This window comes from Pseudophryne corroboree, chromosome 2 (assembly GCF_028390025.1).
Source record: "Pseudophryne corroboree isolate aPseCor3 chromosome 2, aPseCor3.hap2, whole genome shotgun sequence".
NCBI classification, from domain to species: domain Eukaryota; kingdom Metazoa; phylum Chordata; class Amphibia; order Anura; family Myobatrachidae; genus Pseudophryne; species Pseudophryne corroboree.
Genome location: NC_086445.1, coordinates 879,991,054 through 880,063,142, shown reverse-complemented (window position 1 = coordinate 880,063,142; position 72,089 = coordinate 879,991,054). Strand labels below are relative to the sequence as shown.

Sequence of the window (72,089 nt, the reverse complement as noted above, 5' to 3'; positions counted from 1 at the left end):
CACCGAAAAAAACATTAAAAATAAATTGAAGAAAACTCTCTGGAGCTCAGAGATATGCATCCTCTCCTGACGGCACTTTTTCTAAACTGTCTGTGGGAGAGGGCATAGAGGGGAGGAGCCAGCACACCCAGTGAAGAAATTTAAAGTGCACCGGTTCCTTTGGACCCCGTCTATACCCCATCGTACTAAGTCTCCCCAATATTCCTTATGAATGCTAGAGAAATAAATATATATATATATATATATATATATATAAATACATAGATAGATAGATCTAGATAGATATTCTATGTATATTTAATTTTAATTGATAAAAAAAAAAAAAAACACTTCTTCCTTACTGTAGCATGCTCCTCCACTGACATACAGTATCAGTCAATGTGATTGTGCTTGGACGGCCGCTACTGTATCTCATCTTTTCTCTCCAGACCCCCGCGCGCTCGGACAACCAGCTCCTCCTTGCAATCCACGCGGCCATTAATTTCCACTGAGAGCTGGGCTAGCGCAGGCTTTCAATGTGGGAGGTCACCGGCAGCACAGCATAGCAGTGCGACGCTGTCAGTATGATGTCTCAGCTGCTAGTGCCTGCTGTTGGTGCGCTGCAGAATGGTGTTTAAAATCCGATCTGTGGTGGACGGCGGGGGGCCCTCTTAGATCAAGGGGGCTTGGGGTACTTACCCCCTGTGACACCCCCTTAATCCAGCTCTGGAGGTATAGTTTACTAATCTAATCTTACTGCAAATTTCCTGGATACAAGATTCAAAAGAAAGATACAATTAGTACCTCAGTCAACATGATTTAACCATCTGTGCGGAGTCATGATATCTTTAAAATGTGAACTATTAGTGCTCCTTGAGCAAAGAGTATGGGAACCACTGGTCTAAGTAGATCTTGAATCCTCCATGGGCTGCTGGTACCACCAATCCCCATCCCAAGCAGTGTAGTTTCTAGCGGCGGGCAAGCCGTGCAACTGCACAGGGCACCCGCCGTGGCACTTCTCCCCTGACCGGACTCTGTTCCCCCTCGTCCCTGACATAGTACGCCACCCCGGGGACGGAGTGTCACAGAATGACGCATTTGCGTCATTTCGCAAAACTCCACCAGCACAGCAGAGTACTACAGTATGACTGGGAGGGGGAGCGGAGGATGCGAGTGGGCAGGGGAGCTGGCTGGTGGGACTGGAGCTAGCTAGCAGGCGGGCACTGGCATTACTCTGGGCAAATAGCATTACACGCCTCTGGGAACTAGCATGACACCTGTCCTAGAGCATGAAACCCCTGGCAACAAGCATGGATTCCAGACCATGAAATCCCTGGCAATGAGCAAGACACCCAGCCCATGAAACCCCTGGCGAGTCTGACACCCTGCCCATGAAACCCCTGGCAACAAGCATGACATCCAGCCCATGAAACGGCTGGTAACGAGCATGACACCCAGCATATTAAACCCTTGGCAACCAGCGGGGTAATTTCAAAGTAATTAGAAGCTTTACTGTATGGCATAATATGGTGCAAGGGGCATAATTGTGGGGCTTAATAGGGTGGAGTTTGTTCTTTTCCCTGTGGTGGCAGAGGTCTGTTGGTGCAGGGTCAAAATCTGGGGTGTAAGGTAGTCTTTTCCTGTGAGGACCCGCCCATTTTAGTGAGGTCACACCCCCTCCCCAGGAGATAACACCCACCTCTCCAGATTTCCAGGCACCTGAGGACTAGCCATCTGAACAGGTGTCCTCATGCAATTGGGAAAGACCACTCCCCCTGTCCATTAGGCACAATGTTAAATGTCAAAGCTAACTGCTCATGCACAGAGCTTGATCGTTATAAAGAGACTAGAGCAGGATTAACCCATGCTGTAGTGTGCTTTTACTGTATAATATAAAAAAAAAAAACTCTAAAGTATTGTAATTTTACCATTTTAAGAGTGTATTTCTGTATCGTCTTGTGGGGATGGGGGGGGGGGGGGGGGGAAGGGGTGTAGTGCAGTGTATAGTGGGATGCAATGATGTAGTGGAGTAATGTAATACAGCATATAGGTTGCGATGTAGTACAGTGATGTGTCAGGGAGACACTGGTGGCATTTGGGGGTCACACAAGGAAGCATGTGGGGGGAAAAGCTGCTGTATTCCTCTGGGGTGGGAGTATGCGCGTGGGCCAAAGCATAATTTTGCACCTGGGCTCACCATTCGCTAGTTCAGCCACTGTAACCCACCCACGCCACAGGCACTAACAGACGATGAGAGGGAATCCCGATACCCTCCGAGCGCTGCAGTATGCCCATCCAGGATGCTCAAGGAGGAGTAACCTCCTAAATCTGTTAATTGTGTAACTATATTAGTTTAGACATCCACTGTCAGGACAAGTGACCCCAGCCCCCGGATTCACACTACGAACCAGCAACGGGAGTACCTACTTTGTGAGAAAGGGGACAAGTGCAGACCAGAAATAGGTAAGTGTACACTATAGGTGGGACGCCAAAGTACTGTATAACTGTACTGTGCTTACAAGACTTTCATTAATTGTAATACATACAGTATAGGAGAGACATTCATTTTACTGTAAACTAACCTTTTAAGAACATGACTTTACTTCTCCATACGGTTATACTGCAAAAAGCAGAGGGGAAGGATAAACTCTTGGATTAAGCCAAAGGAGTTTCTAAAGAATAGCCCAACAACCCACCTCTAGGGAACACGGACTTCCACAGACTCAATGGGCGGTATTCAATTCTTTTCACCACCTTCCACACCCGTTCTGTTTCTGCTGACAGGCGTGGTATAATCATTTCTGCAGTGGTGTAAACTAGTATTCCACAGGGAATAACATCGGGGTGTAGAGTTGGATCTTGAGCCGAGGCACCAACAGGCTAAAATTTTGACTGTTCCCAAGATGAACTGCACCGCCTCCTCTATATCCCAACCTCCAGGCACTGGAGCTCAGTTTGTAAGTTGGTGCCTGCAGTGCAGGCAGCTAACAGGGAGGGCTGCGCTAGACAGCCCTGAAAAGAGCTTTTCTGACAAGAAAGAAAACTTCAAAGGGCCGCAGCATAGGCACTTGGTGCTATATGTCAAACTGATATATCGTGCTGCGGCTCCCTCACCTCCCCCAGCTGTGTTGTATACTCCCGTGCCCCGGTTGCTGGGTACTTACAGCAGAGGCACTCCGGTCTCATCAGGCACACATACCGCCGCTGTTCTCCAGGATCGCGTGGCCGCACGAAAGGGAGGTGGTAATAGAGTCCCACAGGCGGGACCCGCCGAAACAGCGATCCGGTGGCGGTCTCCGGAGATACACCGCGCCACTGTCGTGGACACTGTGGCCATGCAGGGACCCCACTATATCCTCCAGGGCAAGGATAGATGGTATGTATGTATATATGTATGTATATGTGTGTGTGTGTATATATATATATATATATATATATATATATATATATTTCTCTGACGTCCTAAGTGGATGCTGGGGACTCCGTCAGGACCATGGGAATAGCGGCTCCGCAGGAGACAGGGCACAAAATTAAAAGTTTGACCACTAGGTGGTGTGCACTGGCTCCTCCCCCTATGACCCTCCTCCAAGCCTCAGTTAGGTTTTTGTGCCCGGCCGAGAAGGGTGCAATCTAGGTGGCTCTCCTAAAGAGCTGCTTAGAATAAAAGTTTGTTAGGTTTTTTATTTTCAGTGAGTCCTGCTGGCAACAGGCTCACTGCAACGCGGGACTAAGGGGAGAAGAAGCGAACTCACCTGCGTGCAGGATGGATTGGCTTCTTAGGCTACTGGACACTAGCTCCAGAGGGACGATCACAGGTACAGCCTGGATGGGTCACCGGAGCCGCGCCGCCGGCCCCCTTACAGATGCTGAAGAGAGAAGAGGTCCAGAAATCGGCGGCTGAAGACGTCCCAGTCTTCTTAAGGTAGCGCACAGCACTGCAGCTGTGCGCCATTGCTCTCAGCACACTTCACACCGCGGTCACTGAGGGTGCAGGGCACTGGGGGGGGGCGCCCTGGGCAGCAATGTAATTACCTTTACTGGCTAAAAATACATCACATATAGCCCCTGGGCTATATGGATGTATTTAACCCCCGCCAGGATTACAGAAAAAACCGGGAGAAGAGCCTGCCGTGAAGGGGGCGGGGCCTATCTCCTCAGCACACAGCGCCATTTTTCCCACACAGATCCGCTGGTGGGAAGGCTCCCAGGCTCTCCCCTGCACTGCACTACAGAAACAGGGTTAAAACAGAGAGGGGGGGCATATTTTGGCGATATTAATATATATTAAGCTGCTATAAGGGAAAACACTTACTATAAGGTTGTCCCTGTATAATTATAGCGCCTTGGTGTGTGCTGGCAAACTCTCCCTCTGTCTCCCCAAAGGGCTAGTGGGGTCCTGTCCTCTATCAGAGCATTCCCTGTGTGTGTGCTGTGTGTCGGTACGTGTGTGTCGACAGGTATGAGGACGATGTTAGTGGAGGCGGAGCAATTGCCTGTAATGGGATGTCACCCCCTAGGGAGTCGACACCGGAATGGATGGCTTTATTTATGGAATTACGTGATAGTGTCAACACGCTACAAGGTCGGTTGACGATATGAGACGGCCGGCAAACCAATTAGTACCTGTCCAGGCGTCTCAAACACCGTCAGGGGCTTTAAAACGCCCATTACCTCAGTCGGTCGACATAGACACAGACACGGACACTGACTCCAGTGTCGACGGTGAAGAAACAAACGTATTTTCCAGTAGGGCCACACGTTACATAATCACGGCAATGAAGGAGGCGTTACATATTTCTGATACTACAAGTACCACAAAAATGGGTATTATGTGGGGTGTGAAAAAAACTACCTGTAGTTTTTCCTGAATCAGATAAATTGATTGAAGTGTGTGATGAAGCGTGGGTTACCCCCGATAGGAAGTTGCTAATTTCAAAGAAGTTATTGGCATTATACCCTTTCCCGCCAGAGGTTAGGGCGCGCTGGGAAACACCCCCTAGAGTAGATAAGGCGCTCACACGCTTATCAAAACAAGTGGCGTTACCGTCTCCTGATACGGCCGCCCTCAAAGATCCAGCTGATAGGAGGCTGGAAAATACTCTAAAAAGTATATACACACATACGGATGTTATACTGCGACCAGCAATCGCCCCAGCATGGATGTGCAGTGCTGGGGGGGTTTGGTCGGAATCTCTGACTGGAAATATTGATACCCTGAATAGCGACAATATTTTATTGACTATAGAGCATTTAAAGGATGCATTTTCTTTATATGCGAGATGCACAGAGGGATATTGTCACTCTGGCATCAAGGGTAAGTGCGCTGTCCATTTCTGCCAGAAGAAGTTTATGGACGCGACAGTGGTCAGGTGATGCGGATTCCAAGCGGCATATGGAAGTTTGCCGTATAAAGGGGAGGAATTATTTGGGGTCGGTCTATCGGACTTGGTGGCCACGGCAACAGACGGAAAATCCACCTTTTTTTTTTACCTCAGGTCACCTCCCAACAGAAATAGACACCGTCTTTTCAGCCTCAGTCCTTTCGTTCTCATAAGAACAAGCGGGCAAAAGGCCATTCATATCTGCCCGAGGCAAAGGAAAGGGTAAGAGACTGCAGCAAGCAGCTCCTTCCCAGGAGCAGAAGCCTTCCCCCGCTTCTGGAAAGTCCTCAGCATGTCGCTGGGGCCCTACAAGCGGACTCAGGTCCGGTGGGGGGGTCGTCTCAAGAATTTCAGCGCGCAGTGGGCTCACTCGCAAGTCGACCCCTGGATCCTGCAGGTAGTATCACAGGGGTACAGATTGGAATTCGAGACGTCTCTTCCTCGCAGATTCCTGAAGTCTGCTTTACCAACATCTCCCTCCGACAGGGAGACGGTGTTGGAAGCTATTCACAAGCTGTATTCCCAGCAAGTAATAGTCAAGGTACCCCTACTACAACAAGGAAAGGGGTATTATTCCACGCCGTTTGTGGTACCGAAGCCAGACGGCTCGGTGAGACCTATTCTAAGTCTGAAATCTTTTGAACACTTACATACAAAGGTTCAAGTTCAAGATGAAATCACTCAGAGCAGTGATAGCGAATCTGGAAGAAGGGGACTTTATGGTGTCCTGGGACATCAAGGATGCTTACCTCCATGTCCCAATTTGCCCTTCACACCAAGGGTACCTCAGGTTCGTGGTACAAAACTGTCACTATCAGTTTCAGACGTTGCCGTTTGGATTGTCCACGGCACCCCGGGTCTTTACCAAGGTAAAGGCTGAAATGATGATTCTACTTCAAAGAAAAGGCGTATTAATTATCCCTTACTTGAACGTTCTCCTGATAAGGGCAAGATCCAGAGAACAGTTAGAGGTCGCAGTAGCACTATACCAAGTAGTGCTACAACAGCACGGGTGGATTCTAAATATTCCAAAATCCCAGCTGATCCCGACAACACGTCTGCTGTTCCTAGGGATGATTCTGGACACAGTTCAGAAAAAGGTTTTTCTCCCGGAGGAGAAAGCCAGGGAGTTATCCGAGCTAGTCAGGAACCTCCTAAAACCAAGAAAAGTGTCAGTGCATCAATGCACAAGAGTCCTGGGTAAATGATGGCTTCTTACGAAGCGATTCCATTCGGCAGATTCCACGCAAGAACCTTTCAGTGGGATCTGCTGGACAAATCGTCCGGATCGCATCTTCAGATGCATCAGCGGATAGCCCCGTCTCCAAGGACAAGGGGGTCTCTTCTGTGGTGGTTGCAGGGTGCTCACCTTTTTGGAGGGCCGCAGATTCGGCATTCAGGACTGGGTCCTGGTGACCACGAATGCCAGCCTGAGAGGCTGGGGAGCAGTCACACAGGGAAGAAATTTCCAGGGAGTGTGGTCAAGCCTGGAGACTTCACTTCACATAAATATACTGGAGCTAAGGGCAATTTACAATGCTCTAAGCCTGGCAAGACCTCTGCTTCAGGGTCAGCCGGTGTTGATCCAGTAGGACAACACCACGGCAGTCGCCCACGTAAACAGACAGGGCGACACAAGAAGCAGGAGGGCAATGGCAGAAGCTGCAAGGATTTTTCGCTGGGCAGAAAATCATGTGATAGCACTGTCAGCAGTGTTCATTCCGGGAGTGGACAACTGGGAAGCAGACTTCCTCAGCAGACACGATCACCACCCGGGAGAGTGGGGACTTCACCCAGAAGTCTTCCACATGATTGTGAACCGTTGGGAAAAACCAAAAGGTGGACATGATGGCGTCCCGCCTCAACAAAAAACTGGACAGGTATTGCGCCGGGTCAAGAGACCCTCAGGCAATAGCTGGGGACGCATTGGTAACACCATGGGTGTACCAGTCAATGTATGTGTTCCCCCCTCTGCCTCTCATACCCAAGGTACTGAGAATTATAAGGCGAAGGGGAGTAAGAACGATACTCGTGGCTCCGGATTGGCCAAGAAGGACTTGGTACCCGGAACTTCAAGAGATGCGCACGGAGGATCCGTGCACTCTACCTCTAGACTTACCGCGGCTGCGTTTGACGGCATGGCGGTTGAACGCCGGATCCTGAAGGAGAGGGCTCCGACGGAGGAATTTCAACTGGGTCGATTCCTACATTTCCTGCAAACAGGATTGTCTATGGGCCTCAAATTGGGGTCCATTAAGGTTCAAATTTCGGCCCTGTCGATTTTCTTCCAGAAAGAATTGGCTTCAGTTCCTGAAGTCCAAGCTTTTGTCAAAGGAGTACTACATATACAGCCCGGTTGTGCCTCCAGTGGCACCGTGGGATCTCAATGTAGTTTTGGGATTTCTCAAATCCCATTGGTTTGAGCCACTCAAATCGGTGGATTTGAAATATCTTACATGGAAAGTGACCATGCTACTGGCCCTGGCTTCGGCCAGGAGAGTGTAAGAATTGGCGGCTTTATCGTACAAAAGCCCATATCTGATTTTCCATTGGGACAGGGCAGAACTGCGGACGCGTCTTCAGTTTCTCCCTAAGGTGGTATCAGCGTTTCACCTGAACCAACCTATTGTGGTGCCTGCGGCTTCTAGCGACTTGGAGGACTCCAAGTTGTTCGACGTTGTCAGAGACTTAAAAATATATATATATATATATTTAAAGGACGGCTGGAGTCAGAAAGGCTGACTCGCTGTTTATACTGTATGCACCCAACAAGCTGGGTGTTCCTGCGTCTAAGCAGACGATTGCTCGTTGGATTTGTAGCACAACTCAACTTGCGCATTCTGTGGCAGGCCTGCCACAGCCAAAATCTGTTAATGCCCACTCCACAAGGAAGGTGGGCTCACCTTGGGCGGCTGCCCGAGGGGTCTCGGCATTACAACGCTGCCGAGCAGCTAAGTGGTCAGGGGAGAACACGTTTGTAAAATTCTACAAATTTGATACCCTGGCTAAGGAGGACTTGGAGTTCTCTCATTCGGTGCTGCAGAGTCATCCGCACTCTCCCGCCCGTTTGGGAGCTTTGGTATAATCCCCATGGTCCTGACGGAGTCCCCAGCATCCACTTAGGACGTCAGAGAAAATAAGAATTTACTTACCGATAATTCTATTTCTCGTAGTCCGTAGTGGATGCTGGGCGCCCATCCCAAGTGCGGATTGTCTGCAATACTTGTACATAGTTATTGTTACAAAAATCGGGTTATTATTGTTGGAAGCCATCTTTTCAGTGGCTCCTCTGTTATCATGCTGTTAACTGGGTTCAGATCTCAAGTTGTACAGTGTGATTGGTGTGGCTGGTATGAGTCTTACCCGGGATTCAAAATCCTTCCTTATTGTGTACGTTCGTCCGGGCACAGTATCCTAACTGAGGCTTGGAGGAGGGTCATAGGGGGAGGAGCCAGTGCACACCACCTAGTGGTCAAACTTTTAATTTTGTGCCCTGTCTCCTGCGGAGCCGCTATTCCCATGGTCCTGACGGAGTCCCCAGCATCCACTACGGACTACGAGAAATAGAATTATCGGTAAGTAAATTCTTATTATATATATACCAACAACTCTGATACATACAGCGGCACTCGGAGACTTGATAAAGTTGCAAAAGGTGCCTTTACTGGATCATGGTTACAATTTGCAGGAATGCAAATTGTAACCATGATCCAGTAAAAGCACCTTTTGCAACTTTATCAAGTCTCCGAGTGCCGCTGTATGTATCAGAGTTGTTGGTTAAAATGATTTTCCAGATGGCACCGGAGCATGACATCACCAGCTAGGTGAGTGCCGATCCGTTTGCAGCAGATATATATATATATATATATATACACATACACACACATATACACACACACACACACACACACATACATACATACATACATACATACATACACACACTGCTCAAAAAAATATAGGGAACACTAAAATAACACATCCTAGATCGGAATTAATGAAATATTCTTTACATAGTTGAATGTGCTGACAACAAAATCACACAAAAAATATCAATGGAAATTAAATGCATTAACCCATGGAGGTCTGGATTTGGAGTCACACTTAAAATGAAAGTGGAAAAACACATTACAGGCTGATCCAACTTTGATGCAATGTCCTTAAAACAAGTCAAAATGAGGCTCAGTAGTGTGTGTGGCCTCCACGTACCTGTATGACCTCCCTACAACGCCTGGGTATGCTCCTGATGAGGTGGTGGATAGTCTCCTGAGGGATCTCCTCCCAGACCTGGACTAAAGCATCCGCCAACTCCTGGACAGTCTGTGGTGCAACGTGGCGTTGGTGGATGGAGCGAGACATGATGTCCCAGATGTGCTCAATTGGATTCAGGTCTGGGGAACAGGCGGGCCAGTCCATAGCATCAATGCCTTTGTCTTGCAGGAACTGCTGACACACTCCAGCCACATGAGGTCTAGCATTGTCTTCCATTAGGAGGAACCCAGGGCCAACCGCACCAGCATATGGTCTCACAAGGGGTCTGAGGATCTCATCTCGGTACCTAATGGCAGTCAGGCTACCTCTGGTGAGCACATGGAGGGCTGTGAGGCCCACCAAAGAAATGCCACCCCACACCATTACTGACCCACTGCCAAACCGGTCATGCTGGAGGATGTTGCAGGCAGCAGAACGCTCTCCTTGGCATCTCCAGACTGTCACGTCGGTCACATGTGCTCAGTGAGAACCTGCTTTCATCTGTGAAGAGCACAGGGCGCCAGTGGCGAATTTGCCAATCTTGGTGTTCGCTGGCAAATGGCAAACGTCCTGCACGGTGTTGGGCTGTAAGCACAACCCCCACCTGTGGACATCGGGCCCTCATACCACCCTCATGGAGTCTGTTTCTGATCGTTTGAGTAGACACATGCACATTTGTGGCTTGCTGGAGGTCATTTTGCAGGGCTCTGGCAGTGCTCCTCCTATTCCTCCTTGCACAAAGGCAGAGGTAGCGGTCCTGCTGCTGGGTTGTTGCCCTCCTACGGCCTCCTCCACGTCTCCTGATGTACTGGCCTGTCTCCTGGTAGTGCCTCCATGCTCTGGACACTAAGCTGACAGACACAGCAAACCTTCTTGCCACAGCTCGCATTGATGTGCCATCCTGGATGAGCTGCACTACCTGAACCACTTGTGTGGGTTGTAGACTCCGTCTCATGCTACCAGTAGAGTGAAAGCACCGCCAGCTTTCAAGTGACCAAAACATCAGCCAGAACGCATAGGAGCTGAGAAGTGGTCTGTGGTCACCACCTGCAGAACAACTCCTTTATTGGGGGTGTCTTGCTAATTGCCTATAATTCCCACCTATTGCCTATTCCATTTGCACAACAGCATGTGAAATTGATTGTCAATCAGCGTTGCTTCCTAAGTGGACAGTTTGATTTCACAGAAGTGTGATTGACTTGGAGTTACATTGTGTTGTTTAAGTGTATAGAGAGAGAGAGAGAGAGAGAGAGAGAGAGAGAGAGAGAGAGAGAGAGAGAGAGAGAGATAGAGAGAGAGATATAGTTAGTGTGTTTCACAAGATATACTGTCTGGTATTTTTCTCTGTATTTCAGTCACCATATACCTCTTAAATCATCCGTTTGTGATCTGCATTTGCAATCACACTCCACAGGGGTTTTTCGTCAGGTACTGTGTCTGGCTATATTGTACTGTTACGTCCTAGAGCTACATTCTCCAATAATGTCTGCGTCACAGGGCGGGAGATCCGTGGCTGATCCTGCGTCATGCAGTGCTGATGCCGCAGATTTATCTGAGGAAAATATTCCAGTCGAGGGTCCAGGTACTGGGGGTTCTGTACCCCTCGGTCAGCCTGCAGCACCGATGGCATACCAAAACCCAACTTGGGCTGCTTTTTCTAATTTGCAGATTACGCTAGTAACAAGACTTGCGCCCCCTGTAACTGTACAATCACATATTGTCCCTGTTGTAAATCCACCATGGGTGGATTCTGTTGACTCAGTTACAGCAGTTAAATCAGTCCTTGGTTAAACAAAAGCCTGACCCTCGCCTCACTAGGACCAAAGGGTCATCTAAGCGGGCTATTTCTTCCTCACAATCAACGCATGTTTCGGATACTTCATCCGAAGGAGATGGCGTATATACTGACCCATCAGACACTGATGCAGATGCTTCTGATGGGGAATCTACAACACAGGTGATGTTCCTGACCTCTTGGAGGCTATCAAACTGATTCTTTAGATCGATGATGAAACTGTACCTCCAGATAAGTCTAAGAAACCTGAGAAGTTCAAACATCAGAAGGTTAATAAATTAGCTTTGCCACATTCTGACCATTTAGTTGACATACGTCAGGAATCCTGGGAGTCTTCAGGAAAGAAATTCTGTCTAAAAAGATGCTATCTAGTTACCCCCTCGCTGCAGAGTTAAGTAAAAATTGGGAAACACCACCTCTGGTGGACTCACATGTTGAACGTTTGGTGGTGTCTTCTACTCTGCCGGTTACTACAGTCACTTCTCTGAAGGAACCGACGGATAAGAGTGTGGAGGGTTGCTTGAAGTCTATTTACATTCTTGCGGGTGCTGTGCATAGACCTACCATAGCGGCTTCTTGGGCTGCAAAAGCTATTGAAGCCTGGGTTCAAGAAGTTGAAGAGGATCGACCTTCACATTTTTCTGATAATGCCAGACAGTGTCTTTCATATATTACCACAGCCTCTCATTACATACAGGAGGCGGCCTCTGGTGCCGGTGTGTTGGCAGCCAAAGCGTCTACTAAGTCCATTCTGGCTCGCCGGATTCTGTGGATGAGGTCCTAGTCTGTGGATCTGGACTCTAAAAAGACCTTGGAGGTGATCCCTTTTAAAGGGAAACATCCTTTTTGGGGGGGAAGATCGGAGCACGATTGTTGCTGACGTAGCGTCTGCTAAAACTGTATGTCTGCCAAGTACTAATCCTTCAGCTCCGGAGGCTAAAAGTACCACCTTTTTTTCTTTTCGACCTCCAAGTAAAGCAAAGGGTCAGGCGTACCCGAAACAGGCTCGCACTTCTAAAACCTTTAAGCCCAAACCTAAACGTTCCTGGGCTGCTTCCAGCCTGCTTCCAAACCAGACAAGCCTGCTGCATGACGGGACGGGCCTCCCCTTGGGGGACCCCAGGGTGGGAGGCAGACTTCTGAGATTCGCCCAAGTATGGTTACAGACCACTTCAGACGCCTGGGTGAGGGAAGTAGTCGCTCACAGATACGCCATCTCTTTCAAGAAACGTCCCCCTCACCAGTTTTGCTCGACAAATATCCCTTCGGATCCATTAAAAGCAAAAACTACATTTGGTGGTACAATCCCTCCTGGAAACAGGAGTGATAGTGCCGGTGCATCTGGCTCAGAGGCAGGGGGTACTATTCAGCGCTGTTCCTAGTTCCGAAACCTAATAAAACCTCACGACCCACTCTCAACCTCAAGTCTGAGCAAATTTGTGAAGGTTTCCAAATTCCGTATGGAAAACTCTTTGCTCTATTGTTTTTGCCTTGGAACCCAAGGACTATATGGTATCCCTGGACATTCAGGATGCTTACCTACATATACCTATTGCCATGTCGCATCAGCAATATCTGCGGTTCGCTATTGGCAACCTACATTATCAATTCCAGGCCTTGCCTTTTGGACTGACCACAACACTGCAAATCTTCACCAAGGTCATGGCGGTCATGACGGCCCCTCTACGTCACCACGTTATCAGGATCCTGCCGTATCTGGATGACTTGTTGAGCATGGCGAACTCCTCAGAGTTTCTCCTCGGTCATCTGGAATGGACGGTCCACTTCCTGCAAGCCCACGGGTGGCTTATCAACTGGAAGAAATCCTCGCTGGTTCCTGCTCAGAGCATGATACACCTGGGGGCGTTACTGGACACACACAACCAGCGGTTGTTCTGGTCTCTGGAGAAGGTCCTGAAACTTCAGGACAGGATACGATGCTTCCTCTCTCGCCCTTGTGTATCAATACACTCGGCGATGCAAGTACTAGGCCTCATGGTGTCAGCTTTCGACATGGTAGAGTACGCTCAATTTCATTCTCACCCTATGCAGAGGTTAATCCTTTGCCAGAGGGACGGCCTGCCTCACCGGATCAGGTCTCACATGATTTCCTTGACTCCGGAAGTTCATCTGTCCCTGAGCTGATGGCTCCAGAACCAACGATTGAGCAGGGGTTGTCCCTTCTGGATCTCCAACTGGGTCCTCCTAACGATGAATGCCAGTCTGCGGGGTTGGGGCGCGGTGTTGAAGCAACACTCTCTTCAGGGTCGGTGGACCAGGGAGGAATCTCTCCTTCCAATAAACATTCTGGAGTTGCGGGTAGTGTTCAATGCTCTGAAACTGGCCCTGCCTCTGGTACAGAACAAGCCTGTTCAAGTACAGTCAGTCAACGCCACCACGGTGGCATACATAAATCAAGGTGGCACGCGAAGCCGCATGGCAATGATGGAAGTGTCAAAGATTCTTCTATGGGCGGAACGCCATCTACCAGCCATATTGGTAGTGTTCATTCCGGGGGTCCTAAACTGGGAAGCGGACTTCCTCAGGTCATCAGGACGTACACGGAGAGTGGAGCCTTCATCCGGAAGTCTTTCAACTCCTAGTGGACAAGTGGGGCCTACCAGATGTAGACCTGATGGCGTCTCAACTCAATCACAAGGTTCCGGTCTTCGGATCACGGACAAGGGATCCTCAAACAGCATTCGTAGATGCACTGGCAATTCCATGGGACTTTCAGCTGCCATACGTGTTCCCTCCCATGTCACTCCTGCCCAAGGTAATAAGGAAGATCAAGCAAGGAGGAGGATTACTACTTCTAATCGCTCCAGCGTGGCCCAAACGGCATTGGTTCTCAGACCTGCATTGTCTAAATAGAGAGTGTCCTCTTCTACTTCCGCAACACACAGACCTCCTCGTTCAGGGCCCTTGTGTCTACCAGGATCTGGCCCAACTGGCTTTGACGGCGTGGCTCTTGAAGCTTCAGTTCTGAGGGCAAAAGGTTTTTCTGAGGTGGTCATTCAACCTATGTTGAAAGCCCGTAAACCAGCTTCGGCTCAGATTTATTATAGGGTCTGGAATTCTTACTTCACCTGGTGTGCGGCTAAGAATTAGGATGCATCCAAGTTCAGTACTGCCAAACTTTTGGCTTTTCTGCAACAGGGCCTGGACTTAGGTTTTCGTCTGGCCTCCCTCAAGGTTCATATTTCAGCCTTGTCGGTATGGTTTCAGAGAAAAATTGCAAATTTGCCTGACGTTGATACTTTCACTCAGGGTGTTTTACAGATTCAACCTCCCTATGTTCCTCCTTGGGATTTGTCGGTTGTTCTGGATGCCCTACAAGAGTCTCCGTTTGAACCTCTTGAGTCTGTGAACCTTAAAATGGCTTACGCTTAAGGCTTTCTTTTTGCTGGCTATTGCTTCTGCTAGAAGGGTTTCAGACGTGGGTGCCTTATCCTGTCGGTCACCCTTTCTGATTTTTAACAGTGACTGTGCGGTTCTTAGAACTCGCCCTGGTTATCTGCCTAAGGTGGTGTCTTTCCACCTTAACCAAGAGATTGTGGTTCCGGCCTTTATCTCTCCTGGTTTGTCCTCCAAAGAACGGTCTTTAGATGTGGTACAGACTCTCCGTATATGTTTTGAGAACCACCTCTCTTAGGAGATCTGATTCTCTCTTTGTCCTTTTTGGTTTTCACAAACGTGGCTGGCCTGCAAATAAGCAGACCATGTCCAGATGGATTAGAATGGCGATTGCACAAGCTTATGTACAGGCTGGACTTCCAGCTCCTGCTACTATCAAGGCCCATTCTACTCGGTCTGTTGGACCTTCTTGGGTGGCCTGCCGTGGCGCGTCCGCATAATAATTGTGCAAGGCAGCTATGTGGTCTTCAGTGAAAAAGTTCATCAGGTACTAGGCCTTTGATACTTCCGCCTCCCAAGATGCTTCCTTTGGAAGCCGGGTTCTTGCTCCCGCTACAGTGCGTCCCCTCCCATGAGGAACTGCTTTAGTACGTCCCCGATGTTATTCCCTGTGGAATACCAGTGTACCTCGCTGCAGAAAAAAGTGGATTTATTTTAAGACTTACCATTGTTAAGTCTTTTTCTGTGAGGTACACTGGATTCCACAGGGCGCCCACCCTGACGCATTTAGCTTCTTTGGGTTTGTGTGGCATTAGCCGCTGGTACCTTCTCCCGGTCGTGAGAATGTGGCTACTAACTACTGTCGTCTTTTACCTGCAACTGCATTGGACTGGTTAACAAAACTGAGCTCTAGTGCCTGGAGGCGGGGATATAGAGGAGGCGGTGCAGTGCATCTTGGGAACAGTCAAAGCTTTTGCCTGTTGGTGCCTCAGAGCAAAATCCAACTTTACACCCCGATGTTATTCCCTGTGGAATCCAGTGTACCTCACAGAAAACAGATTTAACAATGGTAAGTCTTACCATAAATCTCCTTTTCAGCTTGCTACCTCCGTAATAGCGAGGGCACCCAACCAGTTATGCAGTTCAACCGGTTTACTATGGGCGCAATATGCACAATAATGGGGATCACATTAGATCGGAGAATGGGCGCGATATATCATTTGAATACCGCACAATATTTGTAAAATCCTCTCGCCCACCAATTCATTATATTAACACTACACTTCATTTCTTCTCCACCTACTCCTTCCCTAAGCCTCTCATCAGTTGCTCTTCTCTTATGTCTAAATCTATACTTCATGCACCTACTCTTTTCCTTTGAGCTGCGCTGTATACTGATAGTTTCATAACTGAAGGGGACAAGGACACCCTTTGATACAGCTGCACCAACAACTATCACCCTCCCTTTCTCTTCCCCACCCCTTTCCATACACCCTTAGGTGGAGCGCAACATAAACTCCTAAATCTGATAATGCCCGGTGTAGTGAGGACATCCTGTCACAGAGACATTAGTTTATGGAACCCTCAAGTGGACAGGGGAAGATTACAATTAGCATACGTTATTTCAATTGAAATATATCCATCCCTAGAAGAAGGGGGGGGGGAACAAAAAACACACCACAATGCAGGAGGGGGAGGGGTGAGAACTGGACTGGCATTTTCTGCTAACAAAACTGAGGACATTTACAAGCCATACACACACAGCCTAGATCTGGGACAGAATTTTGGCGGCCCTTCTGAAACATTTTCTTTTGGAAAGCATTCCCATTAGAACACTTGTGACAACCAAGTTATTAGTTTACTACTTAAAACAAGACAGCTCAAAGCAGTGCATGTACTAAAAAGGGAAGTTGCAGAGTTTTGCATTATATTTTGCCAGTGACTTAGCATACCACAAAAGGTAACTTGACAATCGTTAATGCCATGGCCAATCATTTACAGTTTGTATGAACCTTGAATATGGCCTCACCCATATTCAAGAGGGGGAACAAAACAAAAACCTACCACACACACACACTTAAGATGTGGAGCTTCCTCATCCCCTAGAAGTCACTCATTTACAGAATCATCCCAAGTATATTAAACATAACCAGTTTTAATTTCACTATAGTTTTATTTTTGTAACTTTGGTACATTGGTTGCATACAGAGACAACACTATTTTCACAATATGCACAGCAGTAACTTTAAATCAGCTTTGCTTGATGGCATACCTGTTCTAAATTCAGTCCATGTTACATATGGCATAGATTGACTGCTAGGTATATAGACCGCACACCACCACTCAATAGATGTACCGCAAAGTGCAAGGCCTTTCACATAACTGTGCCAGGGTGAAGAGTAATGGCTCACTGGAAAATCTTTCCAAGACAAAAATAAGACTAGGATTTGAACAGTGCCTGTTCTGGTGTAGGCGACAGACATCAGATCAGTGTACTACCATCAAACAACTTACTCAACCGTTCATGTAACTAACTTTCCTTTATCGGACCCTCAGGTCATACGTATATCACAAGTTAGATCACATTCTGTAAAATACTAAAATAACATTTTTCTTTTTACTCTAAACATTATTCCTTACAAATAAGAGATCTATTAGGAAAATAGTTAAACATGACTAAGTACACTACTTGACATGTTCTGAATCCAATGCTTGCACCCAAGAGCCACCGCTATCGCTGCGCAAGCTACAAAGACTCCACACTGGCAGTGTAAGGTTATAAGATGCTAGGTGGGAAATGGCTGTGGCTTTTCCAAGCTGTGGCTTCAGGGATGGCCACGTGAATGTGGTTTGTTGAGAATTCTGCAGGCCAGTGGTCCCTGGTCTGTCATGCTCAGTAGGCGTGGTTGGCAACATACAGAGACTGGCTAGCTGCTCCCGAATCGTCACCACTGTGTTCATACTTTCCACAGGCTGCAAGTCCATTGACCTAGAATGCGATTGAAAATAAACATTAAAGCAGACCACCCATGTGATGGACTTCACATTCAAAGTCATACTGGCACTCCAATTTGGAGCCTCACTGTAGTAAAATATTAATGAAAGCATCTATAAAATGTGTTTAAATCAACACTGGTAAAAGTTATAACTGCTAGTACATGGCTGGCGCCTGGGGGACACCTGTCAAAATCATGCCAGTCATTTTCTAAGGCTAGGGACTGCTGACCCTCTGGTTCATTTACATAAGAGCTTACCTCTGCCCTTTTCAAGAACGCCTCAGCAGCAGCACTTTCATTCTCCTTCTTCCCACGCCAAGCACTCAGAGCAGAAGCTTGCAGGGCACGTCCATAAGAGAAAGTAAGAGCCCAGGGTCTGGCCAGGGGACAGTTGTTCATTGCATTCAAGTTAATAGTGGCTTCCTCCTCACTCTGACCACCAGACAGGAAAGTAACTCCTGGAGAGGAGAGATCAAAACAAACTAGTTGTTAAGTAAAGTCTCACATCAATGTCAGTTTAAAGACTAACAAGGGCACTTTTTTTGTAAATTAAATTGCTACCATTGTTTCATGTAGTATAAGTATGAATGTGCTTTTCCATACATTTGACTTGAGGAGAAGCCTATTTATCAAGCGATCGTGTTCAGATTGTCCTCAAAACCTTAAGGGTTTTTTTCCCCCCACAAAAGTTCTCTTGTGCCTTAGCGAATGCACATGCCCTTTCTCCGAGCTGGATCGGGCTCTCCTGAACAAAGGGGTTGTATGAAGCATGCATCAGTCATTAGTCATTAAAGTGAACCTGCACTGAGCAAGGGAAGTACATAGGAAGGACATTAGTAACACAACATTAACCTGCCCCCATGTTAAATAGACGTTTCAAATGCTTGTAGGCAAGGATCTTACTTTTCAGTATGAAAAACATGTAAACTTGTATTGAAGATTTTCACTAGTTTAGTTGATTTGTGCAACACACTTTTAAAAACAGTCAGGACTTACCCCAGTGGCTATATTTCACCCCACAAAACACACATTTAACCCCTATGAATGCACTGTTCCACAAGTGGAGTTTCACATAGCAACACAACGGCTAAAATACAATGTGGGGAGGGGGAAGAGATGAGTGGTCTTTACCTGGGACTGCAGGGGGAACAGTTCGACGAAGGGCGGTTACTGTTGCCATGGCGATCTCTCCAGAACTATATTTGTTTGGACAAGCATGGCCAGGAGTAACCATGTTGGGTTTCAGTAGAGTGCCCTCCAGGTACACATGATGATCACTTAGAGCCTTGTACACAGCTGCAAGAACCTAGACAGGACAACATCACTCCATTGTAAATGGCTGTGAAGGCAGTGGGGGTAGTTGTGCGGAGGCTTAAATCAGAAGTGCAACTTGCAGTAAGCTGTGCTTTACCAAAAGGTTGACGATACACTGGTTTTAGACTTAGGATTCAATAACCACCATACGGATCATCAAACTTACAAATACATAACCCATTTAGTTTAGGATTCTAATATATAGTGCTCTATTGGCAAAGCAGCATGTTACATTAGGAGGGTAGTTGCCATATACATACTGATAACATTACAGCGCCAAATATGTCAGATCAAAATCTTTAGTGGCCTTAAAAATTATTATTTTTTGTGGAGGATGATAAGAGGTGGTAACTAAGAAATCCACGCACCTTCTCAGTGACATACTGGCAACGTTTCAGGTCATGGTCTCCATCAGGTAGGATCTCTGGCTCCACAATAGGAACAATACCATTCTGCAAGAGAATGGTTAGAAGATCTGGGTGGCCAGGTTTCCCCAGTGCACTCACTTATCCAAATAACATTCTTTATCATCACTAAACAGGTTTACGTGATTGACTATTTACCTGCTGGCAGATGCTGGCGTAGCGAGCAAGTACATTGGCATTTTCCATGATAGCCAGAGAAGAAGGGGTGTGCTCACTAATCTTTAGCACACATCTCCACTTAGCAAAGTCAGCACCATCTTTCTTGTACTGTGCACAACGCTCTGACAGTCCATCCAAACCTAAAAAAAAAAAAAAAAATTATATATATATTTATATTAGTGTGAGGGAAGTGTGTATGAATGGGAGGGTGTGCAGATTATCAATAAATACAGAAAAACCAAATAGAATCACATTACTACTATCTTTTATTAATAAGGTGCTACAATGCATCTACAGAGCTATGAATGTTTTAGCCTCCTATTGTGCTGGAGCCATCGACAAGCCAGGGGTGCTCTGATGGAGTAGGGTGCAGTAGTCCACTAGCTCCCACTAGTAGCCAGTATTCAAGTTTATGTGGTGGACACGGAACAGATAGGGGCATCTACCGCAAGTCAATAGCTCCCTCCCTATATTCCATTATATGAAACCATGATGTGGGGGATGAAAATGTAGCTAATTGTTCGTGGGATTTAGTTACAATTAGTCGACCTTTTGTCAATGTCGACCTGGAATCCAGATACCCTTCCAGAACATACAATTCATACAAAATAGATGCCAAGACACTTATTGCCTATTGTTTTCCTGACATTTTATGTGCCAAACCATAGTTGCTAATGAATGGATAGCCTACAAATGTTCCTTTCCTGTGCATATAACCTTGTGTCAAACATTATATTCTTAAAAAGGCCATGTTTATGTAACCCTCACTTGCCACCAACTATACATCCTTTATACAAAGAGGTCTTATGGGGAAGGGGGTGCAAACAGCATCCAACAGAGCTATTCATAAGTAGCTCCGTTCGGGTGCAATCAGCTGCAGGCATTTCGGCTCACTTCAGGGAGGCAGCAAACTGAAATGCACAAAAAGTGACACATTTTAGCTCTTCACATCACACCCTTTAGTCGGGTTTAGTTGCTTAATGTTACTAAACCCAACACTAACGGATGCGGCATCAATTGAATATTGCCCCTGCAATCTCCCATTACTTTACGGGAGATTGGGTGGCAGTATTGATTGAATTGCCCCCTAAATGTCATGTCACAGCACCGGTTTTAGTCAGCGGTGTGCAGAGTGTAGTGTCATTTTAGCTTTAACGTTAACCATTGCGTAGACAAACTTTCTACTCCCCCAGATTCGTGCACATTCCCAGTGGTGCATCCGTTTCTTTACTGGCTTCTAGAATTGACTGCGAGTTGAGGATGTTAAAGTACACTTGTCATTCACAGCCTGTACGTTCACATTATCTCAAATGCATCCAGATCATATACGGACACACTAGCTTTTGATGGCCAAGGGGAGGCGCTGACTACACATACTATGCAAGAAGTTAATCGTGATCCCTACCTTGAGTTGTGGTTTCCCCATCAGTGCCAGCAAGAGGAACTACACCTTTATCCACCTTACAGAATGAAGAAAAAAATAAACAGAACAAAAAACACATAAAATTGCCAATTCACATAATAGGATAAATAATTATGAGTACAAGGCAATATGATTAAGTCATTAGCCTACAGACAGCTGCCACATAGTTAGCAAAATATTCCAGCACAGTAACATTCACTTCACCAAGCTTATCTAGACTACTTCCAGAGCTCCAATAATAGACACTTAAGTGGAATAGCCATTGACCTTCACCCAACCACCCAATTCCAGCAGGCGAGCAGCAAGTCTCCTTACCAGTTTTATTTGGTTAAAATATTATTCATCCCTGATGTCCTGAGAGTCTTAAAATAGGATACTGCTATATTAAAACAGTGTCTGAAAACACCGATACAACTAGATGTGTGGCACTCATAAGCACAATTGCAGTAACCACCACAGCCTGCGAGCAGTAATATCTAGAAGAAATCTTGCAATGCCGCCAGAAGTAATTTCAGCAGTCTGTAGATGAGGCCAGCATGAGTCACTGTGCTTAGACAGCTCTCTTCCTTAGCATATTCTCAATAAAGGCCATCTGGTATGAAACCACAGGGTTCTAAAACCCATATGGAAACTCCAATGGCAAAGTCAGAGGACCGTGCCACGGCCAGTTTTTTTGTTTTTGTTTGTTTGTTTTTACACTGTTTGAGACATTATACTTTCTACACATCCTATAAATAAAAGGCTAGCACTGCTCCTCACCTCTATGATGGAGGGGGGAATTAAAGTGTTGTGCACACAGGTGGACACTAGATGGCACAATTTAAGTGCACAGCTGCCATTACTGTTATGTTGTTCTGTCATTTTGATGGGCTGGTAACTAGTATACCATAATAAATCATTCTGTGCACCGATACTTTAACGTCTCTCGCACAGTGTAACTACTTTTCACTGTTCCATGGGAAATATAAGGCTCATCAAATTTGGCTTTATCCTAAAACACTTGATCTGGACATCTGTGAATAGCCACTTTGCAGCGCAGCATAAAACGTGCTTGCTGGCCAAAAGCTTTGTATCATTATTTGGATGTTCTGACGCAGTCAGAACAGAACATACAGGGCCCCATTCAGAAGGTGGACGTAAGAGGGATCTGTGCAGTGTCTTCACTCGCAATGGATCTGACAACATACTAATGCCGCTCAAGAAGACTTTTGTATAATACGCTTATTGCTGGTTTCTCAGATTTGCTTACTGTGTCCAAAGAAGCAGCATCAGATCAACCCTAAGGTTGCTCAGAATGTCCGCCGCAGTTAAGCGGCCAGAGGCCAGTGAATCTGTGTCACAAGATACAATAGCTAGCTTCTGCAAGCACCCAAAATGTAGGACACACGTCTCGGTTTTCTCCAACACTCCACGACACTGACCTCTCTTCCCCCAAACGCCAGAAGCCTGTCAAACTACATCTAGAGCCACATTGGGACTGCTTTCACAAGACAATTGTAGCACGTGTGCAGATCTAAAACAAATCGGCCATATGCGACTGAATCGGTAGAGTGTCCACCTCTGAATCAAGCCCATAGGGTAGTATTCAAATGATATATCACGCCCAAACTCCTTTCTAAAGTGATCCCCGTTATCGTGTCCAGAGTAATCAGGTTTAGCTCCGTAAAGAGTTAGGGCGCCTCACTACCCTGAGGGTAGCCAGCTGAAAATAAGATTTTAAACCTACTGGTAAATCTATTTCTCCTAGTCCGTAGAGGATGCTGGGGACTCCGTAAGGACCATGGGGTATAGACGGGCACCGCAGGAGACATGGGCACCTAAGAGAACTTTTCCTATGGGTGTGCACTGGCTCCTCCCTCTATGCCCCTCCTCCAGACCTCAGTTAGAGAACTGTGCCCAGAGGAGATGGACAATACGAGGGCAGGATTTTATAAATCCAAGGGCAAGATTCCTACCAGCCCACACCAATCATACCATGTAACCCGGAACATACATAACCAGATAACAGTATGAACAAACAGTAGCGGTCCAAGATCGATTCCAACTGTAACATAACCCTTATGTAAACAACTATATAAAAGTCTTGCAGAGTTTCCGCACTGGGACGGGCGCCCAGCATCCTCTACGGACTAGGAGAAATAGATTTACCGGTAGGTTTATAATCTTATTTTCTCTTACGTCCTAGAGGATGCTGGGGACTCCGTAAGGACCATGGGGTTTATACCAAAGCTCCCAATCGGGTGGGAGAGTGCGTATGACTCTGCAGCACCGACTGAGCAAATGCTAGGTCCTCATCAGCCAGGGTATCAAACTTATAGAATTTAGCAAAAGTGTTTGACCCCGACCAAGTTGCTGCTCGGCAAAGCTGTAATGCCGAGACGCCCCGGGCAGCCGCCCAAGAAGAGCCCACCTGCCTAGTGGAATGGGCCTTAACCGAATGCGGTAACGGCAATCCAGCCGTAGAATGAGCCTGCTGAATCGTGTTACAGATCCAGCGAGCAATAGTCTGCTTCGAAGCAGGCGCGCCAATCTTGTTGGCAGCATACAGGACAAACAGAGCCTCTGTTTTCCTAATTCTAGCCGTCCTGGCTACATAAATCCTCAAGGCCCTGACTACATCCAGGGACCTGGAATCCTCCAAGTCACTCGTAGCCACAGGCACCACAATGGGTTGGTTCAAATGGAATGAAGAAACCACCTTAGGCAAAAATTGAGGGCGTGTCCTCAATTCCGTTCTATCAACATGAAAAATCAAGTAGGGGCTCTTGTGAGACAAGGCCGCCAATTCTGACACTCGCCTTGCAGATGCTAAGGCCAACAACATGACCACCTTCCAGGTAAGAAATTTCAACTCAACCTTGTTAAGTGGTTCAAACCAGTGTGATTTTAGGAACTGCAACACCACGTTCAGGTCCCATGGTGCCACTGGAGGCACAAAAGGAGGCTGGATGTGTAGCACTCCCTTTACAAAAGTCTGGACTTCTGGAAGAGAAGCCAATTCCTTCTGAAAGAATATCGAGAGGGCCGAAATCTGTACCTTAACAGAGCCTAATTTCAGGCCCATATCCACTCCCGTCTGTAGGAAGTGGAGAAAACGACCCAAATGAAAATCTTCCGTAGGGGCGTTCTTGGTTTCACACCAAGACATATTTTCGCCAGATACGGTGATAATGTTTTACAGTCACCTACTTTCTAGCCTTTATTAGAGTAGGGATGACCTCCTCCGGAATCCCCTTCTCAGCTAGGATCCGGCGTTCATGCCGTCAAACGTAACCGCGGTAAGTCTTGGAACATGCAGGGACCCTGCTGCAATAGATCCTCCCTTAGAGGAAGAGGCCAGGGATCTCCTGTGAGCATCTCCTGAAGATCTGAGTACCAGGCCCTTCGAGGCCAGTCTGGAACAATGAGTATTGTCTGTACTCTTCTTCGCCTTATGATCCTCAACACCTTTGTGATGAGGAGGAAGAGGAGGAAACACGTAGACAGATTGGAACACCCATGGCGTTACCAGGGCATCTACTGCTACTGCCTGAGGGTCCCGGGACCTGGCACAATACCTCCGAAGCTTCTTGTTGAGGCGTGACGCCATCATGTCTATTTGAGGAACTCCCCAAAGACCCGTTATCACTGCAAAGACTTCTTGATGAAGTCCCCACTCTCCTGGATGGAGATCGTGTCTGCTGAGGAAGTCTGCTTCCCAGTTGCCCACTCCCGGAATGAAGACAGCTGACAGAGCGCGTAAGTGATTTTCCGCCCAGCGAAGAATCCTGGTTGCTTCCGCCATCGCAGCTCTGCTTCTTGTCCCGCCTTGGCGGTTCACATGAGCCACTGCTGTGACATTGTCTGATTGAATTAGAACCGGTAGGTTGCGAAGAAGACAGCCGTTGTATATGGCTCTTAGCTCCAACACGTTGATGTGTAGACAGGACTCCTGGTCTGACCACAGTCCCTGAAAATTTCTTCCTTGGGTGACTGCTCCCCATCCTCGGAGGCTCGCGTCCGTGGTTACCAGGATCCAGTCCTGAATTCCGAACCTGCGACCCTCCAGAAGGTGAGCACTTTGCAGCCACCATAGAAGAGACACCCTGGTCCCGGGGGACAGTGTTATTTTCCGATGTAAATGTAGATGGGACCCGGACCATTTGTCCAGAAGGTCCCATTGAAACGTCCTTGCATGGAACCTGCCGAAGGGGATGGCCTCGTAGGCTGCCACCATTTTCCCCATAACACGAGTGCATTGATGAACTGACACTCTTTTTGGCTTTAGCAGGTCTCTGACCATGTTCTGGATGTCCTGGGCTTTTTCCAACGGGAGAAAAACCTTCTTTTGTTCCGTATCCAGTATCATACCTAGGAACGTTAGTCGAGTTGTCGGAATCAACTGTGACTTCGGTAGATTTAGAATCCAACCGTGTTGCTGGAGCACTCTCAGAGAGAGTGTCACATTGCTCAGCAATTGCTCTCTTGATCTCGCCTTTATCAGGAGATCGTCCAAGTATGGGATAATTGTGACTCCATGCTTGCGCAGGACCACCATCATTTCCGCCATTATCTTGGTGAAAATCCTTGGGGCCGTGGAAAGCCCAAATGGCAACGTCTGAAATTGGTAATGACAATCCTGTATAGCGAATCTCAGGTACTCCTGATGGGAAGGATATATGGGGACATGAAGGTAAGCATCCTTTATGTCCAGTGACACCATAAACTCCCCCTCCTCCATGCTGGCTATTATCGCCCTGAGCGATTCCATCTTGAATTTGAATCTTTTCATGTACAGGTTTAGGGATTTTAGATTCAAAATAGGTCTGACCGAACCATCCAGTTTCGGGACCACAAAGAGGGTTGAATAGTACCCTTTTCCCTGTTGGTTCAAGGGAACCCGGATAATTACTTGCTGTTGACACAGCGTTTGAAATGCAGCTAACACTACATCCCTGTCTGGGGTAGAAGCTGGTAAGGCCGACTTGAAAAATCGGCGTGGGGTCACCTCTTCGAAATCCAGTTTGTAGCCTTGGGAAACTATTTCCACGCCCAAGGATTCAGGTCTGAGCTGACCCAGACCTGGCTGAAGAGTCGAAGACGAGTCCCCACCGGTGCAGACTCCCGCAGGGGAGCCCCAGCGTCATGCAGTGGGTTTTGTAGAAGCCGGGGAGGACTTCTGTTCCTGGGCACCAGCCGAAGCAGGTGTTCTTTTCCCTCTACCCTTACGTCTGGCAAGGAAGGAGGATCCCCGACCTCTTCTGGACTTTTGTGACCGAAAGGACTGCATCTGATATGTTGGAGTTTTCTTCTGCTGTTGGGGAATAAACGGTAAAAAGTTAGATTTACCTGCGGTAGCTGTGGAAACCAGGTCCGCCAGCCCATCCCCAAACAACACGTCTCCCCTATAGGGTAGAACCTCCATATGCTTTTTCGAATCCGCATCACCCGTCCACTGGCGGGTCCATAAGGAACTTCTCGCTGAAATAGCTATGGCATTGGCTCTGGAAGTCAGTAATCCAATGTCCCTTTGAGCGTCTCTCATATACAAGACTGCGTCTTTGATATGGGCTAGAATTAACAAAACCGTATCTCTATCCATGGTATCAAGGTCAGCCGACAGGTTCTGTCCAGGCTGAAATTGCGCTACATACCCATGCCGACGCAATTGTCGGTCTTAGCAAAGCTCCAGTATGTGAATAAATAGACTTAAGTAGTCTCTTGCCTGCGATCCGCAGGATCCTTGAGGGCCGCTGTGTCTGGAGACGGTAGCGCCACTTTCTTTGACAGGCGCGTTAAAGCCTTGTCCACAGTGGGAGGGGATTCCCAACGTACCCTGTCCTGTGTAGGGAAGGGGTATGCCATATTAATTCTTTTTGGAATCTGCGGTCTCTTATCCGGAGTCTCCCAAGCTTTTTCAAAAAAACTCATTAAGTTCATGAGATGGGGGAAAGTTTATTATCGGTTTCTTTCCCTTAAACATGTGTACCCACGTGTCAGGAACAGAGGATTCATCAGCAATATGCAACACATCTCTTATTGCTATAATCATACACTGAATGCTCTTTGTCACCTTAGGGTGCAATTTACCTTCATCATAGTCTACACTGGAATCAGAGTCCGTGTCAGTAGTTGTTGTGTCCACAATTTATGCCAAGGGACGCTTTTGAGACCCCGACGGGCCCTGTGAGTCGGTCCAATCCGAGGATTGACCCCCTGACGCCTCCCCGAATTCAGCCTTATCTAGCCTCTTATGTAAAGATGTCACACTTGCATTCAACATATGCCACATGTCCATCCATTCCTGAGTCGGCACTACCGACGGGGACACCACTCATCTGCTCTACCTCCTCCTTGGAGAAGCCTTCCGCTTCAGACATGTCGACACACACGTACCGACACACCCCCCCCCCACACACACAGGGATATACCTATAAGGGGACAATACCCCAACCAGGCCCTTAGGAGAGACAGAGAGAGTAGTCAGCACACACCCAGCGCCCAAATTACACTGGAAAAAACAGATTGTGTGTGTGTGTGTGTGTGTGTGTGTGTGTGTGTGTGTGTGTGTGTGTATATATATATATATATATATATATATATATATACATACATACATACACACACACACTATTTCCCACTCACTGCGCGCCAATGTGCCCCCCCTTTCTTTTTTCCAACCTCTGAAGCGTTCAGCGGGGGAGAGTCTGGCGAGCCAGCGTTTCTCATGCAGCTCTGTGGAGAAAATGGCGCTGGTTAGTGCTGAGGGATCAAGCTCCACCCCCCCCCCAGCGGCAGGCTTCGGTCCCTCTTCAATTTTCACAAAAATGGCAGGGGATCATCTATTTGCTGCCTCCGCAGCCTAATAGCACCTTATTGCCGAAAAACGAGGTTTATTGCTGCCCAGGGCGCACCCCCCTGCACCCATCAGTGCTGTCTGTGTGTTGTGTATGGGAGCAATGGCGCGCAGCCTTACCTCATGAAGATCTGAAGTCTTCTGCCGCCTGAGATGTCTTCTTGTTTCTCATACTCACCCGGCTTCTATCTTCCGGCATCTGTGAGGAGGACGGCAGCGCGGCTCCGGGACGAACCCCAGGGTGAGACCTGTGTTCAGACTCCCTCTGGAGCCAATTGTGTCCAGTAGCCTAAGAAGCAGAGCCTATCAGTTAAGTAGGTCTGCTTCTCTCCCCTCAGTCCCACGATGCAGGGAGCCTGTTGCCAACAGGACTCCCTGAAAATAAAAAACCTAACAAAATTCTTTTTCCACAGAAAACTCAGGAGAGCTCTCTGCAGTGCACCATTCTCCTCTGGGCACCGGATCTAACTGAGGTCAGGAGGAGGGGCATAGAGGGAGGAGCCAGTGCACACCCATAGGAAAAGTTCTTTTAGGTGCCCATGTCTCCTGCGGACCCCGTCTATACCCCATGGTCCTTACGGAGTCCCCAGCATCCTCTAGGACGTAAGAGAAATGATAATACCATGCCCGTCAGCAGAAACAGAATGGATGTGGAAGCCCTCATGTAACTTAGAAGGGGGTCTCCCAAAGCCATATAGCTAGAACCCTTCCAATTTTGCTGCACATCAAAAAATGTTTCAGATTTTGCGCCAATTCCAGTGCATGTTCTATTGTGACCAAAGGTTAACCACGGTGACTTTTCATTCCATTTGGACAACTGAAGAAAAATATCTGTTATAGCCAAGTGCTTACTTATGGATTAATGGGGGATGCCTTTATTTCACTCACCTTAATGCCAACAAGAATGCCTTTATCTTTAATCATCTTTACAAAGTTGGTGCCACAGTCCCCCTGCTGGTACATGGTCTCATGAAAGAAGATGACACCACCAATGCATTGCTGCATACGCTCATCATCGCTGAACAGAATCTGTCGGTACAGACGTCTGTTCTCCTCCGTGTTGTCTACCCCAATACCATTCAGACGTTTGGCCATGCTTCCTAGGTTATAAAGATGTATGTAGTATTATACACAGGGTATACACTAGGCAGACCGTTTTGCCGTCTGGCCATTGTGAGTGCACACAGTTACGGATCGTTGGCTGGATGTATTGTGACTTAGTTCACAACAGTTGTGATGTCCGTCACTGATGGGCTCTGCAGCACCTGTACAGGCAGTCTGCCCATACACACAGCACAAAGCGCAGATATAACAGCCATCAGCTGTGCTGCAGGGCCAATGTGATGGTCTCTTAATGTTGTTCGCAGACATAAGGGGTACACACCTGCCGACATGCCTGCGATATATCAGCCGTTGAACTGAGCATGTCGGCGGGTGTGTACTCAGCATCACAGCTGTGCTGTAGCTATGGAAACCAGTGCTGTACTTGCCTGTGCACAGCATGGAGTGCAATTACAGTGAGACACACAATTTCCCCAAGAGACAGTGGGGGAAATATACTAAGCCTTTGAGAGTAATAAAGTAACAGCCACTCAGCTCCTAACTGCCTTGTTACAGGCAGTGTTTGAAAAATGACTCTCTCCACTTTATCAGTCTCCAAGGATTAGTGCCCCAGTGACTTATAAACACAAAGCAGGCAAAATGTATTCAGACATCCCCAGAGTATGAATCTTGCCTCATACGATTTCTTGGAAGGCTCCCCTGCAGTAGTGTCCTCATAAGCAATTAAAATTATGGCACACCAGGAAGAAAGTGCTTTGGGTATACAGGTTGAGTATCCCGTATCCAAATATTCCGAAATGCGTTTTTTTGTTTTTGAGTGAGATAGTGAAACCTTTGTTTTCTGATGGCTCACTGTACACAAACTTTGTTTAATACACACAATTATTCAAAATATATTAAATGACCTTCAGGCTGTGTGTATAAGGTGTACATGTAACAAATTAATTGTGTTTATGTACACAAACTTTGTTTAATGCACTTAGTTATTAAACATATTGGCTAAAATAACCTTCAGGCTCTGTGTATAAGGTGTATATGAAACAAATGCATTCTGTGCTTAGACTTGGATCCCATCACCATGATATCTCATTATGGTATGCAATTATTCCCAAAAACTGAAAGTCGATATCCAAAATACTTCTGATCCCAAGCATTTTGGATATGGCATACTCAACATGTATTAAACATATAGCTCAATGTACAAAAAGAATTGTCCCAAGTAAACTGCAGGACACAGGTGTAACTTAAATCATAACACTAATTCCCAATAGCTGCGACATACTTCATGTAGTTTTTCAGGACACAGTTATCTGAACCACACCAAACCCAGTTTCTCATGGTCACTCACCCACAGATTCGTCTGCAGCCAAAATACCCTTCCCCTTGCATACAATCTGCTGTGCTATGTCTGCCAGTTCCTTCTTCTGCTCAGCACCGAGCGCTGGGTATTGGTGGGTCATTTTGTAGGTTCTGTGGGTGAAGAAAGCCAGAGATTTAAAAAAAAAAAAAAAAAAAAAAAAAAAAAAAAAAAGAAGGGGAGGGGATTATACATAAAAATTTATTTTATGGTGGACTTCCCATAGTTAAATCTTTCTGCGAGGTACACTGGGTTCCACAGGGAATACATCGGGGTGTAGAGTTGGATCTTTATCCAGAGGCAGCAACAGGCTAAAGCAGGCCTGGCCAACCTGTGGCTCTCCAGATGTTGTGAAACTACATATCCCAGCATGCCCTGCCACGGTTTTAGCATTCCTTAATAGCAAAAGTGTGGCAAAGCATGATGGGAATTGTAGTTTTACAACAGCTGGAGAGCCACAGGTTGGCCAGGCCTGGGCTAAAGCTTTGACTGTTCCCAGGATGCATTGCATGGCAGCCTCCGGACACTGGAGCACAGTTTCGTTAACCAGTCCAATGCAGTAGCAGGTAAAAGGCGGCAGATGTTAGTCACATAGAACCACAATCTCACGACAGGAGAAGGGACCAGCGGCTAAAGCCATGCATATCCAAAGAAGCTAAGTGAGTCAGGGTAGGCGCCCTGTGGAACCCAGTATACCTCGCAGAAAGAGATTTAACTATGGTAAGTCTACCATAACTCTCCTTTTCTGCAGCGGGGTACACTATATTCCATAGGGAATACATCAGGGATGTCCTAAAGCAGCTCCTCATGGGAGGGGGGACGCACCGTAGCGGGCACAAGAACCCGGCGTCCAAAGGAAGCATCCTGGAAGGCAGAAGTATCAAAGGCATAAAACCTAATGAACACATGCAAGGCGGCTACGTGGTCCTCAGTGAACAACTGTTCAGTGGACGCGCCTCGGCGGGCCGCCCAAGAAGGGCCAACAGCCCGAGTAGAATGGGCTTTGATAGCAGCAGAAGCTGCAAGGCCAGCCTGTGCATACTGTATGCTTGTGCAATCACCATTCTAATCCATCTGGCCAATGTTTGTTTGCAGGCCAGCCACGTTTGTGAAAACCAAAAAGTACAAAAAGGGTATCTGACCTCCTGAGAGAAGCAGTCCTCTCCACGTAAATACGGAGAGCCCGCACCACATCTAAATACCGCTCTTTCGAGGACAAACCAGTAAAGATAAAAAGCTGGAACCACAATCTCTTGGTTAAGATGGAAAGATTACACCCACTTAGGTAGATAACTGGGAAGAATTCTAAGAACTGCCCAGTCACGGTGAAAAATCAGAAAGGGTGGACGACAGGACAAAGTGTCCAAGTCAGACACCCTCCTAGCAGAGGCAATAGCCAGCAGAAACACGACCTTAAGCGTAAGCCATTTAAGGTCCACAGACTCAAGAGGTTCAAATGGAGACTCTTGTAGGGCATTCAAGACAACAGACAGATCCCATGGAACCACAGGAGGGACATAAGGCGTTTTACGAATTCAGCCTCCCTAAGTGAAAGTATGAACATCAGGAATAGACGCAATCTTCCTCTGAAGCCACACTGACCAGGCAGAAGGAGGCCAGACGAAGGCCTTATTGCAGAAAAGCCAAAAGTCTGGAAGTTCTGAAATTGTATGCATCGTAATTCTTAGCAGCATACCATGTGAAGTAAGAATTCCAGACCCTGTAATAAATTAATGCAGAAGCAGGTTTGTGGGCTTTCATAGTTTGGATAACCGCCTCAGAGAATCCCTTAGCCCTCAGGAGTGAAGCTTCAAGAGCCACACCGTGAAAGCAAGTCTGGCCAGGTCCGAGTAGACACAAGGGCCCTGAACAAGGAGGTCTGGGCATTGAGGAAGTAGAAGAGGACGCTCGATTGAGAGACCCTGCAGGTCTGAGAACCAATGCAGTCTGGGCCACGCTGGAGCGTCTAGAAGTAGTATTCCTGCTACTTGCTTGAACTTTCGTAGTACCCTAGGCAGAAGTGACACTGGAGGGAACACGTATGGCAGCTGAAAGTTCCATGGAATTGCCAGTCAGTCCACGAACGCTGCTTGAGGATCCCCTGTCCTTGATCCAAAGACCGGAACCTTGTGATTGTGTCAAAACGCCATCAGGTCTACATCTGGTAGGCCCCACTTGTCCACTAGGAGTTGAAAGACTTCTGGATGAAGAATGCACTCTCCAGCATGAACGTCCTGACAACTGTGGAAATCTGCTTCCCAGTGTAGGACTCCAGGAATGAACACTGACGATATTGCTGGCAGATGGCGTTCCGTCCAACGAATAGTTGATACTTCCAGCATTGCCATGCGGCTTTGAGTGCCACTTTGATGATTTATGTATGCCACCATGGTGGTGTTTGCCGATTGTACTTAAATAGGCCTGATCTGTATCAGAGGCAGGGCAAGTGTCAAAGCATTGAACACTGGCCGCAATTCTAGAATGTTTATCGGTAGGTGTGTGTGTGTGTGTGTGTGTGTGTGTGTGTGTGTGTGTGTGTGTGTGTGTGTGTGTGTGTGTCCAGCAGTACCCCCAGGTGCACCATGCTCCGAAAAGGGACTTGTTCCAGTTGATGAACCACCCGTGGGCTTGTAGGTATTGGACCATCAGTTCCAGATGACTGAGGAAAACATCTTGGAAGTTCGCCAGGATCAGCAAATCGTCCAGATACGGCAGGATCCAGATTCCCTGACGGCGGAGAAGGGCCATCACGGCTATGACCTTGGTGAAGATCTGAGGGGCTGTGGCCAGTCCAAATGGTGGAGCCTGGCATTGATAATGTAGGTTGCCAATAGCAAACAGCAGATATTGCCGATGCAATTTGGCAATAGGCATATGCAGGTAAGCATCCTGTATGTTCAGGGATACCATATAGCCTTCGGGTTCCATGGCCAGTACAATCGAGCGCAGCATTTCCATACAGAATTTAGATACTCACAAGTTTGTTCAATGATTTGAGGTTGAGTTTAGGCCGGAAAAGGACCCATTGCGTTTCGGGACTAGAAACACTATTGAATAGTTTCCCATGTCTCTTTGGGACAGAGGTACCGGCACTACCACTCCTGTGTCCAGGAGGGATCGCACAACCAGGTGTTGAGCGTGCGCTTTCAACGGATCCGAAGGAATAAACTGTCGTGCAGAACTGGTGAGGGGGACGTCTCTTGAAAGAGACAGTGTACCCATGAGAGACGACTTCCCGCACCCCGGCGTCTGAAGTAGTTCTTAACCAGACCTGGGCGAATTGCAGAAGTCAGCCTCCCACCCTGGGATCCCCCAGGGGGAGGCCCGGACCGTCATGCAGTAGGCTTGTCTTGTTTGGAAGCAGGCTGACGGGCAGCCCAGGATTGTTTAGGTTTGGGCTTAGTGGTTTTGGAGGCACAACCATGTTTCAGGTACACCTGACCCTTTTCGTTCCTTTCGACCTCCAGGCAAAGTGGTACTCTTTGCCTTCTGTGCAGAAGGATTAGTACTTGGGAGAAACGCAGTCTTAGCAGTCGCCATCTTTGTCAGATCTTCCCCAAAAAGGAAGCACCTCCAAGGTCTTTTTGGAGTCCAGGTCCACCTTCCAGGACCTCAACCACAGAATTCGGCGAGCCAGTATAGACTTAGTAGATGCCTTGGCCGCCATTACACCTGCCTCAGAGGACGCCTCCTGAATATAGTGGGAGGTGGTGGTAATATAGACAGATATTGTCTGGCAGTGTCAGAAATATCCAGAGGTAGCTCTTCCTCTAATGCCTGAACCCATGCTTCAATTCCTTTTGCGGCCCAGGAGGCTGCTATAGTGGGTCTCTGTACAGCACCGGTATGGGAGTAAATAGACTTCAGGCATCCCTCCATACTCCGGTTCCTTCAGTGAGGTGACAGTGGTGACAGGCAGAGTAGATGACACCACAGAACGGGCGACATGAGTCCACCGGCAGTGGTTTTTCCCACTTGTTACTCAACTCCAGAGGGATAGGATAATGAGCTAGCATCTTCTTAGACAGGAAGAATTTCTTTCCTGGAGAAGATCAGTATTCCTGATGTATGTCGATTAAACTGTCAGAATGTGCAAAGACTACTTTAGCAACCTTCTGACGTTTGAACTGATCAGGTTTCTTAGATGCCGTAGTGGGATCTACCTCATCATTTTGTAGAATCAGCTTAATAGCCTCCACTAGGTCAGGATCATCAACCAGAGGTGTAGATTCCTCGTCAGAAGCAACTGTATCAGTGTCTGACGGATCAGTATATTCTAGAAAGAAAAATGTTGTCCGCACAGACCTAAAAGCGAACCAAAACAAAATGACTAGAGATCAAAGGACAATCACTGTATAAGTGACACTTATACCCCAATTTCATGCATCATGCACTTTTATGCTTTTATATTTATTAGACACGGGGGGGGGGGGGGGGGTGCTCCCTGAGAGTTAAGTTAAACGGTTTCACAAAAATATACCAAAGAAAAGGCAGACAAGAACTCTCCTAAAATGGGGCACTCAAGAGTTATAATGCGTGTGCAACAACATAGGATCAAAAACAACAACATAGGATCAAAAAAAATAAAAAATATATAATATATATATATATATATATATATATATATATATATATATATATATATATATATATATATATATAGACTTAACTTTTATTAAAGATGAAACAATTAAAATTGCTTGGAGATTATACTCTCTCTTCATCTAAAAAGGCGAAATATAGACACAATACAACATGTAACAGATTAAAAGGTACAGGTGATTTGTAAACTCCAACGGGCCTTAGCCCTATCAATAAGGGAGAGTCAATTTATGAATGAGACTCAAATAACAATAAGTCAAGACCTTATGGTGTGTTTCGTGGTTCTGCTGCCTCGTATGTGCTACAGCATTATATATGTGGTGAGAGACCCTTACTCGTGCCAGTCTCTAGAGTCACAGACAGTGCCGGAGCATCCACGGAGAGTGTCTCATTCACTTCTGCTTTTGGTTGATGACACTGCGGTCAGCGCAGCCAATGAGAGAGCTACTGACACTCTACCTGCTCTGGTGTTGAAAAAATAGGATGAACTGATAAAGGATCACAATACACTCTTAAATTAGAGAAATACAGAAAGTATAGAAGGCAAGACTGTGCAGCAAATTTCGTGGTTCTGCTGCCACGCATGTGCTATTGCATTATATGCGTGTTGAGAGACCATTACTGATGCTAGTCTATGGAAATACAGACTGTGCCAGGACAATATGCAATGTCTCATTCGCCTCCAACACTGGCTGATGGTACTACGATCAGTGCAGCCAGTTTGGGGGTTACTGACACTATGCTGTTCTGGTGTTGAAAGAGACAGAAGGCACTGTTGAATTCAGTACAAAAAAGAGGGATATCACATCGGCTCACTTTTCATATACGTGCTGCGTCATTCACAGCACCTCAACCTCATCTTAATACACAATGTGAGGAGAATTTGTCCCTTTAACTTGTGCCCTCTAATGCCACATAGTAGCTGGTCTCTAAAGAAAGTGTACTTTATTACAATATTTCACTTGTTTGCAACATCTGTTGCCATCTAAAAACACATTATCCACAATAAAGATCAGCATATAATATTTATCACAGAGAAAGTAAATTTCTCTCAACAACCATCATAAATAAAGCTAAGGTTTTGTTTTCTATATACACAAATGAATGATTAATCATAGCTGTAACCTTTTACATAATTAAACGATGGCATTAGAGGGCACAAGTTAAAGGGACAAATTCTCCTCACATTGTGTATTAAGATGAGGTTGAGGTGCTGTGAATGACGCAGCATTTATATGAAAAGTGAGCCGATGTGATATCCCTCTTTTTTGTACTGAATTCAACAGTGACTTCTGTCTCTTTCAACACCAGAACAGCATAGTGTCAGTAACCCCCAAACTGGCTGCACTGATCGTAATTTCATCAGCCAGTGTTGGAGGCGAATGAGACATTGCATATTGTCCTGGCACAGTCTGTATTTCCATAGACTAGCATCAGTAATGGTCTCTCAACACGCATATAATGCAATAGCACATGCGTGGCAGCAGAACCACAAAATTTGCTGCACAGTCTTGCCTTCTATACTTTCTGTATTTCTCTAATTTAAGAGTGTATTGTGATCCTTTATCAGTTCATCCTATTTTTTAAACACCAGAGCAGGTAGAGTGTCAGTAGCTCTCTCATTGGCTGCGCTGACCGCAGTGTCATCAACCAAAAGCAGAAGTGAATGAGACACTCTCCGTGGATGCTCCGGCACTGTCTGTGACTCTAGAGACTGGCACAAGTAAGGGTCTCTCACCACGTATATAGGGGGTAATTCCAAGTTGATCGCAGCAGGATTTTTGATAGCAATTGGGCAAAACCATGTGCACTGCAGGGGAGGCAGATATAACATGTGCAGAAAGAGCTAGATTTGGGTGGGTTATTTTATTTCTGTGCAGGAAAAATACTGGCTGCTTTATTTTTACACTGCAATTTAGATTACAGATTGAACTCACCACACCCAAATCTATCTCTCTCTGCACATGTTATATCTGCCTCCCCTGCAGTGCACATGGTTTTGCCCAATTGCTAACAAAAATCCTGCTGCGATCAACTTGGAATTACCCCCTTAATGCTGTAGCACATACGAGGCAGCAGAACCACGAAACACGCCATAAGGTCTTGACTTATTGTTATTCGAGTCTCATTCATAAATTGACTCTACCTTATTGATAGGGCTAAGGCCCGTTGGAGTTTACAAATCACCTGTACCTTTTAATCTGTTACATGTTGTATTGTGTCTATATTTCGCCTTTTTAGATGGAGTATAATCTCCAAGCAATTTTAATTTTTTCATCTTTAATAAAAAAAGTCTTATTATATTATTTTCTTTTTTCTCCCTTTTTTTGATCCTATGTTGTTACACACGCATTATAACTAGTGATGAGCGGGTTCGGTTCCTCGGAAACCGAACCCCCCCGAACTTCACCCATTTTACACGGGTCCGAGGCATACTCGGATTCTCCCGTATGGCTCTGTTAATCCGAGCGCGCCCGAACGTCATCATCCCGCTGTCGGATTCTCGCGAGATTCGGATTCTATATAAGCAGCCGCGCATCGCCGCCATTTTCACTCGTGCATTGGAAATGTTAAGGAGAGGACGTGGCTGGCGTCCTCTCCGTTTATTAATAATATTTGTGCTGCTTATTGCTTAATTGTGGGGACTGGGGAGCAGCTGTATTATATAGGAGGAGTACAGTGCAGAGTTTTGCTGACCAGTGACCACCACGTGGTCTGCCTGAAAAACACTCCATATCTGTGCTCAGTGTGCTGAATATATCTGTGCTCAGACTGCTTTATTGTGGGGACTGGGGACCACCAGTATATTATATAGGAGGAGTACAGTGCAGTTTTGCTGACCAGTGACCACCAGTATATATAGCAGTACGGTACGGAAGGCCACTGCTCTACCTACCTCTGTGTCGTCAAGTATACTATCCATCCATACCTGTGGTGCATTTCAGTTGTGCGCAGTATATATAGTAGTAGGCCATTGCTATTGATACTGGCATATAATTCCACACATTAAAAAATGGAGAACAAAAATGTGGAGGTTAAAATAGGGAAAGATCAAGATCCACTTCCACCTCGTGCTGAAGCTGCTGCCACTAGTCATGGCCGAGACGATGAAATGCCATCAACGTCGTCTGCCAAGGCCGATGCCCAATGTCATAGTAGAGAGCATGTAAAATCCAAAAAACAAAAGTTCAGTAAAATGACCCAAAAATCAAAATTAAAAGCGTCTGAGGAGAAGCGTAAACTTGCCAATATGCCATTTACGACACGGAGTGGCAAGGAACAGCTGAGGCCCTGGCCTATGTTCATGGCTAGTAGTTCAGCTTCACATGAGGATGGAAGCACTCATCCTCTCGCTAGAAAACTGCAGTGCCACTCCTAGATGGGCCAGGTGTTTGTGTCGGCCACTTGGGTCGCTTAGCTTAGTCATCCAGCGACATCGGTGCAAATTTTAGGACTAAAAATAATATTGTGAGGTGTTCAGAATAGACTGGAAATGAGTGGAAATTATGGTTATTGAGTTTAATAATACTATGGGATCAAAATGACCCCCAAATTCTATGATTTAAGCTGTTTTTTTTTTTTTTTTTTTTTTTTTTTTTTACAAAAAACCCTCAAACACACCGAATCCAAAACACACCCGAATCCGACAAAAATTTTTCAGGGAGGTTTTGCCAAAATGCATCCGAATCCAAAACACGAAAAATTTCCGGTGCACATCACTAATTATAACACTTGAGTGCCCCATTTTAGGAGAGTTCTTGTCTACCTTTCTTTGGTATATTTTTGTGAAACGGATCAGTATATTCCCCATCCTCATCAGAATTATCTGAAATATTAGTGGATTTTGAGGAAGAAGCAGCCCGCTTAGATGACCCCAGAGGGATGTGGGGTAGACTTGTCTAACCAAAGATTGATTTCATTGTTGTATCTGGATAGACAGAGTGTCCGTCCAGGGCGGATGAACTACAGAGACAATATGTGGCTGCAATGGCACAGGAGGTCCCACAGGGGGCGCAAGACGTGTCACAAGCATATTCAGCATACTTGAGAACGCTGCCCAAAGTGGCTCCTGATTGGCTACAGGCTGACTGGGAGATGTATGGCACCCATTACACAGGCTATCAGTTAAAACTTCCCCCTCAGGTAAATACTTGGCACAAGCACTGCATGATGCAAGAGCGCCCACGGGTTTCCCACCCTTTGTGGCAGACATTATAGGGAATGTAGCCATAAAGCGTAACAGTACAATATAGCCAAACAAATACAATACCTGCAAAATATTCCCTTATTTATGGGACAGCAGATACCGAACCTAAATAGAGAATAAATGCGGTATGAGGTGACTGAAGAACGCAGTGAAATACACTAAACAGTATATACTGCGCAGCACTATATATTTGACCATGACGCACCTAGCCTCCCAGGGTACAGAATACAGTGATAGCTATAGCTGTGATACACTGAAAGTGAATTGCTTACAGCAGATGCAGGCACACAGTCACAATAGAGATAGATATATCAATGCACAGTCAGAGACTGGATGTCTATATCAGAACACTTGTACTAAAATATTCTGGCAGAGAGACACTTGTTCTTAACTAACACGGTCTTAAAATGACATGTAGAATACTTAAGTGACTGTAAAATCACAGCGCTGATGAGGCAGGCGGATTTACAGAGACTCTGCCCAGCAGTCCCGGAGACCAGACGCAGCTACTTGAGAAGATGGCACCTAAATCTCATACAGAGAGGGAGAGGAAGAAGCAATTCCAGGGCAGGAACACCAGCAGTAGATGGCGCCTGGAGCTGGGGGAGGGCTACAGGTCAGTGCCTTATCCCCTATGCTGGTCCTCACCACCGAGTACTGCGAGTCCTATTGAAAATGAATTTTATATAATCTGTCCTGTGCTCCCTGCCCTGGTGGATCTAGAGGGGCCCCTGTACTGACAGTGTCCACGCCAGCAGCGCAGTCCGTCTCCTGTGACTGCGACACGATTTAGCGGTGGGTCCCGCCTGGGGGACCCTCTTACCTCCTCCCTAAGAAGCAGCCATGCGTTCCTGGAGAGCGTCAGCGGTGGGGTGCCTGGTAACTGGAGCGCCTCCGCCGCAAGTACCCGGGAACTCCAGCAGGAGTATGCAGCACTGCTGGGGAGGTAATGGAGCCGCAGCACAGTAGGTCACAATGACATATAAAGGGCTGCAGCCCTTGAAGTCTTCTAAAAGCTCTTTTCAGGGCTGCCTAGTGCAGACCCTCCTGTTAAGTGCCTTATAGAGGAGGGGTTAAAGAGGAGGCCATGCAATGCAGCCTGGGAACAGTCAAAGCTTTAGCCTGTTGGTGCCTCTGGATCAAGATCCAACTCTACACCCAGATGTATTCCTGTGGAGCACAGTGTACCCCGCTGCAGGAAAAAAACAAAACATTTTTTTTAATTAATTATATTATATTATATTATATATTCCAGATTATAGAATTAAGTAATCATTTGTTTGAGAGTAAAGGTCCATGCACACGGAGCAATATAGGTGAGCGATTTTGACTATATAGTCAAAGTCACTCAGAAAGTTAGTGCATAATGCTGTGTGTACACAGACAGCGATAGCTACAGTGGGGCAAAAAAGTATATGGACAGCCACCGATTGTACAAGTTGACCCACTTAAAAAGATGAGAAAATAAGATTTTACTCACCGGTAAATCTATTTCTCATAGTCCGTAGTGGATGCTGGGAACTCCGTAAGGACCATGGGGAATAGACGGGCTCCGCAGGAGACTGGGCACTCTAAAAGAAAGATTAGGTACTATCTGGTGTGCACTGGCTCCTCCCACTATGACCCTCCTCCAGACCTCAGTTAGGATACTGTGCCCGGAAGAGCTGACACAATAAGGAAGGATTTTGAATCCCGGGTAAGACTCATACCAGCCACACCGTATAACTCGTGATACTATACCCAGTTAACAGTATGAAATATAACTGAGCCTCTCAACAGATGGCTCAACAATAACCCTTAGTTAGGCAATAACTACATACAAGTATTGCAGACAATCCGCACTTGGGATGGGCGCCCAGCATCCACTACGGACTACGAGAAATAGATTTACCGGTGAGTAAAATCTTATTTTCTCTGACGTCCTAGTGGATGCTGGGAACTCCGTAAGGACCATGGGGATTATACCAAAGCTCCCAAACGGGCGGGAGAGTGCGGATGACTCTGCAGCATCGAATGAGAGAACTCAAGGTCCTCCTCAGCCAGGGTAACAAATTTGTAGAATTTAGCAAACGTGTTTGCCCCTGACCAAGTTGCAGCTCGGCAAAGTTGTAAAGCCGATACCCCTCGGGCAGCCGCCCAAGATGAGCCCACTTTCCTCGTGGAATGGGCTTTTACTGATTTAGGATGCGGCAATCCAGCCGCAGAATGCTCCAGCTGAATTGTGCTACAAATTCAGCGAGCAATAGTCTGCTTAGAAGCAGGAGCACCTATTTTGTTGGGTGCCTACAGGATAAAAAGAGAGTCAGTTTTCCTGACTCCAGCCGTCCTGGAAATATACATTTTTAAGGCCCTGACTACGTCCAGTAACTTGGAATCTTCCAAGTCCCTAGTAGCCACAGGCACTACAATAGGTTGGTTCAAGTGAAAAGCTGATACCACCTTAGGGAGAAACTGGGGACGAGTCCTCAATTCTGCCCTATCCATATGGAAAATCAGATAAGGGCTTTTACATGACAAAGCCGCCAATTCTGACACACGCCTGGCCGAAGCCAAGGCCAATAACATGACCACTTTCCACGTGAGATATTTCAAACCCACAGTTTTAAGTGGCTCAAACCAATGTGATTTTAGGAAACACCACGTTGAGATCCCAAGGTGCCACAGGAGGCACAAAAGGGGGCTGAATATGTAGCACTCCCTTTACAAATGTCTGAACTCCAGGCAGTGAAGCCAGTTCTTTCTGGAAGAAAATCGACAGAGCCGAAATCTGGACCTTAATGGAACCCAAGTTTAGGCCCATAGTCACTCCTGACTGTAGGAAGTGCAGAAAACGACGCAGCTGAAATTCCTCTGTTGGGGCCTTCCTGGCCTCACACCACGCAACATATTTTCGCCAAATACGGTGATAATGGTTTGCGGTTACTTCTTTCCTGGCTTATATCAGCGTAGGAATGACTTCCTCCGGAATGCCCTTTTCCTTTAGGATCCGGAATTCAACCGCCATGCCGTCAAACGCAGCCGCGGTAAGTCTTGGAACAGACAGGGCCCCTGCTGTAGCAGATCCTGTCTGAGCGGTAGAGGCCATGGGTCCTCTGATATTTCTTGAAGTTCTGGGTAACAAGCTCTTCTTGGCCCATCCGGAACCACAAGTATCGTTCTTACTCCTCGTTTTCTTATTATTCTCAGTACCTTTGGTATGAGAGGCAGAGGAGGGAATACATAAACCGACTGGTACACCCACGGTGTCACTAGAGCGTCCACAGCTATTGCCTGAGGGTCCCTTGACCTGGCGCAATATCTAGTTTTTTGTTTAAGCGGGACGCCATCATGTCCACCTGTGGCCTTTCCCAACGGTTTACCAACAGTTGGAAGACTTCTGGATGAAGTCCCCACTCTCCCGGGTGTAGGTCGTGTCTGCTGAGGAAGTCTGCTTCCCAGTTGACCACTCCCGGAATGAACACTGCTGACAGTGCTAAGACGTGATTTTCCGCCCATCGGAGAATCCTTGTGGCTTCTGCCATCGCCATCCTGCTTCTTGTGCCGCCCTGTCGGTTTACATGGGCGACTGCCGTGATGTTGTCCGATTGGATCAGCACCAGCTGGTTTTGAAGCAGAGGCCTTGCCAGACTTAGGGCATTGTAAATGGCCCTCAGTTCCAGAATATTTATGTGTAGGGACGACTCCTGACTTGACCAAAGTCCTTGGAAATTTCTTCCCTGTGTGACTGCCCCCCAGCCTCGAAGGCTGGCATCCGTGGTTACCAGGACCCAGTCCTGTATGCCGAATCTGCGGCCCTCTTGAAGATGAGCACTCTGCAGCCACCACAGTAGAGATACCCTGGTCCTTGGAGAGAGGGTTATCAGCCGATGCATCTGAAGATGCGATCCCGACCACTTGTCCAAGAGGTCCCACTGAAAGGTTCTTGCATGGAACCTGCCGAATGGAATTTTGCTTCGTAAGAAGCTACCATTTTTCCCAGGACTCGTGTGCAGTGATGCACCGATACCTGTTTTGGTTTCAGGAGGTCTCTGACTAGAGATGACAGCTCCTTGGCTTTCTCCTGCGGGAGAAACACTTTTTTCTGTTCTGTGTCCAGAACCATCCCCAGGAACAGTAGGCGTGTGGTAGGAACCAGCTGTGACTTTGGAATGTATAGAATCCATCCGTGCTGTTGTAGCACTTCCCGAGATAGTGCTACTCCGACCAACAACTGCTCCTTGGACCTCGCCTTTATAAGGAGATCGTCCAAGTACGGGATAATTAAAACTCCCTTTTTTCGAAGGAGTATCATTTCTGCCATTACCTTGGTAAAGACCCTCGGTGCCGTGGACAGTCCAAACGGCAGTGTCTGGAATTGGTAATGGCAATCCTGTACCACAAATCTGAGGTACTCCTGGTGAGGATGGTAAATGGGGACATGTAGGTAAGCATCCTTGATGTCCAGGGATACCATGTAATCCCCCTCCTCCAGGCTTGCAATAACCACCCTGAGCGATTCCATCTTGAACTTGAACTTTATGTATGTGTTCAAGGAATTCAAATTTAAAATGGGTCTCACCGAACCGTCCGGTTTCGGTACCATAAACAGTGTGGAATAGTAACCCCGTCCTTGTTGAAGTAGGGGCACCTTCACTATCACCTGCTGGGAATACAGCTTGTGAATTGCCTCTAGCACAGCCTCCCTGCCTGAGGGAGTTGTCGGCAAGGCAGATTTGAGGAAACGGCGGGGGGGGGGGGGGGGGGGGGGAGACGCCTCGAATTCCAGCTTGTACCCCTGAGATACTACTTGAAGGATCCAGGGATCCATCTGTGAGCGAGCCCACTGATCGCTGAAATTTTTGAGGCGGCCCCCCACCGTACCTGGCTACGCCTGTGGAGCCCCCGCGTCATGCGGTGGACTCAGAGGAAGCGGGGGAAGAATTTTGATTCTGGGAACTGGCTGACTGGTGCAGCTTTTTCCCTCTTCCCTTGTCTCTGTGTAGAAAGGAAGCGCCTTTGACCCGCTTGCTTTTCTGAAGCCGAAAGGACTGTACCTGATAATACAGTGCTTTCTTAGGCTGTGAGGAAACCTGTGGTAAAAAAATTTCTTCCCAGCTGTTGCTGTGGATACGAGGTCCCAGAGACCATCCCCAAACAATTCCTCACCCTTATAAGGCTCTATGTGCCTTTTAAAGTCAGCATCACCTGTCCAGTGTCGGGTCTCTAATACCCTCCTGACAGAATGGACATTGCATTAATTCTGGATGCCAGCCGGCAAAATATCCCTCTGTGCATCCCTCATATATAAGACGACGTCTTTAATATGCTCTCATGTTCGCAAAATAGTATCCCTGATTGACAGGGTCACAGACCACGCTGCAGCAGCACTACCTGCAGGTCTCAGTCTAGTACCTGAGTGTGTAAATACAGACTTCAGGATATCCTCCTGCTTTTTATCAGCAGGTACCTTCAAAGTGGCCGTATCCTAAGACGGCAGTGCCACCTTTTTTGACAAACGTGTGAGCGCCTTATCCACCCTAGGGGATATCTCCCAGCGTAACTTATCCTCTGGCGGGAAAGGGTACGCCATCAGTAACTTTTTAGAAATTACCAGTTTCTTATCGGGGGAACCCACGCTTTTTCACACTTCATTCACTCATTTGATGGGGGAAACAAAACACTGCCTGCTTTTTCTCCCCAAACATAAAACCCTTTTTTAGTGGTACTTGGGTTAATGTCAGAAATGTGTAACACATTTTTTATTGCCGGGATCATGTAACGGATGTTCCTAGTGGATTGTGTATATGTCTCAACCTCGTCGACACTGGAGTCAGACTCCGTGTCGACATCTGTGTCTGCCATCTGAGGGAGCAGGCGTTTTTGAGCCCCTGATGGCCTTTGAGACGCCTGGGCAGGCGCGGGCTGAGAAGCCGGCTGTCCCACAGCTGTTACGTCATCCAGCCTTTTATGTAAGGAGTTGACACTGTCGGTTTATACCTTCCACCTATCCATCCACTCTGGTGTCGGCCCCACAGGGGGAGACATCACATTTATCGGCATCTGCTCTGCCACCACATAAGCCTCCTCATCAAACGTGTCGACACAGCCGTACCGACACACCGCACACACACAGTGAATGCTCTGACTGAGGACAGGACCCCACACAGCCCTTTGGGGAGACAGAGAGAGAGTATGCCAGCACACACCAGAGCGCTATATAATTTAGGGATTAACACTATATTGAGTGAATTTTTCCCAATAGCTGCTTGTATATACAATATTGCGCCTAAATTTAGTGCCCCCCCTCTCTTTTTAACCCTTTGAGCCTGCAAACTACAGGGGAGAGCCTGGGGAGCTGTCTTCCAGCTGCACTGTGAAGAGAAAATGGCGCCAGTGTGCTGAGGGAGATAGCTCCGCCCCTTTTTCGGCGGACTTTTCTCCCGCTTTTTTATGGATTCTGGCAGCGGTATTTATCACATATATAGCCTCTGGGGCTATATATTGTGATATATTTGCCAGCCAAGGTGTTTTTATTGCTGCTCAGGGCGCCCCCCCCCCCAGCGCCCTGCACCCTCAGTGACCGGAGTGTGAAGTGTGTATGAGGAGCAATGGCGCACAGCTGCAGTGCTGTGCGCTACCTTGGTGAAGACGGATGTCTTCTGCCGCCGATTTTCCGGACCTCTTCTTGCTTCTGGCTCTGTAAGGGGGACGGCGGCGCGGCTCCGGGAACGAACACCAAGGCCAGTTCCATGCGGTCGATCCCTCTGGAGCTAATGGTGTCCAGTATCCTAAGAAGCCCAAGCTAGCTGCAAGCAGGTAGGTTCGCTTCTTCTCCCCTTAGTCCCTCGATGCAGTGAGCCTGTTGCCAGCAGGTCTCACTGTAAAATAAAAAACCTAAAATAAACTTTCTTTCTAGGAGCTCAGGAGAGCCCCTAGTGTGCATCCAGCTCGGCCGGGCACAGAAATCTAACTGAGGTCTGGAGGAGTGTCATAGTGGGAGGAGCCAGTGCACACCAGATAGTACCTAATCTTTCTTTTAGAGTGCCCAGTCTCATGCGGAGCCCGTCTATTCCCCATGGTCCTTACGGAGTTCCCAGCATCCACTAGGACGTCAGAGAAAATAAGAATTTACTTACCGATAATTCTATTTCTCGGAGTCCGTAGTGGATGCTGGGGTTCCTGAAAGGACCATGGGGGATAGCGGCTCCGCAGGAGACAGGGCACAAAAAGTAAAGCTTTAGGATCAGGTGGTGTGCACTGGCTCCTCCCCCTATGACCCTCCTCCAAGCCTCAGTTAGGATACCGTGCCCGGACGAGCGTACACAATAAGGAAGGATTTTGAATCCCGGGTAAGACTCATACCAGCCACACCAATCACACTGTACAACCTGTGATCTGAACCCAGTTAACAGTATGATAACAGCGGAGCCTCTGAAAAGATGGCTCACAACAATAATAACCCGATTTTTGTAACTATGTACAAGTATTGCAGATAATCCGCACTTGGGATGGGCGCCCAGCATCCACTACGGACTCCGAGAAATAGAATTATCGGTAAGTAAATTCTTATTTTCTCTATCATCCTAGTGGATGCTGGGGTTCCTGAAAGGACCATGGGGATAATACCAAAGCTCCCAAACGGGCGGGAGAGTGCGGATGACTCTGCAGCACCGAATGAGAGAACTCCAGGTCCTCCTTAGCCAGGGTATCAAATTTGTAGGATTTTACCAACGTGTTTGCCCCTGACTAAATAGCCGCTCGGCAAAGTTGTAAAGCCGAGACCCCTCGGGCAGCCGCCCAAGATAAGCCCACCTTCCTTGTGGAATGGGCATTTACATATTTTGGCTGTGGCAGGCCTGCCACAGAATGTGCAAGCTGAATTGTATTACACATCCAACTAGCAAAAGTCTGCTTAGAAGCAAGAGCACCCAGTTTGTTGGGTGCATACAGGATAACAGCAAGTCAGTTTTCCTGACTCCAGCCATCCTGGAACCTATATTTACAGGGCCCTGACAACATCTAGCAACCTGGAGTCCTCCAAGTCCCTAGTAGGCGCAAGGCACCAAAATAAGCTGGTTCAGGTGAAACACTGACACCACCTTAGGGAGATAACTGGGGACGAGTCCGCAGCTCTGCCCTGTCCAAATGGACAACCAGATATGGGCTTTTTTGAGAAAAAAAACCCACCAATTTGACACTCGCCTGGTCCAGGCCAGGGCCAAGAGCATGGTCACTTTTCATGTGAGATGCTTCAAATCCACAGATTTGACTGGTTTTAAACCAATGTGATTTGAGGGATCCCAGAACTACGTTGAGATCCCACAGTGCCACTGGAGGCACAAAAGGGGGTTGTATATGCAATACTCCCTTGACACACTTCTGGACTTCAGGAACTGAAGCCACTTCTTTCTGGAAGAAAATCGACAGGGCCGAAATTTGAACCTTAATGGACCCCAATTTGAGGCCCATAGACACTCCTGTTTGCAGGAAATGCAGGAATCGACCGAGTTGAAATTTCTTCGTGGGGCCTTTCTGGCCTCACACCACGCAACATATTTTTGCCACATGTGGTGATAATGTTGTGCGGTCACCTCCTTTCTGGCTTTGACCAGGGTAGGAATGACCTCTTCCGGAATGCCTTTTTCCCTTAGGATCCGGCGTTCCACCGCCGTGCCGTCAAACGCAGCTGCGGTAAGTCTTGGAACAGACATGGTACTTGCTGAAACAAGTCCCTTCTTAGCGGCAGAGGCCATAAGTCCTCTGTGAGCATCTCTTGAAGTTCCGGGTACCAAGTCCTTCTTGGCCAATCCGGAGCCATGAGTATAGTTCTTACTCCTCTACGTCTTATAAGTCTCAGTACCTTAGGTATGAGAAGCAGAGGATGGAACACATACACCGACTGGTACATCCATGGTGTTACCAGAACGTCCACAGCTATTGCCTGAGGGTCTCAACCTGGCGCAATACCTGTCCCGTTTTTTGTTCAGACGGGACGCCATCATGTCCACCTTTGGTATTTCCCAACGGTTTACAATCATGTGGAAAACTTCCCGATGAAGTTTCCACTCTGCCGGGTGGAGGTCGTGCCTGCTGAGGAAGTCTGCTTCCCAGTTTCCATTCCCGGAATGAAACACTGCTGACAGTGCTATCACATGATTTTCCGCCCAGCGAAAAGTCCTTGCAGTTTTTGCCATTGCCCTCCTGCTTCTTGTGCCGCCCTGTCTATTTACGTGGGCGACTGCCGTGATGTTTTTCCCACTGGATCAATACCGGCTGACCTTGAAGCAGAGGTCTTGCTAAGCTTAGAGTATTATAAATTTACCCTTAGCTCCAGTATATTTATGTGGAGAAAAGTCTCCAGACTTGATCACACTCCCTGGAAATTTTTTCCTTGTGTGACTGCTCCCCAGCCTCTCGGGCTGGCCTCCGTGGTCACCAGCATCCAATCCTGAATGCCGAATCTGCGGCCCTCTAGAAGATGAGCACTCTGTAACCACCACAGGAGAGACACCCTTGTCCTTGGATATAGGGTTATCCGCTGATGCATCTGAAGATGCGATCCGGACCATTTGTCCAGCAGATCCCACTGAAAAATTCTTGCGTGAAATCTGCCGAATGGAATTGCTTCGTAGGAAGTCACCATCTTTACCAGGACCCTTGTGCAATGATGCACTGATTTTAGGAGGTTCCTGACTAGCTCGGATAACTCCCTGGCTTTCTCTTCCGGGAGAAACACCTTTTTCTGGACTGTGTCCAGAATCATCCCTAGGCACAGCAGACTTGTCGTCGGGATCAGCTGCGATTTTGGAATATTTAGAATCCACCCGTGCTGTTGTAGCAGTATCCGAGATAGTGCTACTCCGACCTCTAACTGTTCTCTGGACCTTGCCCTTATCAGGAGATCGTCCAAGTAAGGGATAATTAAGACGCCTTTTCTTCGAAGAAGAATCATCATTTCGGCCATTACCTTGGTAAAGACCCGGGGTGCCGTGGACAATCCAAACGGCAGCGTCTGAAACTGATAGTGACAGTTCTGTACCACGAACCTGAGGTACCCTTAGTGAGAAGGGCAAATTTTGGACATGGAGGTAAGCATCCCTGATGTCTCGGGACATTATATAGTCCCCTTCTTCCTGGTTCGTTATCACTGCTCTGAGTGACTCCATCTTGATTTGAACCTTTGTAAGTGTTCAAATTTTTTAGATTTAGAATAGGTCTCACCTAGCCTTCTGGCTTCAGTACCACAATATAATGTGGAATAATACCCCTTTTCTTGTTGTAGGAGGGGTAATTTGATTATCACCTGCTGGGAATACAGCTTGTGAATTGTTTCCCATACTGCCTCCTTGTCGGAGGGAGACCTTGGTAAACCAGACTTCAAGAGCCTGCGAAGGGGAAACGTCTCGACATTCCAATCTGTACCCCTGGGATACTACATGTAGGATCCAGTGGTCCTGTACGGTCCCAGCGTCATGCTGAGAGCTTGGCAGAAGCGGTGGAACGCTTCTGTTCCTGGGAATGGGCTGCCTGCTGCAGTCTTCTTCCCTTTCCTCTATCCCTGGGCAGATATGACTCTTATAGGGACGAAAGGACTGAGGCTGAAAAGACGGTGTCTTTTTCTGCAGAGATGTGACTTAGGGTAAAAACGGTGGATTTTCCAGCAGTTGCCGTGGCCACCAGGTCCGATGGACCGACCCCAAATAACTCCTCTTCCTTTATACGGCAATACACCTTTGTGCCGTTTGGAATCTGCATCACCTGACCACTGTCGTGTCCATAAACATCTTCTGGCAGATATGGACATCGCACTTACTCTTGATGCCAGAGTGCAAATATCCCTCTGTGCATCTCGCATATATAGAAAATGCATCCTTTAAATGCTCTATAGTCAATAAAATACTGTCCCTGTCAAGGGTATCAATATTTTTAGTCAGGGAATCCGACCAAGCCACCCCAGCTCTGCACATCCAGGCTGAGGCGATCGCTGGTCGCAGTATAACACCAGTATGTGTGTATATACTTTTTATGATATTTTCCAGCCTCCTGTCAGCTGGCTCCTTGAGGACGGCCCTATCTATAGACGGTACCGCCACTTGTTTTGATAAGCGTGTGAGCGCCTTATCCACCCTAAGGGGTGTTTCCCAACGCGCCCTAACTTCTGGCGGGAAAGGGTATACCGCCCATAATTTTCTATCGGGGGGAACCCACGCATCATCACACACTTCATTTAATTTATCTGATTCAGGAAAAACTACGGTAGTTTTTTCACATCCCACATAATACCCTCTTTTGTGGTACTTGTAGTATCAGAAATATGTAACACCTCCTTCATTGCCCTTAACGTGTGGCCCTAATAAGGAATACGTTTGTTTATTCACCGTCGACACTGGATTCAGTGTCCGTGTCAGTGTCTGTGTCGACCGACTAAAGTAAACGGGCGTTTTAAAACCCCTGACGGTGTTTCTGAGACGTCTGGACAGGTACTAATCGTTTGTCGGCCGTCTCATGTCGTCAACAGACCTTGCAGCGTGTTGACATTATCACGTAATTCCCTAAATAAGCCATCCATTCCGGTGTCGACTCCCTAGAGAGTGACATCACCATTACAGGCAATTGCTCCGCCTCCTCACCAACATCGTCCTCATACGTGTCGACACACACGTACCGACACACAGCACACACACAGGGAATGCTCTGATAGAGGACAGGACCCACTAGCCCTTTGGAGAGACAGAGGGAGAGTTTGCCAGCACACACCAAAAACGCTATAATTATATAGGGACAACCTTATATAAGTGTTTTCCCTTATAGCATCTTTTATATATTTCTAACGCCAAATTAGTGCCCCCCCTCTCTGTTTTAACCCTGTTTCTGTAGTGCAGTGCAGGGGAGAGCCTGGGAGCCTTCCCTCCAGCCTTTCTGTGAGGGAAAATGGCGCTGTGTGCTGAGGAGATAGGCCCCGCCCCTTTTTCGGCGGGCTCGTCTCCCGCTCTTTAATGGATTCTGGCAGGGGTTAAATATCTCCATATAGCCCCCGGAGGCTATATGCGAGGTATTTTTAGCCAAAAAAGGTTTTCATTTGCCTCCCAGGGCGCCCCCCTCCCAGCGCCCTGCACCCTCAGTGACTGCCGTGTGAAGTGTGCTGAGAGGAAATGGCGCACAGCTGCAGTGCTGTGCGCTACCTTAAGAAGACTGAGGAGTCTTCTGCCGCCGATTCTGGACCTCTTCTCGTTTCAGCATCTGCAAGGGGGCCGGCGGCGAGGCTCCGGTGACCATCCAGGCTGTACCTGTGATCATCCCTCTGGAGCTAATGTCCAGTAGCCAATCCATCCTGCACGCAGGTGAGTTCATTTCTTCTCCCCTAAGTCCCTCGTTGCAATGATCCTGTTGCCAGCAGGACTCACTGTAAAATAAAAAACCTAAGCTAAACTTTTCTAAGCAGCTCTTTAGGAGAGCCACCTAGATTGCACCCTTCTCGGCCGGGCACAAAAATCTAACTGAGGCTTGGAGGAGGGTCATAGGGGGAGGAGCCAGTGCACACCACCTGATCCTAAAGCTTTACTTTTTGTGCCCTGTCTCCTGCGGAGCCGCTATCCCCCATGGTCCTTTCAGGAACCCCAGCATCCACTAGGACGATAGAGAAATCTGTAATTTCCATCATAGGTACACTTCAACTGTGAGAGACAGAGGGGGTAATTCCAAGTTGATTGCAGCAGGAATTTTGTTAGCAGTTGGGCAAAACCATGTGCACTGCAGGGGAGGCAGATATAACATGTGCAGAGAGAGTTAGATTTGGGTGTGGTGTGTTCAAACTGAAATCTAATTTGCAGTGTAAAAATAAAGCAGCCAGTATTTACTCTGCACAGAAACAAAATAACCCACCCAAATCGAACTCTTTCTGCACGTTATATCTGCCTCCCCTGCAGTGCACATGATTTTGCCCAACTGCTAACAAAATTCTTGCTGCGATCAACTTGGAATTACCCCCAGAATCGGGAAAAAAAAAAAAAAAAAAACCCACACACATGAAATCACATTGTATGATTTTTAAACAATTTGTATATTCTTGCGGAAAATATTTGGACAATCAAAAAGATTAACTCAATACTTTGTAATAGAACCTCGGTTGGCAATTACAGAGGTCAAACATTTCCTGTAGTTCTTGACCAGGTTTGCACACACTGTAGCAGGTATTTTGGACCACTCTTCTATGCAGATCTTCTCTAGATCAGTCATGTTTTTGGGATGTCACCGGGCACCACGGTCTTTCAACTCCCTCCACAGATTTTCTATTGGGATGAGGTCTGGAGATTGGCTAGGCCACTCCAGGACCTTGAAACGCTTCTTACGGAGCCACTCCTTAGTTGCCTGGGCGGTGTGTTTCGGGTCATTGTCATGCAGGAAGACCCAGCCACGTTCCATCTTCAATGCCCTTACTGAGGGAAGGATGTTTTTGCCCAAACTCTCACGATACATGGCCCAATGCATACTCTCCTTAATACGGATCAGTCGTCCTGTCCCCTTTGCAGAAAAGCAGCCCCAAAGCATGATGTTTGCACCCCCAGTGGGTATGGTGTTCATGGGATGCCATTCATCATTCTTCTCCCTCCAAACACGGGGAGTCGAGTTTATGCCAAAAAGTTTGATTTTGCTCTCATCTGACCACACTACATTCTCCCAATCCTCCTCTGGATCATCCAGATGGTCACTGGCAAACTTTAAACGGGCCTGGACATGTGCTGGCTTAAGCAGCGGGACCTTTCGGGCACTGCAGGATTTCAATCCATCACAACGTAGTGTGTTACTAATGGTAACCTTTGTGACTGTGGTCCCAGCTCTCTTGAGGTCATTGACCAGGTCCCCCAGTGTAGTTCTGGACCGATTCCTCACCGTTATCCAGATCATTGATACCCCAAGAGGCGAGATCTTGCATGGAGCCCCAGGTTGAGGGAGATTGTCAGTGATCTTGTATTTCTTCCATTTTTTAATAATTGCACCAACAGTTGATCTCTTCTCACCAAGCTGCTTGCCTATTGTCGAGTAGCTCATCCCAGCCTTGTGCAATTCTACAATTTTGTACCTGGTGTCCTTAAACAGCTCTCTGGTCTTGGCCATGGTGGAGACGTAGCAGTCTGACTGTTTGAGGGTGTGGACAGGTGTCTTTTATACAGATTACCTGTATTAATGGCACCTGTTTTGAACTGGTTAAGAGTGGAGGATTGAAGAGCTTCATAAAGAAGAAGTAACAGGTCTGTGAGAGCCAGAAATCTTGCTGCTTGGTAGGTGTCCAAATATTTTTCACAAGAATATACAAGTAAATGGTTTAAAAATCATACAATGCGATTTCCTGAGGGTTTTTTTTTGTTGTTGTGTTTTTCAGATTCTGTCTCTCACAGTTGAAGTTTACCTATGATGGAAATTACAGACCCATCTCATCTTTTTAAGTGGGTCAACTTGCACAATCTGTTGCTGTCCAAATACTTTTTTGCCCCACTGTATGCGCGTCCCTTCCAGTTCGCTATCGCTGCATAAAAAAAATTAAAAAAAATAAAAACCTGTGCAGGCAAGTCAATTTTGGCTAAGTCGTGGAAACGAAAAAGCATCCCTTGCTTAAATGAGTTAGACAAAATCTCCCATAGCCAAAGTCACTTGCACACTTAGTCAAAATCGCTGTTAAAGTTAGTCAAAATCTCCTACTGCCAGTTCAAGGTTAAACATGCAGTCAAAGTCTCTCAGACAAAATACCTCCATGTGTATGGGCCTTTAAGAGGTGGCAGAAGAAAAAAAAAAAAAAAACCACCACACAAAACAAAAAAACAAACCTAGGTCAAGGTTTCCCAAACTTAGCCCCAAGAAGTTTTAGGGTGTGAAAGAACGATAGGGGGGGAGGGGGGAGCAAGAAAGGTACAGGTTTCCTGCCACAACATGCTACATTTGCATATGTCCACCCACGAGTAGAATGAGATTATCAGGATAAATCGTAGGAATATGGACAGATCAGGAATGCATCCATACTGCACAATGGGCCTTAAGGGGTTATTCAAAGTTGTTAGCAATTGGGTAAAACCATGTTGCACTGCATGTGGGGCAGTTATAACATGTGCAGAGATTCATATTTGGGTGGGGCGTGTTCAAACTGAAATATAAAAGATTGCAGCGTAAAAATGAAGCAGCCAGTACTTACCCTGCACAGAAACAAAATAACCCACCCAACTCTAAATCTCTCTGCACGTTACATCTGACCCACCTGCAGTGCAACATGATTTAAACAGCGCTTCTGCCCAGTTTATCGGTATTTGCCCAGAACAGTGATGCTCACACACAACAGGCCGATCACCCACATTTTGGCAAATCAGCCTAATAAATTGTATTGTACACCTAGCTCAACAGTTCAGGCTTTAAGAATACCCATGCTTGTACAGATGGTGTAAGGGTTAGCATTACTGCCTCACAGCACTAAGGTCATGGGTTCAATTCGCACCATGGCCCTAACTGTGTGGAGTTTGTATATTCTCCCCATACTTGCGTGGGTTTCCTCCCACAAGCCAAATATATACTGGTAGGTTAATTGGCTCCGAACTAAATTAACCCTAGCGTGAATGTGTGTGCATGTGGTAGGGAATATAGATTGTAAGCTCCACTGGGGAAGGGACTGATGTGAATGGGCAAATATTCACTGTAAAGCACTGCGGAATATGTGTGCGCTATATAAGTAACTGATAATAAATAAGAATTTACTTACCGATAATTCTATTTCTCGTAGTCCGTAGTGGATGCTGGGGACTCCGTCAGGACCATGGGGAATAGCGGCTCCGCAGGAGACAGGGCACAAAAATAAAGCTTTAGGATTAGGTGGTGTGTACTGGCTCCTCCCCCTATGACCCTCCTCCAAGCCTCAGTTAGGATACTGTGCCCGGACGAGTGTACACAATAAGGAAGGATATTGAACCCCGGGTAAGACTCATACCAGCCACACCAATCACACCGTATAACTTGTGATCTGAACCCAGTTAACAGTATGACAAACGTAGGAGCCTCTGAACAGACGGCTCACAACAAATAACAACCCGATTTTTTTGTAACAATAACTATGTACAAGTATTGCAGACAATCCGCACTTGGGATGGGCGCCCAGCATCCACTACGGACTACGAGAAATAGAATTATCGGTAAGTAAATTCTTATTTTCTCTAACGTCCTAAGTGGATGCTGGGGACTCCGTCAGGACCATGGGGATTATACCAAAGCTCCCAAACGGGCGGGAGAGTGCGGATGACTCTGCAGCACCGAATGAGAGAACTCAAGGTCCTCCTCAGCCAGGGTATCAAATTTGTAGAATTTTGCAAACGTGTTTGCCCCTGACCAAGTAGCAGCTCGGCAGAGTTGTAATGCCGAGACTCCCCGGGCAGCCGCCCAGGATGAGCCCACTTTCCTTGTGGAATGGGCCTTGACAGATTTAGGTTGTGGCAAGCCTGCCACAGAATGTGCAAGTTGAATTGTGCTACAAATCCAACGAGCAATCGTCTGCTTAGAAGCAGGAGCACCCATCTTGTTGGGTGCATACAATATAAGCAGTGAGTCAGACTTTGACTCCCGCCGTTCTTGAAATATATATTTTCAATGCCCGGACCACGTCCAACAACTTGGAATCCTCCAACTCGTTAGTAGCCGCAGGCACCACAATAGGCTGGTTCAGGTGAAACGCTGACACCACCTTAGGCAGTAAATGAGGACGCGTCCGCAGTTCTGCCCTGTCCGTATGGAAAATCAGATATGGGCTCTTATATGATAAAGCCGCCAATTCTGATACTCTCCTGGCTGAAGCCAGGGCCAGTAGCATGGTTACTTTCCATGTAAGATACTTCAGCTCCACCGATTTGAGCGGCTCAAACCAATGGGATTTGAGAAAATCCAAGACTACATTAAGATCCCACGGTGCCACTGGGGGCACAACCGGGGGCTGTATATGTAGTACTCCTTTTACAAAAGTCTGGACTTCAGGAACTGAAGCCAATTCTTTCTGGAAGAAAATCGACAGGGCCGAAATTTGAACCTTAATGGACCCCAATTTGAGGCCCATAGACAATCCTGTTTGCAGGAAATGTAGGAATCGACCCAGTTGAAATTCCTCCGTGGGGGCCTTCCTGGCCTCACACCACGCAACATATTTTCTCCAAATGCGGTGATAATGTTGTGCAGTCACCTCCTTCCTGGCTTTTACCAGTGTAGGAATGACCTCTTCCGGAATGCCTTTTTCCTTTAGAATTCGGCGTTCAACCGCTATGCCGTCAAACGCAGCCGCGGTAAGTCTTGGAATAGACACGGTCCCTGCTGAAGCAGGTCCCGTCTTAGAGGTAGAGGCCACGGATCCTCCGTGAGCATCTCTTGAAGTTCCGGGTACCAAGTTCTTCTTGGCCAATCCGGAGCCACTAGTATCGTTCTTACTCCCTTTTGCCGTATAATTCTCAGTACTTTTGGTATGAGAGGCAGAGGAGGGAACACATACACTGACTGGAACACCCACGGTGTTACCAGAGCGTCCACAGCTATTGCCTGAGGATCTCTTGACCTGGCGCAATACCTGTCCAGTTTTTTGTTGAGGCGGGACGCCATCATATCCACCATTGGTTTTTCCCAACGGTTCACAATCATGTGGAAGACTTCTGGATGAAGTCCCCACTCTCCCGGGTGTAGATCGTGTCTGCTTAGGAAGTCTGCTTCCCAGTTGTCCACTCCCGGAATGAATACTGCTGACAGTGCTGTCACATGATCTTCCGCCCAGCGAAGAATCCTTGCAGCTTCTGCCATTGCCGTCCTGCTTCTTGTGCCGCCCTGTCTGTTTACGTGGGCGACTGCCGTGATGTTGTCCGACTGGATCAACACCGGCTGACCCTGAAGCAGGGGTTTTGCCAGACTTAGAGCATTGTAAATAGCTCTTAGCTCCAGTATATTTATGTGAAGAGACATCTCCAGGCTTGACCATACTCCCTGGAAGTTTCTTCCTTGTGTGACCGCTCCCCAGCCTCTCAGACTGGCATCCGTGGTCACCAGGACCCAGTCCTGTATGCCGAATCTGCGGCCCTCTAACAGATGAGCACTCTGCAACCACCACAGAAAAAAAAGACACCCTTGTCCGTGGCGATAAGGTTATCCGCTGATGCATCTGCAGATGCGATCCGGACCATTTGTCCAGCAGATCCCACTGAAAAGTTCGTGCGTGGAATCTGCCGAATGGAATCGCTTCGTAAGAAGCCACCATCTTTCCCAGGACTCTTGTGCATTGATGCACAGACACTGTCCCTGGTTTTAGGAGGTTCCTGACAAGTTCGGATAACTCCCTGGCTTTCTCCTCCGGAAGAAACACCTTTTTCTGAACCGTGTCCAGAATCATTCCCAGGAACAGCAGACGTGTCGTCGGGGTCAACTGAGATTTTGGAAAATTCAGAATCCACCCGTGTTGTTGCAGCACTAGTTGGGTTAGTGCTACTCCGTCTTCCAGCTGTTCTCTGGACCTTGCCCTTATCAGGAGATCGTCCAAGTAAGGGATAATTAATACGCCTCTTCTTCGTAGAAGGATCATCATTTCGGCCATTACCTTGGTAAAGACCCGAGGTGCCGTGGACAATCCAAACGGCAGCGTCTGAAACTGATAATGACAGTTTTGCACCACGAACCTGAGGTACCCTTGATGTGAAGGGCAAATTGGGACATGCAGGTAAGCATCCTTTATGTCCAGGGACACCATAAAGTCCCCTTCTTCCAGATTCGCTATCACTGCTCTGAGTGACTCCATCTTGAACTTGAATTTTTGTATGTACAGGTTCAAAGATTTCAGATTTAGAATAGGTCTTACCTAGCCGTCCGGCTTCGGTACCACAAATAGCGTGGAGTAATACCCCTTTCCCTGTTGTAGGAGGGGTACCTTGACTATCACCTGCTGAGAAAACAGCTTGTGAATGGCTTCCAATACCGTCGCCCTGTCTGAGGGAGACGTTGGCAAAGCAGACTTTAGGAACCGGCGAGGGGGAGACTTCTCGAATTCCAACCTGTAACCCTGAGATACTACCTGCAGAATCCAGGGGTCCACCTGTGAGCAAGCCCACTGTGCGCTAAAATTCTTGAGTCGACCCCCCACCGTTCCTGAGTCCGCTTGTAAGGCCCCAGCGTCATGCTGAGGGCTTTGCAGAACCCTGGGAGGGCTTCTGTTCCTGGGCAGGGGCTGCTTGCTGCCCTCTCTTACCCTTTCCTCTGCCCCGAGGCAGATATGACTGTCCTTTTGTCCTTATAGGAACGAAAGGACTGCGGCTGAAAAGACGGTGTCTTTTTCTGTTGGGAGGGGGTCTGAGGTAAAAAAAGTGGATTTTCCGGCAGTTGCCGTGGCCACCAGATCCGATAGACCGACGCCAAATAATTCCTCCCCTTTATACGGCAATACTTCCATATGTCGTTTGGAATCCGCATCACCTGACCACTGTCGCGTCCATAAACTCCTTCTGGCAGATATGGACATCGCATTTACTCTCGATGCCAGAGTGCAAATATCTCTCTGCGCATCTCGCATATAAAGGAAAGCATCCTTTAATTGCTCTATAGTCAATAAAATACTGTCCCTATCCAGGGTATCAATATTTTCAGTCAGGGAATCCAACCAGACGACCCCAGCACTGCACATCCAGGCTGAGGCGATGGCCGGTCGCAGTATAACACCAGTATGTGTGTATATACTTTTTAGGGTAGTTTCCAGTCTCCTATCCGCTGGATCCTTGAGGGCGGCCGTATCAGGAGACGGTAACGCCACTTGTTTTGATAAGCGTGTGAGCGCCTTATCCACCCTAGGGGGTGTTTCCCAGCGCGCCCTAACCTCTGGCGGGAAAGGGTATAATGCTAATAACTTTTTTGAAATTAGCATTTTTCTATCTGGGTTAACCCACGCTTCATCACATACATCATTTAATTCCTCTGATTCAGGAAAAACTACAGGTAGTTTTTTCACCCCCCACATAATACCCCTTTTTGTGGTACTTGCAGTATCAGAGATATGCAAAGCCTCCTTCATTGCCGTGATCATATAACGTGTGGCCCTACTTGAAAATACGTTTGTTTCATCACCGTCGACACTAGATTCAGTGTCTGGGTCTGTGACGACCGACTGAGGTAAAGGGCGCTTTACAGCCCCTGACGGTGTCTGAGACGCCTGGGCAGGTACTAACTGGTTTGCCGGCCGTCTCATGTCGTCAACTGATTTTTGTAATGTGCTGCCATTATCACGTAATTCCATAAACAAAGCCATCCATTCCGGTGTCGACTCCCTGGGGGGTGACATCACCATTATCGGCAATTGCTCTGCCTCCACGCCAACATCGTCCTCATACATGTCGACACACACGTACCGACACAGCAGACACACAGGGAATGCTCTTATCGAAGACAGGACCCCACTAGCCCTTTGGGGAGACAGAGGGAGAGTTTGCCAGCACACACCCAAGCGCTATAATATATATGGGAACAACCTTATATAAGTGTTGTTCCTTATAGCAGCTTAAATATATCCAATATATCGCCAAAAAATGCCCCCCCTCTCTGTTTTACCCTGTTTCTGTAGTGCAGTGCAGGGGAGAGTCCTGGGAGCCTTCCTCACAGCGGAGCTGAGCAGGAAAATGGCGCTGTGTGCTGAGGAGAATAAGCCCCGCCCCCTATTTCGGCGGGCTTTCCTCCCGTAGATTTAGATAACTGGCATGGGTTAAATACATACATATAGCCTTAATGGCTATATGTGATGTATTCTTTTGCCATAAGGTATTAAAATATTGCTGCCCAGGGCGCCCCCAGCAGCGCCCTGCACCCTCCGTGACCGCTTGGTGTGAAGTGTGTGACAACAATGGCGCACAGCTGCAGTGCTGTGCGCTACCTTCATGAAGACTGAAGAGCCTTCTGCCGCCTGTTTCCGGACCTTCAATCTTCAGCATCTGTAAGGGGGGTCGGCGGCGCGGCTCCGGGACGAACCCCAGGGTGAGACCTGTGTTCCGACTCCCTCTGGAGCTAATGGTGTCCAGTAGCCTAAGAATCCAATCCATCCTGCACGCAGGTGAGTTGAAATTCTCTCCCCTAAGTCCCTCGATGCAGTGAGCCTGTTGCCAGCAGGACTCACTGAAAATAAAAAAAAATAAAAAACTTTTTCTAAGCAGCTCTTTAAGAGAGCCACCTAGATTGCACCCTGCTCGGACGGGCACAAAAACCTAACTGAGGCTTGGAGGAGGGTCATAGGGGGAGGAGCCAGTACACACCACCTAATCCTAAAGCTTTATTTTTGTGCTCTGTCTCCTGCGGAGCCGCTATTCCCCATGGTCCTGACGGAGTCCCCAGCATCCACTTAGGACGTTAGAGAAATAATAATAAATTAAACCAACTGAAATACTAATTAAAGGGCCCCATACACTACAACAATATGCCTGAGGCTGAAGTCAGAGGCAATTTTCCTTGAACCGCCCTGCAGCTTCCCGGACTGCAGGATCACATACGATACATCGTATGCGGTCCTTTTGCATAGGATGTATCGTATGCGATCCCAGCCATGCCTGCGGGATCCAACATATCACGAGTGCAGCACTAATGACCTAGGGGCTGCGATCCGATGCTCACGGGAACGCGCATCAGATCAGATGTAAAACACATCCGACATATCGGGTCAAAATCGGATGAAATTGGGCATTTTTCTTCTAGTGTATGGGGCCCTTAAGTCACCTGGGCTTATGCATGGATACCCTTAAAACCTGGACTGTCAGTGTGCCTCGAGTACAGAATTCAGAAATTGAGAAACCCTTTTCTGGGCCAGTGCAAACTCTTTGAGAATGCTTTTCCTTAAAGTTAATATACTTTAAATGTCCAAGGACTGCAGCCTTGGATAGATGTAAAGAGATTAGAGTCTAATACACCTTGGTGACAATGCCAAGCAATGCTTCAGCAACGTCACAGTCTCCTAGAAACAGTTACCAGTGATCCATCAGGCAGAGGCTCGCAAATGCGGCCCTCAAGGCACCCCAATGGTCTAGGTTTGTGAGCTGCCTGTGCATGCTTGGCCACAAGTGACTTAATTAGCAACTCCATCAATTTGATTTAACCATATGTTCCGAGCCATGGATATACCTAAAACTTGTACCGTTGGGATGCATTTGAGAACCACTGCCATAAGGTTTTATCAGAAAGCAGGTATTTAAAAAAAAAAAAAAAACCACCACACATTTAAAATGAATCATGTTTTCTGTTGAAAATCGCCATTACTGATCTCTCCATATTTTGCAATATATCGCTATAATACACTTTTTGCCTTTAGTAAACATGGGCCATAAGGTGTTGCACTCCACGTTTAATTTTATGCACTGGTTGCTGTTCTAAATAAATAGAATTTAAACCTGAGCATGCCAGGCTCAGTGTCTGGGCAACAATGGTGTCAGACAAGATAAGAGATTACTTTGCACATTCAGTTACATATAGGCAGGTATCAAACCCGTGTAGCATTCTTTTCCAGGTCGTCAGCAGACCAAAATGGCTGCTATGCTGACAGAAGAGTCTAATATAGGTTACCATAGCAACTAAACCAAGCAGCAGCTTTCCAGTGGAAATAAGCCACCCTCTGTGGCCTGTAAACACCATCTGTTTCAAAATAAGAGCCCTAAAATAAAAGGGCCACAATCAGAGGAACTGTACACACTGACTAACTCCTCCGAGGACAGGATTTACTACTGCCATCACCCAATGACCTTGTGGTGACCTTACCTGCCATAAGCACAAATAATTAATCCCTCCTGAAAAGAGCCACAAATATAGTTTCAGGGATTAATACATAGATAGAAAAGTAAGAACTCCAGGTGACTGACAACACCATTCAGGAGGAAGTCTCAGGATGAATAATACACACCCACCAATGGCACAATAATTAGAGACAAGTGACACAGTGTCAGGCTAGAGCGCAGCCTGAAAACAGAGGGGAATCAACATTTTATTGAGGTAAATGTATCAGAAGTGGCAGCAGATGAGAACACCAAATACTCAATTTGTTACAAGACCCTGTTGTGCCTGGAGAGAAACACAGGAGAGAACACAACTATAAACAAACAATCTAAATATTATTTAGGGCCCACTCCTAAAATGCTACAAGGAGAATAATATCTGTCTATCTAGTCTGTGCAAGCTAGCCGTAGCATTGCACACAACGCTAGGTACATACAGCCAGCAGCATTTGAAGCTACGAATGCAGAATTTAATAGTGCTACATGCCAGGCTCCAGGTAAGCAAATATCCCTACATAACCAGACCTCCCAACATGACCCTCTCCAGGAGGGACACAATGCTCTGCTTCTGGACTTTCCTCTTAATGGATGATGCCTGCACCTGTGTTGAACAGATTATAATGGATAAGAAAGGTGTTTCACCACAGGTGACAGCAATCATAATTAAGAAAAAAGTCCAGGAGCAGAACATTGTGTCCCTCCTGGAGAGGGTCATGTTGGGAGGTATGCATAACCAGTATTACTTCCACAGCTGACAGCTTTGCTACAAGATTATCTATTCCTTATTAGAACACCCCATCCCATCCCATAGCTGCCACAATAGCCACTACAGCACCTATTCCTACATTACACACCCCACTCCACTTATTTGGTGCACGGAGGTGTTGCAGCAGCCATTTCTAGCCACTGCCAGATCTCCTGCGTATTGCACGCAGAGAGATGTCCTGTTGCTGTTCTGGGTGTAACCACAGGCACATACGCCTTACCAACCCGCACCCATCAACAAGTCTCACAGCACACACGCAGTTATTGAGCTTCTTCTGATAATTGTCAGCAGCAGCATGCCCTGGTCTCCTCCTCATCACGCAGCACAATAACCTACCTCCAGCGGCAGATGAGTCGGACTGACACTCACCTGTATCCTGTTTGCGCACTACAAGCTGCTCTGCTTCACCCGGTGTAAACGGTTCTGCTGCAGAGCTACGTGACTCCGGGATCTAATACCCGGTCCAGGCCACGCCCCTCCGTGCTGATTGGGAATGACGTCACGCACTATAAGGCTTCCCTTGAGCTTGCATGACGTCACACCCCATATATTGCCCATACCCCCTGCTGTATTATTAATCTAGTCCCTCATGAAATCATGAAAGTGGGACTGCTAAATATAGTGTGCTGCATTCATTACCTGCATCAATAATTCATCTGGCTTTTATGTTGAAAGAGATATTTCCCTGATTTCTAATTTTATGCAGTTTATGGATTATGTACATATACAGCCACATATTGTATGTGTCCTAATTTATTGCAAATCGTGTGAAAGAGAGACTGTTTTAGATGCAATACAGGTGGTTGTTGTTATAATAATAGATTATAAACTTGTTAGAAGGGCCCTCCTACCTCTGTGACTGCTTGTTATTGTCTTCTAATTGTGTCCAATTGTAAAGCACAAAGGAATTTGCTGCACTATATGAGAAACTGTTAATAAATAAATAAATAATAGTGACCTTTCCAGCATTGCCCCATACTGTGATAGCACATCTAGTGCAACATTTCTGCATTACCTGGCACACCTTTTAGGGAAGCAACAGAATCTTGGCAGAACTCACAAAACGTACTATATACTACGTAATTAGAATTTTAATAAGGGGATGAACAGGGGGTTGACATGATGTCTTTACCGATGCGTGGCTTGCGTTGCGTGAGTTATAACGCCCAAACGGACAATTGGATCAAAATTTGGATTGCACTTCCAGTGTGTAGAATTTAATAAACTACAAAAAAAGTCCTGTCACTTTTTACCATATCTGCTATGGGTGCTCCTCGGGTTAACACCAAGAACCATGGATTAATATTTACTTACATTAAGACATCTCAAATGCATATCTCTATAGATTCACCAAATTTCTTAGACTCATTTACATCTACAACCATGAAAATCAGAAGCTCCTCTGCGAAGAACTGGTAGAAAAGCTAGTATATATGTGTGTGTGCGTGTGTGTGTATACACAGGCAAACACGGGGGAAGGGATCCATTTGCCTGGAAAACCCCTTCCTCTTGGTCAGTGGCCCAAATTATGACAACAAGCACAGCCGGATTAAGACTATGGGGGGGCCCGAGGCACTTCAGAATGTGGAGCCCATACAAATGAGGAGGTAGATTTTATATACTAGGTGATTCATCGCGCCCTACGGGCGCTCTTCACACCGTCGTAAGGGGCTACGCCCCCTTAACCCTTGCACACCCTTGTGGCGTGCAATATTTTTATTATATGGAGTATTACATCCAATCATAATTGTGTGAGTGGTTAAATATTGCACGGACAAAGGGCGTGTGATGGATACGGGGTCGAAGCCCCTTGCAACGGTGTGAACAGCGCACGCAGGGCCTGGTGAATCACCTAGTAGGTGCTGTGGTTGGGGGAGTAGCGGGTGCGGGGAAGATGCGGATGGGACCCTAGGGTGCCGCGGGAGGGGCGGTTGCGGTGGTGATGCAGGTGGGGGAGGGTCTGGTGCGAGGGTGCCATGGGTGGTGGTCCGGAGCCACTGCGGGTGGGGGAGGAGCAGTGCGGGGGTGCTCCGAGTGGGGGAGGGGCGGATGCGGTGGTGCTGCGGGAGGGGCATGTGCGGGGTTGCTGCAGGTGGGGGAGGGGGCCCGGAGCTACCGCGGGTGCTGGAGGGGGTGTGGGGGGGTGCCACGGATGGGGCCAGAGGTACTGTGAGTCGGGGAGGGGTGAGTAATGCTTATCCTGCTTCTTCTCCTGGAAGCAGCTACGCTGCTGTCCTCCCTTTGGCAGTGGCTCTCCCGGAGACTCGCACAGCAGCCAGTCACTATTGTTAGCGCCGGTGTCCTAACACGCCGCATTACAGGGAATTAGATGCACTCAATAAACTACAGCTCCCAGCAGCCCTAAGGGCGGGAATGCTTCGGCGCTAAGGGCTGCTGGGAGCTGTACTTTATTTAGTGCGTCTACTTCCCTGTAATATGGCGCGTTGGGACACTGGTGATAACAATAGAGACTGGCTGGCAGAACTGAGTGACTGGCTGAATCAATGTAAAAGGTGAGAGTGCTGTGCAGTGTCAGTGACAGGTCCGGTGCTAGCCGCTCAGCAAAGGGATGCAGTGCAGGGAGGCACCAGGAAGGAGAGGCGTTCTCCCTGCTCTACATCCCTGTGCTGAGCTGCTGCTGCTATCCCTGCTGCTGCTGCCGGCTGCTGTCACACATGCAGCGGCGCTGGCAGCACAAAGCCTCCTCTCCCCCTCCCCTCCCCTGTGTGACATTCAGTGGCCGGGAGGGAGGCAAAGTGGGCAGAGCTAGATGGGAGTAAGGGGCGGAGCTACACAGGACCATGCTGCAGCAGGAGGATGAGCTGCAACAGCTTCGGCCAGCCAGACTTCATTAGATAAGTGGGGGTAATTCCAAGTTGATCGCAGCAGGATTTTTGATAGAAATTGGGCAAAACCATGTGCACTGCAGGGGAGGCAGATATAACATGTGCAGAGAGAGTTAGATTTGGGTGGGGTGTGTTCAATCTGCAATCTAATTTGCAGTGTAAAAATAAAGCAGCCAGTATTTACCCTGCACAGAAATAAAATAACCCACCCAAATCTAACTCTCTCTGCACATGTTATATCTGCCTCCCCTGCAGTCAGGCCCGGCGCTACCCGCTCAGCAAGGTCTGCAAAGCAGGGAGGCGCTGGGCTAGAGAGGCGCTCTCCCTGCTCCGCAACCATACTGACGAGCAGCGCCTGCCTCACTGTAACATGCTGCTGCGCAGTGCGCCGCCGGCCGTACAGAGGATCTTAATCTCGGATGATGGATCTCCTCCTGCAATAGGGCCCTCCCCCCTTCCTGCTCACTCCTCCCTGAAGACACAGCACAGCAATCTTCAGCATGCCCGCTCTCTCCCCTCCCTCTCCATCACGTGATACACACTGACCTCAGGAGGAAGCAGCGTGAGGAGAGGAGCAGCGCAGCACTAACAGCCAGCCACACGAGGAGCAGTGGCTCAGGTTAGTGCAGCTGCTGCAGATAAACAAAGGGGGGAGACTGTCCTTTTACTGTGTGCTGGGAGGGGGAGGGGGGTCCTATTACTTGCTGGGAGGGGGAGGGGGGTCCTATTACTGTGTGCTGGGAGGGGGAGGAGGGGGGTCCTATTACTGTGTGCTGGGGAGGGGCGGGGTCCTATTACTGTGTGCTGAGGAGGGGGGGGGGGGTCCTATTACTGTGTGCTGAGGAGGGGGGGTCCTATTACTGTGTGCTGAGGAGGGGGGGGTCCTATTACTGTGTGCTGAGGAGGGGGGGTCCTATTACTGTGTGCTGGGAGGGGGAGGGGGGTCCTATTACTGTGTGCTGGGAGTGGGGTCCTATTACTGTGTGCTGTGGAGGGTGAGGAGGTCCTATTACTGTGTGCTGGGGAGGGGGGGGGGGGAGTCCTGTTACTGTGTGCTGTGGAGGGTGAGGAAGTCCTATTACTGTGTGCTAGGGGCGTCCTATTAATGTATGCTTGGCGAGGGGGGTCATTAATCTACTTGTGGAAGGGGGTCCTATTACTCTGCGCTTGGGGAGGGGTGTCCAATTAATCTGTGCTTGGGGGGGATCCTATTAATGTGGGAGGGGGAGGGGTACCCTATTCTGTGCTTGAGGAGGGGGGTCATACTAATGTGTGCTAGGGGAGGGGGGGTGTCCTATTAATGTGTGCTTGGGGTGAGGGTTCATATTAATGTGTGCGGGGAGGCGGATGCAGGGTAGCAGCAATGTAGTATGTGGGGAGTGTGGTTCAGGGTAGCAGCTGCAGTGTAGTATGCGTGGAAGGGGGGCAGGGATAGTACCAGGGCCGGCGCTACCCGCTCAGCAAGGTCTGCAATGCAGGGAAGCGCCGTGGTGGATAACGGCCAGCAACTATGTCAGCGTCTTGTAATGAGTAAAATGAACTCATTACAAGCCGCCTGTGCTGTGTGCGCCACCGGAGGAGAAGAGGAGCAGCGTCAGGGGAGGTCCCGGAGGAGAAGGAGGGAGGAGGACTGGAGCCACAGCAGCGCTATGTAATTTGTAGTGGCGCCGCTGCAGCTGTCCCTCTCCTTCCGCATTGGCTGGCTGGTGCTGCTGTGAATGCTAGGATGCGCTTCCCTCATCCCAGCATTCACAGCGGCGGCGGCCAGCCAATGCGGAAGGAGAGGGGACTGCTGCAGCGGCGCCACTACCAATTACACTGCACTGTTGCAGCTCCCTCCTACCCCTCCCTCCTCCTCCTTCTCCCATGCCCGGGATCTGCCAGCACGAGGAACCTGACTGCATGTGCCAGCGCGGAGAGATGGTAAGTATCATCTATTCTGTCTGTCTATCTATCTCTGTGTATCTATCTATCTATTCTGTCTGCCGTAATGTGTAAAAAGGGGACGCTGTCTGCCGTAATGTGTAAAAAGGGGGACGCTGTCTGCCGTAATGTGTAAAAAAGGGGACGCTGTCTGCCGTAATGTGTAAAAAGGGGACGGTGTCTGCCGTAATGTGTAAAAAGGGGGACGCTGTCTGCCGTAATGTGTAAAAAGGTGCTGTCGTACAAAGTTGCATCCAGGCATTGCCCCTGGACGCACCTGTGTGGTTTGTGGGTCCACCTGAAAATGGTGGAAAGAATGAAAAACAAATCTGACTTATTCTCACTTTGGGACCTCTTCTTTAGCTGTTAACATTCGGTTGAACTCGATATTGAGAGTTGGGTACATCATGATGTGTTTGCATTGGTGCAGGTGTGCGCAGAAATCTGCTTATCAAGTGCAATTGGAAAGTGCAGTATACATCCAGTTACTAGTATGGTGATAGCGCCTCTGCCACCTCAAGGGATCAGAGCATTTGTGCAAATACTAGCGCTCAGTTTGGTCGTAAATGACCTTTATTAACTCAGCAATTCATTTTATTGTATAAGTAACACTGTGTAATGTGACTGATGGACACTATGGCCCTCATTCCGAGTTGTTCGCTCGTTCTTTTTCATCGCATCGCAGTGAAAATCCGCTTAGTACGCATGCGCAAAGTTCGCACTGCGACTGCGCCAAGTAACTTTACTATGAAGAAAGTATTTTTACTCACGGCTTTTTCTTCGCTCCGGCGATCGTAATGTGATTGACAGGAAATGGGTGTTACTGGGCGGAAACACGGCGTTTCAGGGGCGTGTGGCTGAAAACGCTACCGTTTCCTGAAAAAACGCAGGAGTGGCCGGAGAAACGGTGGGAGTGCCTGGGCGAACGCTGGGTGTGTTTGTGACGTCAACCAGGAACGACAAGCACTGAACTGATCGCACAGGCAGAGTAAGTCTGGAGCTACTCTGAAACTGCTAAGCAGTTAGTAATCGCAATATTGCGAATACATCGGTCGCAATTTTAAGAAGCTAAGATTCACTCCCAGTAGGTGGCGGCTTAGCATGTGTAACTCTGCTAAATTCGCCTTGCGACCGATCAACTCGGAATGAGGGCCTATATTTTGCGTTGTAATGTGAATTGGTACTATTCTGTGACCACGCCCCTTCCCCATTAAGCCACGTCCCTAAATTTTTTTGTGCGTGCCTTAGGCGCGCATCTGTCCCTTTTACGTGTGTGAGGAAGGGCGCAAATTCATTTTTTTGCAGGAGGGCGCCGAACACCCTAGCACCGGCCCTGCCTGCAGTGCACACGGTTTTGCCCAATTGCTATAAAAAATCCTGCTGCGATCAACTTGGAATTACCCCCAGTGTCTGGAAAGAGAGTGAGTGTGTGTGTGTGTGTGTGTGTGTGTGTGTGTGTGTGTGTGTGTGTGTGTGTGTGTGTGTGTATATACAGTGTCTGTGTATACTGTATATATGTGTGACTGTGTATGTGTGTAATGTATGTACAGTATGTATGCGTGTGTGTTTGTATATATATGTGTCTGTTGTGTGTGTATGTGTGAGTGCTGCATAATGTGTGTAAGCGTCACTGGTACAGGGGGTGTTACGTGTGTAAGCGTCACTGGTACAGGGGGCGTTACTTGTGTAAGCGGCACTGGTACAGGGGGCGTTATATGTGTAAGCGGTACTGGTAGAGAGGGCGTTACGTGTGTAAGCGTCACTGGTACAGGGGGCATTATGTGTGTAAGCGTCACTGGTACAGGGGGCGTTACATGTGTAAGCGTCACTGGTACAGGGGGCGTTACGTGTGTAAGCGTCACTGGTACAGGGGGCGTTACGTGTGTAAGCGTCACTGGTACAGGGGGCGTTACGTGTCTAAGCGGCACTGGTACAGAGGGCGTTACGTGTGTAAGCGTCACTGGTACAGGGGGCGTTGCGTGTGTAAGCGGCACTGGTACAGAAGGCGTTACGTGTGTAAGCGTCACTGGTACGGGGGGTGTTACGCGTGTAAGCGGCACTGGTACAGAGGGCGTTATGTGTGTAAGCGTCACTGCTACAGGGGGCATTACGTGTGTAAGCGTCACTGCTACAGGGGGTGTTACTTGTGTAAGCGTCACTGGTACAGGGGGGGCGTGACATATGTAAGCATCACTGGTTCAGGGGGCATTACATGTGTAAGCGTCTGGTACAGGGGGCGTTACATGTGTAAGCGTCTCTACTACAGGGGTCATTATGTGCGCTGTGCATTTGTAAAGTATGCGAGGGTGCAAATTTATAGTTTGCAGGGGGCCGGCGAACACCCTAGTACCGGCCCTGACTGCACACCTACTGCACTGCACAACACTGTCACCTTTTACATTGATTCAGCGTCCAGACATTACCCTCCGCGATATCACCCACTCTATCCGTTACATTAGCCATCTCGGGGCTTCCAGGCCGGCAGCCCAGGTGCTGTGTTGCGGAGTCACGGCCTCTGGGGATCTGGGCGCGGCTGTGGCGAGGAGGCACTTCTGTGACATCACGCGCAGAGGAGGCTCCGGGGCTCAGAGAGCATGCGGCGCAGGGAGGGCTATGAAAGCCTTCCGCTGCGCCGCTTTCATACACATCTATGCTTTTGTTCCACCTGCGGCGCGGCTAGGGAGTGGGGATTGTTGATGCCGGAGGGGGCAGGCGGACTGGCAGCAAGACATTGGTGGTCATTCCGAGTTGATCGCTCGCTAGCAGTTTTTAGCAGCAGTGCAAACACTATGCCGCCGGCCACTGGGAGTGTATTTTAGCTTAGCAGAAGTGAGAACGAAGGGATTGCAGAGCGGGTACAAAAATATTTTGTGCAGTTTCAGAGTAGCTTCAGACCTACTCAGCGCTTGCGATCACTTCAGACCATTCAGTTCCTGATTTGACGTCATGAACATGCCCTGCGTTCGGCCGGGTTTTTCCGAACACTCCGTGAAAACGGTCAGTTGACACCCATAAATGCCCTCTTCCTGTCAATCACTCTGCGGCTGCCTGTGCGACTGAAAAGCATCGCTAGACCCTGTGTAAAACGTCATCATTCGTAGTAATAGTACGCCACACGTGCGCATTGCGCTGCAGACGCATGCGCAGAAGTGCCGAGTTTTTGTCTGATCGCTGCACAGCGATCGAATGCAGCTAGCGAACAACTCGGAATGACCCCCATAGGACGCTGCAGTAAAAGGATGTGTTTCCCCCTATCTACAGCACAGAGACTTGCTGCAGATGGAGTGGCATACCTACCAGCTGCACCTTTTTGGCAGGTACAGTCCTTTTTTTTATGGTCTGTACCGTTTTTTGACTCTCCAAGCTTCCATTGAAAGTATAGAAAAAGGGGCGTGGCCACGGCGTTGTACCCGTGGCCACGCCCCCTTTTCGAATGTGTATCAATGTTTATGTGTAAAGTGTTGGAGGGTGTGTTGCTGCAGATGCAGGGGGACTATTTTTGGGTGTGGGGCTGGAGCTGCAGCTCCATCAGCCCCATTGCTAATCCTGCTCTGTGAAAACACAGCAGCCAAAGGACAGAGCCTCCCATTGGATGTAATCTGTGTGGGAGGGCGTTTCTCGCCCAATCAGCTATGGACTGGGTGTGATAGACCTGCCACTAACCCAATGAGAGCTCCTAGCCACGCCCAGCGTTAGAGACCCAGGCACAGAATCACAGGGCTATTATATAGGAGATAGTCCAGGAAGTGAACCCGCACTCAGCGCTGACAATAATTGAAAATGGTGGATGCCTTCAGTGAAATATAAATACAATGAAGCACAGGAAACTGCGGCACTCCAATAATAAGCAGTGTATTGGTTTAAAATATCATGGCAGCAAGTGAAATGGCGGCAACATTTCGGTACACGCAGGTACCGTTTTGAAGCCGCATGCTGTCAAACCGTGGGAAATAAACAGAATGAGTAAGAAACACTTACCTAAATACATAAACCCCCGGCGCTGAAGGAAGCCGGGTCCGGATAGCCTCCCGCGTGGTGTCCGTCCACCGCGGTCGCTTCCGGTGACGTCAGCCCGCTGCCGCCGGCGGTGTCCTGGATACGCGTGAAGCGTTTCCTGGCAACCCGACGCCAGCCGCCGCATAGCCTCCCCGGCTTCCCCCAGCGCCTAAAGGAACAAACATAAATGGTGAAGGCATGACATTACATAAACAAGGAGTCATGAAAACATGTGTATACAGGGCAGATAATGTGAAATAAATCCTTAATCATAATATCAGCTTCCTAGATGCTATATGACCAAGACTACGGCATATGAGAGGGAGCTACATCTCTATTAATGGGTATGTAGATATATATTATCTAGCATGAGAGAGATAAAGTACACTAATGTAAATCAAAGAAAGGTGTTCCAGTGATAACGTTCATTCAAGCCTGCTGGAGAGACTGTATTGAGATAATGAATCCACTTCATTTTGCATCTAAGAAGCTTTCCATTCCGATCTCCTCCTCTAAGAGAGGCTGGAACATGGTCAATGACCATATGTTTAAGGGACGAAAGGGAATGACCTGACTGTTGGAAATGGCGGACTACTGGTTGGTCAGAGTTCCCACTGGCAATGGCTTTGACAATCGAAGACCGGTGCAG

General features: G+C 47.7%; 1 protein-coding gene across 2 annotated transcripts; it reads right to left on the bottom strand.

The window, feature by feature from the left end:
• Positions 1-16,916: 16,916 nt before the first annotated feature.
• On the bottom strand, positions 16,917-63,156 carry ALDOC (aldolase, fructose-bisphosphate C). Of its 2 annotated transcripts, none has more exons than XM_063955977.1 (9): positions 63,045-63,156; positions 30,326-30,447; positions 28,804-29,015; positions 21,063-21,117; positions 19,637-19,797; positions 19,442-19,525; positions 18,891-19,065; positions 18,018-18,217; positions 16,917-17,752 (listed from the first exon to the last, which is right to left on the bottom strand). In XM_063955977.1, the coding sequence occupies exons 2-9, from the start codon at positions 30,435-30,437 to the stop codon at positions 17,657-17,659; spliced, it is 1,095 nt and encodes a 364-aa protein (XP_063812047.1). In that variant the 5' UTR covers positions 30,438-30,447; positions 63,045-63,156; the 3' UTR covers positions 16,917-17,656. The 2 variants fall into 2 exon arrangements, with proteins under 2 accessions (XP_063812047.1, XP_063812048.1); XM_063955978.1 differs by having other exon boundaries at positions 63,012-63,144.
• Between the last annotated feature and the right edge of the window lie 8,933 nt (positions 63,157-72,089).

Excerpts from the sequence above, each read along its gene's own strand:
- ALDOC (XM_063955977.1), bottom strand. The coding sequence starts at position 30,437 with ATGACCCACCAATACCCAGCGCTCGGTGCTGAGCAGAAGAAGGAACTG. Across the intron at positions 19,798-21,062 it reads TGGGGAAACCACAACTCAAG|GTTTGGATGGACTGTCAGAG; the intron begins GTAGGGATCACG and ends TTTTTTTTTTAG. Across the intron at positions 18,218-18,890 it reads TGTTCCCCCTGCAGTCCCAG|GAGTTACTTTCCTGTCTGGT; the intron begins GTAAAGACCACT and ends TCTCCTCTCCAG.